The sequence below is a fragment of the Phaseolus vulgaris genome, chromosome 5 (assembly GCF_051622355.1).
Source record: "Phaseolus vulgaris cultivar YP4 chromosome 5, ASM5162235v1, whole genome shotgun sequence".
In the NCBI taxonomy this organism is placed as follows: Eukaryota; Viridiplantae; Streptophyta; class Magnoliopsida; order Fabales; family Fabaceae; genus Phaseolus; species Phaseolus vulgaris.
The window spans coordinates 11,543,973-11,616,061 of record NC_143502.1 but is presented as its reverse complement, the minus strand read 5'-3'; the positions used below and the strand labels follow the sequence as shown (position 1 = coordinate 11,616,061).

At 35.7% G+C, this 72,089-nt stretch overlaps 3 protein-coding genes, 1 long non-coding RNA gene and 2 pseudogenes across 8 annotated transcripts; 2 read left to right on the top strand and 4 right to left on the bottom strand.

The window, feature by feature from the left end:
• Positions 1-10,274: 10,274 nt before the first annotated feature.
• Positions 10,275-10,381, bottom strand: LOC137836266 (small nucleolar RNA R71; annotated as a pseudogene).
• Positions 10,382-23,655: 13,274 nt separating this feature from the next.
• On the top strand, positions 23,656-24,349 carry LOC150027482 (uncharacterized; annotated as a pseudogene).
• A 16,771-nt stretch (positions 24,350-41,120) lies between these two features.
• LOC137835167 (serine/arginine repetitive matrix protein) lies at positions 41,121-42,734 on the top strand. Its single transcript, XM_068643542.2, is given in 3 exon segments — positions 41,121-41,259; positions 41,261-41,833; positions 42,186-42,734. Coding segments are annotated over 3 exon segments (1,008 nt in total). The 5' UTR covers positions 41,121-41,235; the 3' UTR covers positions 42,597-42,734.
• Positions 41,244-44,241, bottom strand: LOC137835168 (uncharacterized). Of its 2 annotated transcripts, none has more exons than XR_011085031.2 (4): positions 44,062-44,241; positions 43,836-43,983; positions 43,633-43,766; positions 41,244-43,119 (listed from the first exon to the last, which is right to left on the bottom strand). It is a non-coding gene; the product is annotated as an uncharacterized LOC137835168 (long non-coding RNA). The 2 variants fall into 2 exon arrangements; XR_011085030.2 differs by having other exon boundaries at positions 44,108-44,241.
• Positions 44,242-48,887: 4,646 nt separating this feature from the next.
• On the bottom strand, positions 48,888-52,473 carry HCF243 (Serine/Threonine-kinase pakA-like protein). Its single transcript, XM_068643541.2, has one exon. It carries the CDS (start codon positions 51,285-51,287, stop codon positions 49,143-49,145), a length of 2,145 nt encoding a protein of 714 aa, XP_068499642.2. The 5' UTR covers positions 51,288-52,473; the 3' UTR covers positions 48,888-49,142.
• A 3,230-nt stretch (positions 52,474-55,703) lies between these two features.
• Positions 55,704-61,957, bottom strand: LOC137835165 (GroES-like zinc-binding alcohol dehydrogenase family protein). Of its 4 annotated transcripts, none has more exons than XR_016520986.1 (7): positions 61,477-61,957; positions 61,062-61,289; positions 60,607-60,680; positions 60,284-60,497; positions 59,431-59,550; positions 59,224-59,332; positions 55,704-56,096 (listed from the first exon to the last, which is right to left on the bottom strand). XR_016520986.1 is itself a non-coding variant. In XM_068643539.2 (7 exons), exons 1-7 carry the CDS (start codon positions 61,696-61,698, stop codon positions 55,915-55,917), a joined length of 1,095 nt encoding a protein of 364 aa, XP_068499640.1. In that variant the 5' UTR covers positions 61,699-61,957; the 3' UTR covers positions 55,704-55,914. The 4 variants fall into 4 exon arrangements, 2 of the variants coding, with proteins under 2 accessions (XP_068499640.1, XP_090158474.1); XR_016520987.1 differs by having other exon boundaries at positions 60,284-60,457; positions 61,477-61,933; XM_068643539.2 differs by having other exon boundaries at positions 60,284-60,443.
• Positions 61,958-72,089: the final 10,132 nt, after the last annotated feature.

Sequence of the window (72,089 nt, the reverse complement as noted above, 5' to 3'; positions counted from 1 at the left end):
AATTGTGATATGGATCAAGAACTCTTCCTCTTGTGCTAAACACAGACTCAGAGGCTACTGTAGAAACAGACATAGCTAATAGTTCTCGCGCTATGTTTGAAAGTATTGGAAATTTACATGAATTAATTTTCCACCAATCAAGAATATTCAAGTTTGCACTTGTATCAAGTTCTTCCTCTAAATATTTTTGAAGCTCGGATTTGTTTGAAGAGGTTAACCAAGTTGTTTGCAAAAATTTATTCCAACCATACAAATCATTCTTATAATTAGGTATCTCTTCATGCATTTGTTGTGTGTCATTTTTAGCTCCCCCTTTTTTACTTTTATATTCATCAAACAACAACTTCAAAGAAATATCTAATCTTGACTTTAAGACCATCCGTTATTTGTCTTTTCTAAATAAAAAAGTTGATCAATTGCCCAATTCATATATCTCATTTTGTATCTAGGATCTAAGACAACGACAATTAGCAACAACATATTCAACTTGGTAGGTTCAGCCCAATATTTCTCATATTTTTTTTCCATTTTTTCAACCATATTATATGTAGCACTACTTGGACTGTATGATTGATCTCATTCCAAATTCCTACCACCTCTAGCATATACATATTACTAGTAACATAAGAGGTACCGGAGATGTGCAAAGTAGCTTCGTAAAAAATATTTAGAAAAGGTAGAATAGACTCAACATACTCCCAATCTTCATAAGAAGGCAAACCAATCCCCTTTCCTAACTCATTAGCATATTTTGTATCATGAAACAAAAGCTCATCAAATGCCTTTTTATGTTTCAAAGCAGCATCTAACATCAAATAAGTTGAATTCCATCTAGTTTCGACATCCAAACAAATGTGACCCTTATACTCAATGTTTTGTTTCTCAACACATTCTTTGAATTTCATAAATCTAGAAGGAGATGATCTAATATATTTCACTGCAGCACGAATTCTTAAAACAGAGTTATCAATCTCTTTTAGCCCACTACTCACAATTAAGTTCAAAACATGTGCACAACAACGTATATGGATATAATCACCTTTCAAAATCAAGTTATTCCAAGATAGCAGTCTTTTCTTCAAGTGTTGAACTCCTGTGTCATTTGATGTAGCATTATCTACTGTCAAGGTCAAAACACGATTCAAACCTCGTTCATGCAAGCATGACTCAACAAATTTAGCCATGGCCTCTCCTGTATGACTTATTACTTGATGAAAATTCGAAATCTTTTTATGTAAGATCCAATCATTGTCAATGAAGTGGGCTGTCAAACACATATAACTTTTATTTTGAGGAGAAGTCCATGCATCAGTGGTTAGACAAACCCTCTGACAATGTTCAGAAAGAAACTTATTTAAATATATCTTTTTTGCATTCCATAATGATACAATATTCCACGCTAAGGTATAGCGTGACAAGATCTTAAATCTTGGTTGCAATGCATTTGAATACTTCCTAAAAGCAACATGCTCAACAAATCGGAAGGGAAGTTCAGCTTCTACAAACATTTTAACCAGTTCTTCTTGACAAGATTCTTGGTCAAATCTTCCATAAGAAGGAGAGTTCATATTTCCATCAACTGTGGAAGATGCACTTACTTTTTACCTCTTGTTTTCTTCTTTATCAGGGTTATTTGGACATCTTAACACATGATTTCGCATTGCACTTGTTCCTTTATCATATCTTATAAGAATATCACAATACTTGCACTAAGCTCTCTTTTCCAACTTAGGTTCTAACTGAATGAAATGATTCCAAGCTTCTAAACGATTTTTTCTTCCCTCATGGCAAGGAGGTCTCACATTTGTAGAGCCAGAGACCGTTGGTGGAGTAGAAACCATATGCTCAATCGGTTTTGAGACTGAATAATCATCTTCTTCATGCATTGATGACATTGAATAAACTAGATGTGTAGAATTCTAAACTAGAAATGGTAAGAAAATTAAAAATTGCATTGCATTGAATAAACTAGATGTGCAGAATTGAAGAATGTATAGTGATAGACAAATGAAAAGGTTTTTTTGTTCCACAAAACTCGTTTTTGATGACAAAACCACCAAACACCATCACGTGCTCACCTTCAATTAAACTACACTCAGACGAAATGGTGTTTTGGATTTAGTAGCTGAAACATTAGTATTATTTAAGAACCTTCTCTCCTTGGGTGACATTAAAAATTGTCCTACTGTAAGTTTCATCCTTTGAGGTGTGAACCCATGGCCACTGTTGGTGGAAGTGGATTTAAGGCCTCTTGCTTGATAAAGCAATTGCTTCACAAAGGTTATGTTGTCAACACCACTGTTAGAGACCCAGGTTCCTCTCTCTCTGTCAAATGTGTCATTCTAAAGTTGTTTCTTGATTTTGTTCACAAAAAAAAACTGTTTCATTATTTAGAGGGTAACACTAGAATTACTATCTATAATGTTTGGTTAGAGGAAGAAAAATAATGAAATTATCAACCCGTCCATTTTCTGCTACGCATTCAAACCCTTCTAAATCTAATAGTTGAACTAATCTTTTCGAAGACCCACTTTTGATGTGCTCGGTGCAATGATAGCAAATTCTTTTGCCCAAGAACCTGGAAACTCTAGTTGGATACCTGATTCTGAGATGTCTTTTCAAGTAATTGGAGATTATTAAAACATTCAACTGCTAAAAAATTCTTCTAGTTCTTGGTTCTAGTTCTTTTTGTCTCGAGAAGTCTATTAATCCTAATCTCTCTCTACTTAACACAATTTATTGCATGTTCCTTCAACTCCTAAAAATCTTCTAGTGTCACTAAATTTGTTTTAGATAATAACGTTTATTTTTAGTTTTGTCCTCTTTTTTTGTACGGTTAAATCTCAGGCCACCAATGAAATCCTTCTTAAAGCATGGTTAAAGCTAGTGGTTTATATTCTTTCCCTAACCTCAAGATTCAAGGTCAACTTTACATTGCAACTGGTTCAGCTTACAATTCAAAGTTTGTTGTTGTTGATTCCTCTGAATCTAGTAATCTGTGGCACGCTAGATTAGGCCACCCAAATGTTATGTGTTGAGACTTGTCTTGAGTCAGTGTAACATACATTCTTCTAATAAAATTGTTGATTTTTTTTCATCTTGTTGTGCTGGAAAATCTCATAGATTACCCTTTTTTTTATCTGAAACTATCTATGGTTCTCCTTTTTGAATTGGTTTTTAGTGTTCTTTGGGGTTCTTCACATGTTCCATCTAGTGATGTGTTTTTCTGGGCTACTTTAATTCCTATAAAGGTTATCTGTAAAATGGTGGACATTTTTATTCATTCTAAACATTTTTATTACATATAATTGCTTTTTTTTCCTTCTATCCCTTTGGTTTACTAGATATTGTTTAGAAAGGTGTCCATCAGTTAGAATAAGTTTATCTACAATTATAAACTTCTAGTTAGTAACAATGTCTCTTTCTCTTATCTTTTTATTTAACAGTCACAATACATTCTATCTACCTAAGAATTATCGCTATCGTAACACCACTGAGATGCAAAGATACAACCATAATGAATAACAATATATAAATTACAAATGATAAAAGCTTTCAAAATTTAGTGAGAAAATTATATTTCTTAACTCAAGTATCAGGATTCAGATTTTGATTTTTTAGTTGTATTAATTTAGTCTCTTAACTTTTCTTCCTTACACTGTGATACTTTCATTCAAATTTTCGTCTACCAATTTTTTGTCTCTTAACTTTTCTGTCCCTTGCCCTTAGTCCAACCCTTACCATATTCTAGAACAATGGTCTTCCACTCTTCCCTCCTTTTGACCTCATTGTCGCTCATTAGAGTCATTAGGATAAAAAATTCTCAATACTATCAAACATTACAGTCACAAAGTGGTATAAACCTGAAGTGAGGGAAGACATTAGAGTTTGATAATTTTGACTCTCTTTCTCATTCTATACTATTCATCATTTCACATAATGAAAGCCTTGTATAGAAGGCTCTCTTTCTTATATTATTCATCATCTTGCTCTTTATTGGGAGAGCTTCTTCTTCTCTATTTCCCACCAGAGACCCTTCTCAACAACTACTCAGCAACTACTTAGCTTCAAAGCCTCTCTCCCCAACCCATCTCTGCTCCCCAATTAGCTCCCCAACCAAAACCCCTATTCCTTCACCAGCATCACCTACAACCAAACCAGACCCACCTCACTTCCATATATCTCACCTCCATTCCTCTTAGTACCAACTTCTCCATTATGGCAGTTCATGCCTTTTTGTTGTTATTATTATAATCTAGGAGTAAACTATAATGTGTCAGTGTTATTATTATTATTATAGTGTTGAGTAAATTTACAGAGTCCATCTTTTCTGTAAGATCACCTCAAATAGCAACAACATCAAAATAGTACAATATTCAACTAATAAACACTGAGCAAGTTACAAGAACTCACAAAAAAAATCAAAAAACAATACTGAAAAGGAAATATTTGTAAATCCAGGTTAAAAACACAGAAACAGGATTAATGTGCAGTGAGACCAAATAAGTGTTGGAGGAGGACGAACCTGACTGAGGAGGATGCCAAAGATGTCGCAGATGAACGCACAACAATAACGAAGCTTCCCTGAGACAAGGTTAGAAGCGTCCAAGCTCCAATGTCAGGTGAAGAGAACACCAATGTTATCGGAGGAGGTGATTGGATGACACGACGACGGTGGTTGGACGAAAAGAAGACACATCGACGGTGATGGGATGAACTGAAGAGGCGCCGGCGGTGAACGGACGAATTGAAGAGGTGCCGACGGTGATCAGACGAATTGAAGAGGTGCTAGCGGTGGGTTGAAAACAAAAATTTAAGGTTGCAGAAAAAACGGGAATGAAGCAGAAGGAAGGGTAGCAGAGAGAGAGAAATGAAATTTGGATTGGAAATTTGGATTTTCCAATTTTTAAAATCTGTTTAATCAAAATGGATATCTGATTTAGAAAATTGATAAAATATGGATTAGAAAGGAAAACATATTTAAATAAATGGATTTTTAATGGATTGGATCAGTGCAAAATTGGAGCAGTTTGATTTAATTGGATTTTTTGCCCACCCCTACCCTCAGGCCTTCCCTCTCATGTGCCTTTTATGCCCCCCCCCCCCCCCCATCTTGCCCACCAAGGCACCCATTCCTATAAATAGGGTGCCTTGCCTCATGTATTTTCATCTAGATTTTGAATATAGTAAAGAAACTCTACTTGAGTGATTAGTGAGCTTTGTCTCCTAAATGTTTTGGGTCTTATCTTGAGTGTGTGAGCATTTCAAGTGGCGGCTCTTCCTCAGTTATCTTGGAGTTTCCCACCCTCCAAGTGGCGTGTTCATCTTTCCCAATCTCCATAAGCTTTCTTTATCTCATCTTTTCCATTTTGCCATTAACATTCTTCTTTATATTCTTGTTTGTGTCTTTCTCCATTCGCTCATCTTCTTCATTCCTTGCTTCATTTTATGCTCTTTAATTTCCGCCCTTGCATCATCCACATAATCTTAATTGTCTTTTTCTCTTTGCCCTTCTAAAGTGAACCTTCACACTTAACCACTTGGTTAAGTTCGTGTCCAGTGGGAATCTTCTTAGGGTTCTCACCATAATTGCTAAATCAAAAATATTAAACAAGGAGCAACCAATAAAATGTGCATCAGAGCAGTAGTTTCAATTTCAAGTGTCTAGCACATTCAAGGAGAAGATCAACATGTGAGATTTGAGAAAATATTCAAGTAAGAGAATTAAAGTCTCAACAATCATATTTGAAGTATAAAAAGAAAATATTTGAAATCCCTCACACGCTCAAGACACACAAAGATCAAGTAGAGGAAAAATTACCATATTAAGCGTCTAACACATTGAAGAAGAAGATCTACACAGAAAATTAATCAAGATATTGAAGTTAGAACATTAAAGCTACAACGTTCATATATGAGGAATATGAGTAGATAATTTAGAATGCCTCATATGAAAAAGATGCGTCAATTAAAATTGCTCTGCAAAATGCATAAAAAATAGAACAAGTATCCTTTGAAAATATTATCAAGAAAATCTTCTATAATATCTCTCGCAACAACGCTGGAATAAATTGTAATCAATGTGCAAATATGAAGCATGTTTGGAAGTATATATCTGGAAGAGAAGTGAGAATAAAAAAGGAGACTAGTAAGGAATGAAAATATCTGCTTAATAATTTGTAACAAAGAAAGGAAACATTTGATAATTGTAAACAAATATCATGAGGAAGATTTCAAATCCAATTTTGTGCAAGGAAAAGAAGATTATAAAAGAGACTTCAAAGGAAGAATGAAGAGAGCTTTTGGGATAACATTTCATAGCTACAAACACATTCTAGACCTAACTTTATTTTCTTTTTTTATTCTTCTTGTTTTTGCCTCAACATGGAATGCTAAAACCCTTTGGATTGATTCCCTTCTATTAAAAAAAGTTTTGTTCTTTAATAACACAAGTATAAGTCCACTAAATCATGTAAGGCATGCTACCTAGTCGTCAATATAAAAATAACAGGAGACACGTTTACAAAATAATGTTAACGTATGTGTACCCCTGGTAAAAAAGAAAACTAAAGGCCTAAATAAAAATAATTAATCGGCACTCTCAGCATCGGGGGTTCTAGGAGTGTAAAAGAAATCCTTGCCGACATCAAAGTTGCCCTCGTCCAAGGGGATGTCGTAAAAGAAAGTTAATTGTTGAAGGTCCTCATGGAAGCCAAGCTCATGTTGGTCCAAAATGCTATCCTAGGCGATCTCCAAGTCTTTAAGCAACTTCTCTACCTTCCTCGGATCGGTAATGTCAAAGAATCATGTCAGACAAGCTTTCTTTCAGCCCTCACACCTCCTCTTCCATCTTCACGACCAACTCCTTTCCCATTCGCTCAGCCTCAGAGCAACACTCCTTTCAGCTATTCAACTCGGCCTGTGGGTTCTTATTCTGAACCGAGAGACTGTTGTTCTCCTCTAAGGCCGATTGAAGAGTTTTCGTCGACTCATCAAGTTGAGAACACAAGCTCTCTAATAAGTGTCATTATTTAGTGAAATTTCATGCAAAAAGCTAGACATTTATTGATTTTAATGGTTTATTAAGTTAAGTCAACCCTAATTTGAGAAGTTGAGAATTCAACAATATATTTCGGAGTTATGAGATTAAAGGAACTATTTAACCCCAATTTTGTGTTAATTTCAAGAATTGAAGGAAAAATGGAGCAAAAGGACATAGGATAAATAGAGAAGCTTGAGAAGATAGGAAAAAGGCATGGGACAAACAATAATTCTCACTCAGGCAAGCTAATTTTGCCCAAGTGAAAATTTCCAGAATCCAGTACTCAATTTCGCTCAAGCTCGCTCAAGCACCAAAGACTCGCTTAAGCGAGATCACTCCATAAACAAACTTGCTCTCTGGACCAAGCTTGTCTGTGACTCACCCAATCTCGCCCAGGTCTCGCTTGAGCGAGGTTGCTCCAAAGTAGAGGGCTTTTTGTTTTTATGATCTCGCTTGAGCGAGATGTTACTTAACACAAGTCCAATTAGGTTAAAAAGAGGTGTAAGACAGAGAGAAAAAGATGGGAATGAACCTTATAGAGCAGTCGTTAAGTAGAAATAATCTGGATTTTCTTCTTTTGTTTTTCCATCATCTTTTGGTGCATGTAGTGGCTACCATGAGTGACTAAATCCTTTCCTTTGGGATTTAATGTAATCGTTTTAAACTCCTATGTATTGAGGTGATATTTATTTATAATACTTTGTTCTTATTTGATATTGTTATTTTCATTATAAGCTTAAAACTTGAATTTGTATTCTTGATTTAGATATTTGGAATTTACTGGGAAGTATTTCTAATGATCTGACCTAAATGAAAATACTTGATGTGTTTTAATACTCAGAGTATATTATAATATGTCAAATGTTGTATAATTGTACCGTCCTGTCCCCGGGCGTTGACCAAAGTCAAAGTCAAAGTCAAAGTCAACGTATGGTGGGACCCCTCAAGGGGGCCCAAGGGAAGAAAGTCAACAGGTTGTCCGCTTAAGGCGTCGCCAGGATGAGGCGTCGCCAGGTGTAGGCGTCGCCAGGTTAAGGCGTCGCCAAGATGAGGCGTCGCCAGGTTAGGGCATCGCCAAGATGAGGCGTCGCCAAGTTAAGGCATCGACGGTGTCACCCCCCGATACCCATGGGTAGGAAAGACCGTGGAGGGGGCGACACCACGTGAGGCCTGAGTACCTCAGAACAGTAATAAAGAGAAGAGAAAGGTGGCTTCAAGGCCACATTCCAGTACCAGTGAGGAGTAACCTGAGTTGTGAAGTACCCACGCCACCTTGGGGAGACCCCTGGGACAGATACGACCCATGAGAGGGCCACGCCCAGGGGCGAACCATGTGCATGGTACGAGAGAAAGGTAGATACACTCCCAGGGCAAGTGACTAGAGGTTGGGGCGCATGAGTTGGCACCCAGAAAGTCACCCCCTTGCGCCAGATGCACTTCGAGAAAGGAGGGTTTGCACGATGAATTAACCCTAAGTTGGGTTACGGCGCTGTAGGGCCCTCCACGTAGAGTAGCGATCAAGTCAGAAGAACACGTGGTAGTAAGCACTGAAACATCAATGTTTTCCTGAAAGTTTGCTAAGGTATGCTTTAATTTAGCTTACGTTTCGAGCGCTTTAAAGCACTTTAAACGCTTTAAATGCTTTGAACGTTTTAAACGCGTTGAACGTTTTTATACGCTTTAAATGCGCTTTAAGACGCTTTAAATGCTTTAAACGTTTAAAAGGGGCTTTAGACGTTTGAGACGGGAGGGATCTAGTTTTCAGTTCACACACACTCTAGTTGCTTGCTCGTGAACCCACTGTACGCACAGGCAATTAGGGTAGAATTCAGTTACTCAGTTATTTGACCACCTTCATAGCATCCATTCACGGTGTTCCGATACGGAGGTGTGTCACCTTTGATGTTTCTCGCTTGCTTACTTGATCGTCGGAGTGCAAACGGCCGCGAGGGCGCCCCTTTGTTCACTTCTTTTCAGGTATTCACAAAGACGGGAATCTGGGTTGAAGACGAAGGTGCCTTAGCTCGCGAGTTTGAGCCACGCACGAAGACGCACCCGGTCAACCGGCGGGAACAATAACATATTTTCTTAATGATAAGAAGTTTTCTAAATATTTGAGGAATAAATGTTTATGGGATAATCTTAATAATTTCATATTTGAGGAATCAATGTGAATGACTTTTTTTTTTGCATCAATATCAAATAAGTAAGAATGTTGTATGATTTTATTTACTAAAATACTAACGAGTGAGAAAGATTAACTTCAATTTTTATTCTACCAATCAAATTCTTATAATCATTCATTATGCTTTTTATTTAAATTACAAGCACATTTTATTCAAACAATGGTCATAAATCTTGTATCAATTCATTGCACATATTTCAACATTTAGTGAGTTTTACACATTAAAATTTTAAGAAAAATGTCCCTCTTGGGTTCGATATCCGTTGTTTATGACAAATTATTACTTCTGACTTGATACACTTGTCAAATTAGGTCATCAAGTTTTTGGCGTCGTTGCTGGGAAACAATTTTTGTTAGGATTTTAAAGTCTAACTCATTAAATATTGAAACTTTCATTTTTAGTTTTTTTATTTGTTTATTTTTTCTGTAATTAGTTATTTCTACTTTTTTTTTGTGTTGATTCTTGCTTGAGTTGTCCTGTGATATATGTTATTAAGAGGACAAGTTTCTAGAGATCAATTACAATTGGATTTAGAAATTTAGAAGACAACTCAACAACTTAGAGTAAAAAAAAAGAAAATAAAAGCAAGGAGGAGCTAGAGAAGAATTTTCAACAATGTCTACCCTTCTCATTGAATCAATTCAAGAAGAAAGCAACATGGCTGAGGAAAGACAACCACCACCCAAAAGAACACTTGGTGATTATGTTATGAAATAAGGACCATACACTTTTCCAGCATTGTAATCCCTCGTGCTACTAAGTCTTTGGAGATGAAGCCATCTTTTCTCAATTTAATCAGTACTCATCAATTTACTAGCATGGATCATGACGACCCGTATGTGCATCTGTCTACTTTTTATGAGTTGGTTGGAACAATGGGATTCCAAGAAAGTGATATTGAATTTGTTCATTTGCATTTATTTCCTATTTCATTAGTAGTTAAAGCTAACGATTGACTCAAGTTGCATTTAAATCAAAGCTTCACCAGTTGGAAAGATGTAGAGGAGAAGTTCTTACAGAGATTTTTTCCACTCTACCGTTACATCAAACAAAAGTCTGACATCTCTATGTTTAGACAAGGACTAGATTAACCATTTTGTGAAGCTTGGGAGAGATTTAAAGTAATGATGAGAAGATGTCCAAATCATTAATTTAAAGATATTGCTCAGTTGAACATCTTCCACAATGGCCTCAAACCTCATACAAAGATGATTCTGGATGCAAAGCTGGTGGTACAATGATGGTTGTCAATGTTGAAGAAGCAACAAGGATTATCGAAGCATTGGCTTCAACATATCATCAAGCTCAACGTGATAGACAAGTTTATCAGAAAAAAAAGGTGCTTGAGCTTAATACTGTTGATCAATAGTGATCAAGGGCTTTGAAGAATCCAAATCCAAGTGTTTGATGCAAGACTGGAGTTGCTGTTGTGTTTAGGATAGGATCTGGGTAGTTTAAAAGTGTAATCCACTCTTTGTTGAATCTAAAGCTAATGTGTTTTTAAAACCTTTTTTAAATTAAGTGTTTTTCAAACTAAGTGAAAAACAACCTGTTGTTTTGTCGAAACAACCGATTGTTTTACTCTTACGTGTTTTTGAAAAGGTTGAAAATTGTTTTGGTTGGTTGACTTGCTGTCAAACCAAAACAATCAATTGTTTCGTGGTTTTAATCGATTGTTTCTTTGAAAATCCTAACAGAATTATGTTTTGGTGGTTGAATGTGCTTTAAATGATTTCCAACTAAATACGCTCCTTTATTAAATGCTTTGACCAATCTTTGAAAAGTATAAATGGTTTGTTTATGTTTTAAAACAAACAAGTGAAACAGATTTGAGTTTTCAGTTCTGAGTTTTCAATTTTGAGAAAGATTGCTTTCAAGTTTTTGAACTTTCAAAGCTTTGGGTTTTCTCAAGAAAGAGTGGAACAAGATTGCATATGTATTGATTTCAGATTGTTCTGTAAACAAGTATAATTCGTTCTGAATCTTCTGTAATTTCTGGTGTTGTTGCCAAGGAGTGTTGTGTGCTCTTGAGGTGGTCAAGATCAACATTCTTGGTGTGTGTTGTGCCAAAGTGAGTGTTGTGCCAAAGTGAGTGTGTTTCTTGAAGGGTTCAAGGTCACTACTTTGGTGGTTTGTGTGTAATCTGTTTTGATTGCTTAGTGGTTGCCCTGTGGCTTCTAAGACTGGATGTAGCTCTTGGTTTAAGAGTGAACCAGTATAAACTATTTGTGTATCTCTTTCTTCCCTTAAACTCTTTTAAATTCAGCTGTTATTGCTTTACTGGTATAAACAATCGATTGTTTCGCAGAAACAACCGATTTTTTTTCTGGTGCATTGTTGTTTTGTGCTAAAATTCTTGGCTAACTGAAATTTTGATCTGGATTCACACAAAGGATTTTGTTCAAGCTGAAAAAGTTTTCAAAAAACCCTCTTAAAAATTCACCCCCCTCTTGGTTAAGGCCATATATTCTAACAATTGGCATTAAGAGCTTGGTACTTGAAAAATATTCAAGTTTGATCCTAAAATCTTTTTTCTATCGCTGAAAAAATACCTTTTGGGGAGGGTGCCTCAATTAACAGACCACCTCTGTTATGTGGTTTGAATTATCAATTTTGGAAAGTTAGAATGAAAATATTTGTTGAATCTCTTGATAAAGGAATTTGGGATGCAATTGAAAATGACCCTTTTATTCCTAAATTTGTAAAGGATGGATCTTCTATTGAAAAACCTTGGTCCCAATGGACTGATGCTGAAAATAAAAAAGGCCAAGTTTGATTGTATTGCCAAGAATATCTTAACATCTGCTTTGAATTCGGATGAATTTCTCAGGATCTCACAATGTTCATCGGCCAAGGAGATGTGGGACACTTTGGAAGTCACCCATGAAGGAACAAATGATGTGAAGAGAGCAAGGAAACATACTCTAATACAAGGGTATGAGATGTTTAGAATGGTTAAGAGAGAATCTATTGCTGAAGTGCAAAAGAGGTTCACTCACATCATCAACAATCTAATGAGCCTTGGGAAAACCTTTGATAAAGAGGAACTAAACATCAAGATTCTCAAGTGCCTTGATAGATCTTGGCAACCTAAGGTAACAACAATCTCTGAATAAAAAAACTTAACATCCTTGACTACGACCTCATTGTTTGGTAAGCTTAGAGAACATGAGTTGGAGATGAATAGACTCAATGTTCAAGAAAGTGAAGACAAGCATGTGAGGAGCATTGCCTTGAAAGCTGCCAAGCACAAGAGTAAACAAGATTCAAGTGATGAAAGTGAGGAAGAAAACCTAGCTTGCTGTCCAAAATTTTTAATAAATTCTTGAAGAGAAATCGCAACAAAGAAGCCAACAAAGAAAGGTATGGAAACAAGAAAACTAGTGATTTCAATTCTAACAATTATACTTGCTTTGGTTGTGATGAACAAGGGCATATAAAAGCTGATTGCCCAAATAAAGAAAGCAATGAAAAGAAATCAAGCTACAAGGAAAAGAAGGGAAAATCAAGAAGAGCATATATTGCTTGTGATGAAAATGAAGTCTCTTCATCAAGCTCATCAAGTGAAGATGAAAAAGCAAACCTATGCTTAATGGCAGAAGGTGATAATGATTCAAGTAGCTCAAGCAGTGTAAGTTCATGTGCTTCCTTAAGTGCTGAAAATTATAGTCAATTACTTCAAGCTTTTAAAGAAACTCATGAAGAAGCTAACCGATTGGCTCTCTCAAACAACCGATTGAAATGGTTGAATAACTAGCTTGAAAAAAGGGTAAAGACACTTGAAGAAGAATTGGAAAAATCAAAAAATGATTTTGAAAATCTTGAAAAGAATTGCAAAAACTCTTCTCATGTGTGTGACTCTCTTGCTTGTGAAAATTGTGAAAATCTTGAAAAGAAAGTTCACTATCTTGTTAGAAGTGTGGACAAGCTTTCAAAGGGAAAATCCAACTTTGAGAATGTCTTGGCATCTCAAAATTGTGTTTTCGGAAAAACAGGATTAGGTTTTAATCCACAACACAAGCAAGATAAGTTTTCAAAGTCTTTTCCAAAACTGCCAGAAAAACAACCGATTGTTAAGTCGAAACAACCGGTTATTACATACTTTTATTGCATGAAAAGAGGCCATTCAGTCAGATTCTGTAAAATAAGGAAATATTCAGTTCCTAAAGGTATTTTATAATGGATTCCCAAAGGTTGTGAGGTTTCAAATGACAAAAATAAATCAAATGGACCCACATTTATAAGGGGACCAAATCTTGTTGCTTGAATTCACTTTGATGCAGGGATACTAGAAAAACATGAAGTCCTGAGTTATATGATCAAGCTCTTGGAAGAAAAGAAGTGTGACTGGAACTAAATTAAGGATGTGTACCAGTCCAAGATGTCTTGAAAGCCAAAAGAAGCATTCTTGATCACAAACAATGACTCATTGAAGGAACTTCATAACAAAAGGATAACACCTTCCTTGACTTTGTTTTTCAATTACTAATTCATGATTAATTTCTCCTTTTTCAAATGAGCTATTGCATCTTTTTTGAACCTTTCTCAGTTTATGCTTGGAATTGACATTCTGTTAAACGACTGCAGAAAAAACAACCGATTGTTTCTGCTCTAACAGCACTGTGAAGAATTGATTTGATTTCTCTATGGATTCTATCTTTTGCAGATTCAAAATTTAATGAGTCTTTAAGTCAATAAACTTTTCTTGAAATCCTGATTTGGTTATGGAGGAAGTTACATCTTGTCATAAAGGAATATATTCCATATCTTGGAAATTCAAGAGCCTTTATGTCTAGTCAAAAGTCACATGTGTTGACCATGCGTTTTTCTGCTCTATGCTTGGACCAGTTTTCTACCTTGAAGACTGAAACCCACTACCACCAAAGGATCAAAAGAAGGTTTCTACTTTGCTATAAAATCTGTTGCAACTGTTTTCCTTCACAAAAACAACCCATTGGCTCATCTCTTGCAACATCTTTTTCTCTCCTTGTGTGTGTACCTTTTTCTCATTTTGCTTTCATGGATTCCACTCCTCCTACATCAAAGAGGATTAAAACTAGGGATGTGAGGTCAGGAGGACGTCTTGAGGGCTGGTTTTCAGAAGATAATGAATTGATTGAGAGGTATCACTTTGAAACAAGTACAAAAGTGATAAACATTCCAAAAGTTGTCTCCTTTGATTGGTTGAAAAGCCAAAAGTTGGACAATGTGAGAAGACTTCTTAAGGAACAACTGCTGAAGAGGTTCTTGGAGATGAAGGGAAACATATATCCGGATCTAATTCGGGTCTTCTACACAAACTTGAAGTTTGAAGGAAACAATCTTGTTTCACATGTTAAGGGTGTAGACATGGAGATTACCCATGATGTATGGGCTGCTGTAACTGGTTTGAAATATGCTGGGTTGAGAATTAATAAAGGAAACATTGGTGTAGTGGAAGACTTCAACAAGATTCAATATTACAAAAGTTGTTTGAAGAATCCACAAGCTCAAGTAAGAACTTGTTCAGTTGGAGGGCTGAAATTAGATGAGAGGGTGTTGGCTCTCATTGTCACTTGGATTCTAACTCCAAGGGGGGACAACCATTCTGTTTTAATAGAAGAAGATCTTGTCTATATCTATTGCATCGTGAAGAAAGTCAAGATCAATTGGATTCATATCATCAAAGAGCATATGCAAAAATCCATGAGGTTAAGTGACTACCATTACCCCTATGCTGTTTTAATTTCTAAATTTCTACTCTATTTTGAAGTGAATCTTGAGGATGAAACTTCTCAGTTGGTGAAATCAACACAAGAAGTGAACAATGGTTCACTAAGAAAAATGGTTTTCACTAAGATAAATGGAAAATGGGTAAGCAAGGATGGTGATCATGGTGGTTCCTCAAGTGCTGCACCTGCTGATTTTGATGAAAAAGACCAAGATGCTGATATGAATGTTCAGAATGAAGAACAACCTACAACTGACTTTGATGTTGGAATAAGTGCTAGACATCAAAGGGATGGAACTCCCTCAATGTGTTCTTTTGAGAGATACATGGTGGATAGGCTTGATGGCTTTGCAGAAAATCAAAGAAATCTCCATGATCTTTGTGTTACAAATTTCCAAAACTTTGACAACAGATTCTAGGGCATGGACACTTGCTTTCAGAACCTTAATGAACAGATTGAAGTTGTTCATAATCAAATTTGTGAGCTACAATATGGAAATGAAGACCGAAGGAAAAACAACAGGTTGATTGCTCGGAACAACCGATTGTTTATGCAATCTGTAGATAATTTACTGCTCTTTCTATTTATATTTTGTTTTATCTGGAACAATTTCTGTTTTATCTCTTCCTAAAGTCTATTTGTGAAGACAAATAGGGGGAGAATTTGGTTTTGTGTTGTCTTAAACTCTGCAAACTCTATCTGCTTGAATGTTTTTTTTATTCTGTTGTTGTTGCTGATGTTTAAAGTTTGTATATGGTTTTCCTTTTTGGCTGGTTTTCTCTGCTTTGTTGTTTATGCAGAAAACGAGCTAATGTGTTATTCTAACCTGCTGCTATAGATGCTTTGTATTACATAAGTTTTGTTTTGCAGGAACTGCTTCAGATTCAAACAAAGTCCAACAACACAAGCAACCAAGGATTTGTCTTCATCAAATAGGGGGAGATTGTTGATCAAGAGTGATTAATGGCTTTGAAGAATCCAAATCCAAGTGTTTGATGCAAGGCTGGAGTTGTTGTTGTATTTAGGATAGGATCTGGGTAGTTTAAAAGTGTAATCCACTCTTTGTTGAATCTAAAGCTGATGTGTTTTTAAAACCTTTTTGAAATTAAGTGTTTTTCAAACTAAGTAAAAAAACAACCTGTTGTTTTGTCGAAACAACCGATTGTTTTACTCTTAGGTGTTTTTGAAAAGGTTGAAAACTGTTTTGGTTGGTTGACTTGCTGTCAAACCAAAACAATCGATTGTTTCGTGGTTTCAATCGATTGTTTCTTTGAAAATCCTAACAGAATTCTGTTTTGATGGTTGAATGTGCTTTAAATGATTTCCAACTAAATACGCTCCTCTATTAAATGCTTTGACCAATCTTTGAAAAGTATAAATGGTTTGTTTATGTTTTAAAACAAACAAGTGAAACAGATTTGAGTTTTCAGTTGTGAGAAAGATTGCTTTCAAGTTTTTGAACATTCAAAGCTTTGGGTTTTCTCAAGAAAGAGTGGAACAGGATTACATATGTATTGATTTCAGATTGTTCTGTAAACAAGTGTAATTCGTTCTGAATCTTCTGTAATTTCTGGTGCTGTTACCATGGAGTGTTGTGTGCTCTTGAGGTGGTCAAGATCAACATTCTTGGTGTGTGTTGTGCCAATGTGAGTGTGTTTCTTGAAGGGTTCAAGGTCACTACTTTGGTGGTTTGGGTGTAATCTGTTTTGATTGCTTAGTGGATTGCCCAGTGGCTTCTGGGGACTGGATGTAGCTCTTGGTTTAAGAGTGAACCAGTATAAACTGTTTGTGTATCTCTTTCTTCCCTTAAACGCTTTTAAATTCAGTTGTTATTGCTTTACTGGTATAAACAACCTATTGTTTCGCAGAAACAACCGATTGTTTTTCTGGTGCATTGTTGTTTTGTGCTGAAATTCTTGGCTAACTGAAATTCTGATCTGGATTCACACAAAGGATTTTGTTCAAGCTAAAAAAGTTTTCAAAAACCCCTCTTAAACAATTCACCCCCCTTTCGTTTAAGGCCATATATTCTAACAAATACTTCATATGCAATTCTAGCTCATAATAAAATGTTGACACAACAGATCGAAGCGTTGACTGCACTGATGTCTAAATTGCCACAACAATTACAAGTTGTGCATTCTTTTCCAAATTAGAATCAATCCGTGAAGTGTGATTATTATGGAGGTGATAATTCAATTGGTCAGTGTTCGTATTAGAATAATTCATCTGAAGAAGAGGTACAATACATGGGTAATCAAGGAAGGCAATGTGGTTTCTCCAACAATAATAATTATCAGAATAATACGTCTCAAGAATGGAGAAGCAATCAAAATCAAGGTTTTGGGTGGAAACACACAACCAGAAAATTGTTGAATAATGACCGAAATCAGTGACTGAAAAAGGTCACTAATAGTGACCAAAAAAATATGGTCACTAGTAGTGACCGAAAATTGGTCACAATCTAGATCACCAAATCAGTCACAAAATCAATTACAGAAAATCGATCATAGTTTTAGTCACCAAATAAGAGACAAAACCTGTCACAAAATTGGTCACCAAATCAGTCACAAAATTGGTGACCTAATTGATAACAAAATCGGCCACAGAAAATCGATAACAGAATCAATCACGAAATCAGTCACATTCATTCTCACTCTCCTCTTAAAACACACTCATATCTCACTCCCCCCCACCCCAAAGAAAACGCACTTAGCTCTCACTCTCACATTTCATAAACTCTCCCTCTAGAAACCCTAACCTCCTATCCTCCTCTCATCCTTGCCTTATCGCCTCATCTCCTACCTTCCCCCTCTCATTACTTCCACTCACTTGTGCCCCCATAATTTTCCTCTATTTTCATTCACCATCCCTCCTCTCCCTCTTCCTTTGTTTTCTTGTTTAACATTTTTCATTGGCGAAGAAATTCAAAAGATAACCGAATTGATCGTTTGCCATTTGTTTAACATTTTGCATAAATCGTAGTTGTGTGGTGATGTTTGTTCATGACAACTTTGTGTGTTGTTGGGTGAAGTAATTGGATAATGAATTAGTAAATTGTAGTTCATAATCTGTGTTCGTTGTAATATGTGTTGAATTGAACTAAAACTTTGATTAAATGCCTCAAATTAATTGTAGAAATTGTTGAAGCAATGTAGAATTGTGGTGCATGTGTTTGCTATTGTTTTAGTATTTACAGTGCTTATTTGTTATTCAAAATTGGTAATTGAATGCATTGTTAATGTCGTCTTAATTGCTAAAAAAATCAGTGAAATATGCAAACAGTGAGGAAGGCAGCTAGTATTGTAAAATTAATTAAAAATAGGTAGAAAATGATTTTGATATGAACTTTTTTGTGATAACTGAATTTAGTGCATATTTGATAGATGAGTTCTTACATTGCATAAAAAAGTGATAGATTTTTAGTTGCAAAAAAATATCTTGAAAAAACTTCAAATGGTCATAACTTTTGATAGAGAAGTCAGATTTAGACACGTAAAAAAAGAGTTGCTCAAAATTAGGCAAAAACATTTGGGTCCACCAAAATTCCAAAAATTCACCATTTAATATGAATTTTTAATTTATTTGGTATTTTAGAGGTATGTTTGGCTTTTAATTTATATACTTACACTTCTTAGAAAATTCTAAAATTTTTGTTGTTGTTCTCTTTTATCAATTAGAGATTTATCAAACCATTACATCTTAAATATTTACTTATTTTCAAAATGTGTTCTATTAATGCAATATAATTGTTTTGTTTTGGTTAGCAGGATTTTGGTTATTTCTTGACTTCAACCACTTCCCATCTATCATCCCATCAATCACAAGTAACATCAAATTATGTTCCAAAATTATGTGTTTATTTGCATATTTTATGATGATTACGTTTATTATTATCTTATTATATATAATTGTATGATGTATTAGTTATTAAAATTTCATATTGGTTGATTATATGACAGAGTATAAATGTTCATATAAATCGTAGTTGAATGTATAATAAGCTCTTACCTAATTGAAAGGGCTACAGTGAAACATTTTTAAATGGTGTGCCTAAATTTGTGTCTTTCGCTCTTGAAAGATCAAACTTATTAAATAGGAAAAATAGATGTTCGTATAGTCAATGCAAAAATCTTAACTTCTTAGATTTTGAAGACGTTAAAGTTCATCTCTATCGAAGGGGATTTGTGCCTAGTTATTGGTATTGGACATGTCACTGAGAAATTGATCTAACTTTGTGTGACGTGTATAATAATTTTCTGAATTTATCTACACATACACATACGCATGACGATCATAATCAAGACTTTGACTACATGATTCCTGAAGCAGATGGTGTTAATTATGATGAACAAAATGAAGAGTTTCCAAATACTAATGCAATTTTTTTTATGATTTATTACATGCTTCACACAAACTACTATGGTCAAGATGTACTAATCACACTGAATTATTTGTTGTTGTTAGATTATTGACAATTAAATCAGAGGAAAACATGTTCTAATGATCTTTTTAATCAAACGTTGTCTATTTTGAAAGAAACACATTTTGCAAAAAACTTTATACCAGAAGATTACTATAGAACCTTGAAACTAGTTTCAAAACTTGGTTTATCTACATAAATAATTGATTGTTGTGTTGATGGGTTTATGTTGTTCTACTAATGAAGATAAAAAATTAAGAAAGTGTAAGTTTGGTCACATACCTCATTACAAGACAAAGAGGTTAGGTAGGGGTAAACATAAAGATGTTCTTGTAAAGAGAGTGCATTATTTACCCCTTATTGCTAGGCTTAAGAAATTATATGCCTCAATGAGTGTTTTTCAACATATGAGGTGGCACTTTGAAAACAAAAGGAAGGAATGACTTTTGTGTCATCCAGATGGAAAAGCATGGAAACACTTTGATGAAACATTTCTTGATTTTGCAGTTGAACCAAGAAATGTAAGATTAGGATTATGTGTTGATGGTTTCACACCATATGGTCAATTAGGAAAACCATATTCTTGTTGGCCAGTGATTGTAACTCCTTATAATTTACCACCAGAATTGTGCATGACTACTCAATACATGTTTTTAACTTTGATTATCCTTGGGCCAAAAAATCCAAAGAAAAAAATAGATGTATATTTGCAATCCTTGATAAATGAGTTAACACTATTATGGAATGAAGGTGTGTTAACATATGACATATCAAAAAAACAAAAATTTATCATGAAAATTGCATTAATATTGACTATCAATAATTTTCCTGCATATGGTATGTTGTTTGGTTGGAGTACATCAGGAAGGTTGGCATGTTCATATTGCATGAATAATTCAAAGTTTTGGTTGGACAATGGTCGTAACTTTTCTTGGTTTGATTGTCATCATCAATTTTTGCCTAAAGATCACGCATATAGAAGAAATAAGAATTCATTTTTAAATAATTGAACATTCTCAACCTCCATTGATGTTGTCTGTAGATGATGTGTGGGAACAAGTTGCTTATTTTCCCAAAGTAACTGAGGAAGTACAATTTTCCTGTCATGGTTTTGGTGTACCTCATATTTGGATAAAGCAAAGTATTTTTTGATAGTTGCCATATTGGCATTCCAACCTATTGAGGCATAATCTTGATGTGATGCATATTGAAAAAAATGTGTTTGACAATGTCTTCAATACAGTGATGGACATCAAAGATGATATTAAGGCAAGATTGAATTTCAAAAAATATTGTTGGAGAAAGGAGTTAAAATTACAACATCTACCTAATGGAAAAGTTGTGAAGCATAAAGTAAAATTTGTTTTATCTAAGGAACAAAGAATTGTTGTGTTTAAATGAATTATTAAGTTGAGAATGCCTGGTGGTTATGCCTCAAATTTGCGTAGATGTGTGAACATATAACAAGAAAGAATGATTGGAATGAAAAAGTCATGTATTTATGGAGTGAAACCATTGATCAAGTAAGTACCTAAGTTGATTTTGACATACATATTTTAAGCATGTATATAGTAACTAACATAATGTTATGTATAAATGTTAGAATATTTGAACAATTTCAAGAAGCATTAAATCCAAACATTGCTTTTGATTTTCCTACATGGTTACAAATATATGTAAGTATTGATTAAATCAATCATAACATTAATAGTATATGTTTTCACACTTACTAGTGACTATATTTAGTATCCTCTTTTCTTTTCTTGTCATTCATTTAGGTTCATGATAAGAAAAATATGGTTCAAAGCCAATTTTTTCATGACTTAGCATGGGATCCAAGGAGAAAAGTTCTTACTTGACGTATTTATTTTGTCAACGATTTCAAGTTTCATATAGAAGAATGGAGCATTGGAAAGCAAACAATCAGTTATGGGGTTTCTGTTAAGTGTGATCCTAGTGGAGATGAAGAAATGTTTATTATGGTAACACTAAAAATATTATGCAACTTCACTACATAGGAGAACCAACAAAACAATTAGTTTTATTCAACTATCAATGGTTTGATTGTGAAAGGAATCATGGTATAAAAGTTCATAAGGAATATGATATTGTGAAGGCTCATCATCATAAAAGGTATTTGAATTATGATCCTTTTATACTTGTAGCAAATGCAATTAAGGTATATTATATGCCTTCTCCTAAAAAAATTAAGGAAAAGGTAGATGGGTGGGTTGGCATTAAAACAAAAGCAAGAAGTATGGTTGATAATCAATATACACAGAGGTTGCATATTAAAATGGCCTTTCTAGTACTAAATTTGTGTCAAATGGTGAGCTACTTGGTCAATTAAGAAATGATGAAGTTGGATATGAAAAAGTAGTACACAATGAAGACAAAAGTCATGATGCTAACAATAAAGAATTAGAGAATTAGATTTGCAACTATCTCAGAAAAGGAATTGAATGCAAATTTCTACAATATCTCTCACAACAATATGGGAATCAACTAAAATCAATGCAAAAATTTGAAGAAAATTGGAAACAATATATTTGGAAGTGAAGAAAGAATAAAATCTGACATTATTTGAGGATGAAGATATATGTGTAATAATTTAAAATAGGAAAGGAAACATCTGATAATTGAAAAACAATATCATGAGGCAGATTTTTAATCTGATTTTTTGCAAGGAAAAGAAGATTATAAAATAGACTTCAGAGGAAGGAAGAAAGAGCTTTTTGGATTGTGTTTTTGGAGAGCTTTGTAGGATTTTCTTAGTTTCTTTTCTTCTTTGTAATTCTTTTGTTTTGCCTCCGCATGGAAGACTAAACCTTTTCGGTTGATTCCTTTGTAATTCCCCATTGAGTTATGAGGTTTTGGTAAAAAAAGTTTCGATTTTTAATTCTCTATAGCAGTTGTTTTAGTATTCTAATCTCCTAGAAATCTGGTTTTTGTTAGAGGTTGTACTTGAAAGCATGATTGAGAGTCTTCCTTATCTTTCTCTTTGGTTTCTTACTTAGTTCACATTGTTCTAATTAATTTCTTGAGCGCATGATTCAAGAGAGAGGAGATAAGCATTCCCATGAAGTATATGCATGGAACAAAATGGGTATTGATTAAACTAGTAGACGCATGCTTTACTGGTAAGTTTCAGTTGAATCAAATTGGCGCATGTTCAATCTGGTTTAGCTCTGTGGAGGATTGAGAAAAGATTAATCTTTAGAGAACCTGTGAAGAATTCAATGGTGAAAGAATTTAGGGATCAATCGCTTTTTATTTTCTGTTTTAATCTTTTTTATATTTTTTGTACAACTATCTCAACCCCCTTTTATCTATATTGTTATTGCTAACTTTTCTTTTGTAGATAGATTATGAATATTGATTTATTGATTTCACAATTGGATTCGTTAGAAGACGACTTGAAGTCATCTGACCACTTCTATACTATCATCTCTCTAGCGTTAGACAAGTCTACACTGGAATAATGTTTAACTTGACTACTAAACGACAGCTATCATATTTGGCGTTGTTATCGAGGGGAATCCAATTTGATTTTGGTTATCAATTTTTTTTTATCTGCATTTTTTTTCTTAATTTTATCTTCTTCATATTTAACTTTTGTTTTTTTCTTATTAGTTTTTATTTATTTATTATAGTCTAAAAAAGGAAAATTAAAAAAAAGGTATAATATTCAAGATATTCTTTTATCATATTTTATTTTATTTCTTTATATATGTTATCGTTATCTTATTTTGATTTCTCTTTATTTTATTTCCTTATATATTTCGTTACATTTTATTTTGATTTGGCTTTATTTTATTTTTATTTTTATTTTTTAAACTCTTTCTTTTGCCATTTATTTATTTATGTTTTTGGTTTAATTTGTATTGTTATTGTTTTTATTTTCTATATTTTATTTATTTATTTATTTTTGCATAATTTTTTCTAACTATTTGTTTTAAGCATTAAGTGTACCATTTGCATTAGTTTTTTTATATATAGGATTTTGCATTTAGAGTTGATTGTTTAGCTGCTACTTTTTTATTTTGATTTTTTTGGAAAGCAATTTAGGGAACACTCTCGCTAGGAAATACTTGGTTTTTAAGTTTGTCTGTTTATGACTCGCCTATCTTTCCTGGGAGTTGACTTGGTTTGCTTCTAAAAAAAAAAGATTTTTAGAGATTTCATTGATGCAAGACTAGGTCAAATTCATCACGTTCATACTTGTTGAAATACTTGTCTAGTGATATAGAGTCTTCTAGTTCATCATTAATTGTAAATCTTAATTCTGAAACTATGGACGAACGAACCCTCATACAACTTGCTGCTCCAGTTGTTTCCATTCAAACTATATGTATCTAATACTCTGACGTGGATGTGCAATGTGAGCTTAAATCTGGTTTGATACACTTGTTGCATAAATATCATGGCCATGTAGGTGAGAACCCACATAAGCATCTTAAGAAGTTCCATACAGTGCGCACCACAATGAGGCCAGGTGGGTCTCAGAGGAGCATGTCAAGCTTAAAGCGTTTCCTTTTTCACTCCAAGATGCAGCTAAAGATTGGCTATACTATTTGTTGATAGGGTCAGTGACTAGTTGGGAAGGGTTGAAGAGAGTGTTCCTTGAAAAATTATTCCGACATCTAGAGTCATATCAATAAGAAAGGAAATATGCGGGATTAGACAACAAGACAAAGAAAGTCTCTATGAATATTGGGAAAGATTCAAAAAAGTATGTATAAGTTGTCCATACCATCAGATTAACAAACAATGTCTAATACAATACTTTTACGAGGGTCTGATGGCTATTGATAGGCAGATGATAGATGCTGCCAGTGGAGCCCTGGTTGATAAGACGTCAGTCGCTGCAAGACAATTGATTGAGATCATGGCTTCTAACAATCAACAATTCCCCACACGTAGCAACTCTGCAGTACCGGTTCGTGGAGTTCATGAGATGAAAACCACTTATGCAACTGATCAATAAGTATAATCCAGGTTTAAGGAATCATCCAAATCTTAGAGGGGGTAACTCACAGCAACAACCATCTCCACCACCAACTGTTGTATCAGAAAAAAAAATGGATCTTCTCTGGAGGATATAATGCAGCAAATGGATAAATTTAACATGCAGTTCCAACAAGAACAAAATTTTGAAGGATATGTGCACACATAAAAGGCATCTTAAAGGGAATGAAAAGGTAAACATGGGAAGGAATGTTTCTGCTCTCATTGAAAAGCATGTGGCAGCAATACCTGAAAAATGCAAAGACCCAGGAACTTTCACCATTCCTTGCATAATAGGCAGTAACCGATTTGAAAATGAGATGCTTGACTAGGGAGCATCTATAAATGTTATGCCTTTATCTGTGTTTACTTCTTTGTCTCTTGGTCCTCTTAAACCCACAAGCGTAGTCATTCAAATCGCTAATAGGAGTATAGTCCAACCTACAGGACTTCTTGAAGACGTTCTTATTCAAGTAAATAAACTTTTTTTTTCTGCAAATTTCTACATTTTGGACATAGGAGGACAAGATTCAGATTCTGGTAAAAGAACCATCATCTTGGATAGACCTTTCCTGAAGACAGCCCACACCAAGATTGATGTTCACGCAGGCACACGGACTATGGAGTTTGGAGACAATCTAATTCAATTTAATATCCTAAATGTTGTGAAACACCCGGTTGAAGATCACTATATGTATCATCTTGACATTTTGGATGATATTGTGGATGATAATGTGTTGGATTTTCTAGGGGACTGTAATTTTTCTGATTTAATTGATTGGACAGACGCTGATATAGATGAGTTTATATTGTCTGATGTTCTAGACTATTCTAACCCTAATGAATTGCAGGTTGTTGAAGTCTCTCTAGGCAATAGCTGCCCTCGTGTGCAACCACCACCACCTCCTGACATAGCTCTCACTTCATCACCAACCCCAAGACCATCTACCAGAGCTAGACAGTTTAGTTGATCCTTTAACCTCCATCCCACCAAATGGTCTAAGTTGATTTTAGATATTTTCATTGGTGACACTTTTACTTAAGATTAGGATTTTAACAATTAATGGGGAGGACCTAAGGAAGATTCTCACTGGACACGAACTTAACTAAGTGGTTAAGTAAGTGTGAAGGTTCACTTCACAGAGGAAAAGATGAAAAACAAGATATGGTGAGGATGAGATGCAATTGCAAAAATTTAAAATGGGCACAAGGTTAACATCAAAGGTGGTGATGGCCTCCCAAATGATGCACCATACTCATGATTATGAGCAAAACCCAAGAGCAACAAAGAATAGAAACTAAGAGACAAACACATAAAATGGAATGGAGAAATGGAAGGAAGATTGAATGAGAAAACTTATGATGATGGGTGAGAAATGTCATGCCACTTAGAGTGTGATGTGCTCCAAGATGAGTGTGTTTGCCGCCACTTGAGAGCTTCCCAAATCACTCAAGATAAGATCTCAAATCTAAGAGGACATAAGCCTCACTAAGAGCTCACACAATTTGTGCAGACTTTCTTTACTTCATTCAAATTCAACTTGTAAAATACAATGAGGTAGGCCTCCTATTTATAGGTGAAGGATCCTTGGAGAACAAGCATGAAGGTAGGATGGGAAACACTAAAAAAAAGGGGGCAGCCTTAGGGTTTGACTAAGTCAAACCCACACCCTAGGCTTGTCCTTTTATAAACTAGGTCAAAATCCCTTCCTAAAGGGCTAGGAACAAGCTAAATTATGCTAAATGCACCTTAATCTAGCCTATCTTTGCTATTTGGACCCCTAAAGAGGGCCCAAATTATTTACAACATTTGTATCATATAAGAAGACCAAAAGGAAGAATAGTTGATGTGCTGGTTTATGCTCAGCTCCTTTGGTGAGGTCCATGTGATCCTTGGTAGGGTTATGAATTGTTCACTGAGATGAATGTTCATCATGTGCTTTGTCTTTTGCTTCCTTGGTCATCTTCATAGCTACTTGGGTTGTATCATGAACCATCTTCACTACCACTTGAGCATAACCTTAAATGCTCCAGCTCCATCAACACCAATTTGTTAGCTCACCTTTTAGGACACCTTGCAACACCACCACCCCTAGATGGTCCCATATCAGAAAAATTCATTAGATTTTCTACAATATATAAGTCTATCTCTTCCATATGTTCATCACACACGACCACCCATTCATGGAACCATCTCTACCCCCTGACCCTTTCGGATCATACCTTACTGCATAGAGGTTCTTAACAATAGATGTTCTTCATGTTTCACAGTCTACACCGAGGTTCTGTATGCCTTGGAGAGATTTTCCAACAGACATCGTCTTTGTGCTACACTATACAAAGGCCCTTGGCTTATATTGTAGAGGAGATGGTTGAAGAGATTCGTTGCAGTTCTTCCTTTCCCTCAAACTTGACGAGGGAGTACTTTTTCTCTTATTTTTATCATACACATTTATTTGTTGATTTTACATTGAGGACAATGTATGATTTAAGTGTAGGGAGAGAATTATAGTTTTGGATTTATTTTTGTCTTTTTTTTTGTTTGAGTTTCTTTTTTTGTTTAAATAAAATAACTTAGCTTTTTAGGATCGTTTAATGGCTAGCATGTTTCATAATTCTTGCAGATCATGGTTTCTTGATATGTGTGGTTTGGATTTTCTTTAAAATTGATAAATAAGTTGGTTATGAGAAAATTTGGGTTCAATCTTTTAATAGACTGTCCCTAGTGAGTTTTTAATCCTTAATTGATATACCATTTAATACTCTTTTTTAGTGTGTTTTCACTTATGTTTGCTTATACTCTAGAACTTAGCTTCATTCTTTGTGTTACAATTGTGATTTACGTGCATAAACTGATATGATGGAGACATTCTTTGTTTAAATTAACCCACTAGCCATATTAGCCTACCTTCATGATAATCCATTTGTTAGCCCCTTGAGCCTATATCCTTTTTCTTATTTTTAATCCTCATTACAAGCCCCAAACAGGAAAACCATATTTGTCCCTACCTTAGAAGATAAAGGAGCTTTGAAATTATTTGGAAATAGGTTCTTGAATAAGTGTCGGGGTGTATCTCATTTTCATAATTTACCTCTTCAAATACAAAAAAAAAAGGGATGGAGAAAAAAGAAAAAGAAAAAAAAAGGGAATACAACAAGAAAAAGAAAAGCAAATAAAGAAAACAAGAGTGGATCCTCTAATACATTGGATTGGCTATCTACTATATGAAAAAACAGTATATCTTGGAATAAAAAGAGAAGTTGAATTGTCATGATAGTTACACATGTTTTTAGACCTATCCTCCATTGCTTCTTTGTTTTTCTATGGTTTTTAAGCCTAATTTCCCACTTTTACCCACCTTTACTTTTACCCTATTACATTCCTTATAAAGTCCTCTTGATCTTTGATTGCATGTTTTTCGATTGTTGCGAATATTAGAGTCTTGTTAAGCATATGGTAGTGTTTATCTACATGAGTGTTGAGTGTAAATACAAACCCTAAACACTTGAGAGTTGGAGAGTGTCCAATGAAGTTCTATCAATTTTGATTCAACCTTTGGTTTCAATTACTTGCTTGTATATTAAGATATAAGAATTTCCAATCACATTTTTCTTAATTCCTTGATTTCTTGAAATTATATCAGGTTTGTCATTATGCGTTTTTAGAATTTGCTATTTGTTACTTGCACTATTTTTATTTTTTATTTTCTTTTTGAGTCCTTGGAGTATTTTGCCCAAGAGTGCAAAAGGATAAGTGTGAGGGTATTTGATGAGCATATATTTATTCACACTCAATGACCTGGATCATATATTATTGGACCATAATAATAAATAAATCCAATGTTTTAATTAATATTCTTCTAATTGGATTTATTTGGGCCTTTATTATTATTTTTGTTAATTTTGTATTTTTAACCTAAGTTGCTTCTTTTATATCAAAATAGGAAACAAAATCTAAAATAAAGAATTAGAGAATTAGATCTGCAAATATCTAAAAAAAGAAATTGATTGCAAATTTATGCAATATCTCTCACTTCAATATGGGAATCAATTAAAATCTGATCCTGCCGGCAACTCGAACGTGGAGGAATCGCTCCGTAGCACTCTCTGCCCCGTCTACGCGACTGCGTCTTCTGCAGAATCACCCTCAGAACCTTCTCTTGCTTCTCCGAACGTGACCTGCAAAACGCACAGACGGCGCCTCTAGCGGCCGTTTGCACTCCGACGATCAAGTTAGTCCACAGAACCACCAAAGACTAGAAAACTAGTAATCTGTGTGTGAGAACTCTTGCACTCTGTTTTTCGTATCTCCACACTCTCCCCCTGATTCTCTCTTTTATCTCTCTTCCCCTGCTTCTGGGCATAGCAGGATTCTGTTATGCTTTTCTGGCATGTGTCAGAACCCTGTTATGCTTTTCAGAGAAAGCGTACCTTCAGAATCAGCAGTGGGGAGCGTGAGTGTCTGTGCATGTCTGCGCGCCTCTGCGTTTGGCTGCGCCTGTCTGTACCTTTAGTGGTACGGAGTGCTCTTTTGTCTGGACCGCACCCCTCTCAGATGATGACACGTGGAGGCCTGCAACTCACATCTAACCATACACGTGTCACTTACTGGAAGGGCTCTAGCGCTTCTCTTTGTGTGCCTAAGTTACGCCCTTGCGGAGTAACTTAGGATGTTTCTCTTATCTGGGCAGATCGCATACTCTTGGGAGAACGTCGGGTGTGGCTGGTCTAGGCACACTCACCAAACGTTGCTCTCTGCGTATACAGCTTACCCTTCACGATGCCATGCACGTAATGGGTTGAGGGAATCACCAATCACTGACTGGTTTACTAGTTCCCTCAGGCCACTCTCGTGCATGATTCCCTGAGGTGTGCTCATGTGGGATCCATGCGTAACGCTCTCGTTGGGAACCTCAGTCCCAGTTTAACTGCGTGTAACACGAGACCCCGATGACAATACACCCGATGACTGATCAGTGTTTATTTGCTTCTCGCGCTCTGCCTCCAGGCGCGAGTCTGGGAACTGGTCTGTTGGTGGCCACTTGGCTACTGACCACCGGTCACCATTCTGGGTGATCTGTCCCCCCGACCTCTCTGCCGCCTGATCTGTCGGTGGTCACTTGGTTACTGACCACCGATCACCATTCTGGGTGATCTGTCCCCCTGACCTCTCTGCCACCTGGTCCACGTGACACCCTGCGAGTGGTCCACGTGGTTCTCTGTTGCTGACGTCATCGACTACCGATGACCGATCGGATCAAAATCAATGCACAAATCTAAAGAAAATTGGAAACAATATATTTGGAAGAGAAAGAAGAATAAAAAATCTGACACTATTTGGGAATGAAGTGTTACAATTATAGGGCTAAAACAAGAGGGGGGTGAATTGTTTTTGAAATATTTTCACAAGTATTGAAGGTAAAGTGAAAAGCTATGAAGAATTAATCAATGGAAAATCTGTCCAGCCAAATATAAAACTATTTTTAGGCTTGATGCAGAAAATCAACCTGTTGTTTTTACGAAACAATCGGTTGTTTTTATCAGCAATTTATAAAAACATAGTTAAAGCAATTTAAAGGGTGTAAGGATAGAGAGATTCACACAGAATGTTTATATTGTTCACTCTTAACCAAGAGCTACATCCATTCCTCAGAAACCACTGAGAATTCACTATGTAATCAACCCTAGATTACAAGCTACACACACCAAGAGTGATGATCTTGAACCCCTCAAGAACACACACCACTCCTTGGCAAAAAACCACACGAAGAATGTTGATCTTAATCCCGTCAAGAACACACAACATTTCTTGGCAACACCGGTACATAAATACAATTATCAAGGAAGAAAGGAATAGAATACACCTGGGTAAATCACAAGATCAAAGTTCAGAATACAAGACCCAATCCTATTCCACACTTGAGATGATCCAAAAGCTCTTTGAAAACTTGAAAATAGTTTTTTATTGATATCTCTCACTTAGTTAATGCACAAGAGCGTAAAAATACCTTTTTATCTTTCAATCGATGTGTTTGTGATGTTCTATTTGAATTTGTTAGTACCTGCAAAACATAATTTGTGCATGTACCAGAAGTAATCATATGCATATATCATTAACACCACATAACTAGTTTTCACTAGGTGATTCTCATAAGGAAAACAGCAAAATCATTGTGAAAACTAGTGAAAACAAGGTGCAAAATCAGAGTTATGCAGCAGCTAACTAAATCATATAAACCCAATTTTAAAGCAAATATGTAGCAAACATTTAGCAGCATACAAACCATATAATTCTCCCCCTATTTGTCTTCACAAGTAGAATAGAAGAAGGGGTACCAACAGAATTAAGAAGGAATTTGAGAATTAAGAATACCAATTCATTTCTTAATAAGTGTTGCAGCACCATTGTAGCAACAAACCTGTGATACCATAACAAAATTGTAGCCAAAATCTATGGTGTATCAGAGCTATGATAACAGAAGAATTAAAGTACCATAGACCCCAGAAATTTCAACAAGGAGACCATAGTTTCTCCCCCTATCTCTTCTTCATCCAGCAGATCCCAGCAATGGAGTACTTCAAAAAAAGTTTATATTCAAGTTGGTCTCACAATCTAAATCACATTCTCCACACAACATATGCCATCCTCATAACTTGATGTCAGCAGAGGCAAGTCAACTGGGATAAAAGCACATCCCCAACCAAGTACACCCAAATCTTTTGAACCATCAAAAAAATATAGTTTTGTCTAAGAAGCTGGTATGATATTTACTCAAGCAGAAACTGAATTTTGTAGAGCCACATATATTTGATTGCAGTAATTGTAACAAATCCACTTATCCTTGGGCAACTCTTCCGACATACACAATCCAATATCTCGCAAGCAGACAACATAATAAACCCAAGCAAGATGAAGTCTCCAAATGTAATCACACTAACACCTCACACAATTTGTGCAACAGCGAACGCAAGGACTCTGAGCGTGAGTGTGACGTAGACGCACGAAGACGTTTCAAGTCAACCGGCAGGAACAGTCATCACTTCATAAGAGATCATGTGAACAATGGAGATTGTGAGATGAAGTTCATTGAAACAAAACTACAACTTGCTGATATATTCGCAAAACCTTTGCCAAAAGACAGTTTTTTCTTCTTAAGAAATGAGTTAGGCCTTCTTGACTCTCAAAATCTCTCTTAAACTGCTTTCTATGCATAAAGTCTATTTGTGAAGACAAATATGGGGAGAATAATTGGTTGTGTTGCTCTACAAACTATTTCAAACTGTTAAATGTCTTTAATTTCTGTTTTTAAGGTTGATTTTTGCTTCTGCTGATAGAAACAACCGATTGAATCGAGGAAACAATCGGTTGTTTGTCTGATATACTATTGTTTTTATGCTGGTTTTTCTGCTCTAAGGTTCATGCAGAAAACTAGTTAATGTGCTATTCTAACCTGCTATTAAAGATGCTCTGGTCTGCATAAGTTTTGCTTTGCAGGTGCTGCTTCAGATTCAAACAAAGACCAACACAAGCAACCAGGGATTTGTCTTCATCAAATAGGGGGAGATTGTTGATCAAGAGTGATCAAGTGCTTTGAAGAATTCAAATTGTGCTTTGAAGAATCTAAATCCTATGTGTGTGATGCAAGGTTGTGTTGTTGTTGTGTTTTAGGAGGGATCTGGGTAATTTTAGTTGTAATCCACTCCTTTGTTGAATCTAAAGCTAATGTGTTTTAAATCCTTTTTGAAATAAAGTGTTTTTCCAACTAAGTGAAAAACAACCTGTTGTTTTGTCGAATCAACTGGTTGTTTTACTCTTAAGAGTTTTTGAAAAGGTTGAAAATTGTTTAAGTTTGGTTGACTTAACTGCCAAACCAAACAATCAATTGTTTTGTGGTTTCAACCGATTGTTTCTTTGAAAATCCTAACAGAATTTTGTTTTGATTGTTGAATGAGCTTTAAATGATTTCCAACTGAATACGCTCCTTCATTAAATGCTTTGACCAATCTTTGGAAAATATAAATAGTTTGTTTATGTTTTCAAACAATGGAAGAGAAATAGATTTGAGTTTTTCAATTGTGAAAGAGTTGCTTCAAGATTTGAACATTCACGTCAAAGCTTTGGGTTTTCTAAGAGAGTGGAATAGGAATGCATTTGTATTGATTTCAGATTGTTCTGTGAACAAGTGTAATCTTTTCCCAACCTTCTGTATTTCTGGTGTTGTGTTGCCAACAAGTGTTGTGTGCTCTTGAGGTGGTCAAGATCAATACTCTTGGTGTGTGAATTGCCAAAGTGAGTGTGTTTCTTAAAGGGTTCAAGGTCACTACTTTGGTGGATTGTGTGTTGTAATCTGGTTTGATTACTTAGTGGATTACCCAGTGGTTTTCTGGGGACTAGATGTAGCTCTTGGTTAAAGAGTGAACCATTATAAATTGTTGATGTATCTTTCTCTTATCCTTAAACTCATTTACATTTTGTTTTTAGTTTTACTGGTATAAACAACCGATTGTTTCGCAAAAACAACTGATTGTTTTTCTGCTGCTTTGTTGTTTTATTGATCTTGTTCTTGGCTAACCTGATTTCTGTTCTGGATTCATACAATGTATTTTGTTAAACTTCGAAAAGATTTCAAAAACCTCTCTTAAACAATTCACCCCCCTCCCCCTCTCGTTTAAGGCATATATTCTAACAGTCGGGGCCTCTTCATTTTCTTCTAAGTATTCCTTCATAAAACTATCCCTCACCAACTCATTTAACTGGTGTCTGAGTGCTAAGCAATTGCGCAGGTTGTGGCCGAAGGCTTTGTGGAATTCGCACCAAGTGTCCTTGCTTGGCCCCAATCTTTTGTCGTTCTTTGGAGGGGACTTCAGCTTGTCGGCCACATTGGGGATAACGATTAGCTCCTTGAGGTCTATTTTGAAGTTGTGCCTTGTGGGCGCGCCTTCCCTTGTTCGCGCCCTGGTTTGATGCTTTCTCGGCTCATATGGTGCATGCCTAGCCAGGGGTTTCTTCTTTGTCGTAGCCTCATGCACCCTCATGGGTTGAGGACGACTAGTTACCCGAGGCCTTGTCGGTTCAACGCTTCCACATTTTTCTGTCACCTCCTCCTCTGCGTCGATGTGGGTCACAGCTCGGCGACAGATCTCGCTAAACGTCTTTGGATGACACCTTATTAGGGAATTATTGAAAGGTCTTGATGACATTCCTCGCTTGAAGGCGTACACCATCATGGCTTTGTCTTTGGTGTGAAACTTTACCACCAGTTCCCTGAATCGGTTCAGGAAGTCTTTCAAAGGCTTTCCCTAGTATTGTTTCACATCGAAGAGGTTGAAGGAGATGGGGGGAGCCCGGTTGACAATGAACTACTCCCTAAACAAAGTTGAGAACTGATCGAACGAAGTAATATGTCCATCAGGGAGACTGATGAACCAGTCCAAAGTTGTGTCTGAGAATGTTTCCATTAACAGCTTGAAGTGCATAGCGTTTGTTCCTCCTGAGATCATCATTTGGGTGTGGAAAGTCGTGATATGGGGATCCGGGTCTTCGATACCTGTAAAGTTGATTTTTGGAGTCATGAAGTTGGTGGGTATTATCGCATTCATGATCGCCTGGGAAAAAGGCATGGTGCGAGCCCTAACTGGGAAGGTCGGGGTTTGCTCCCCTGCTGCGCGCTCCCCCATACGTTGCAGTTCTTTGCGCAATTCTTTGTTGGCCTTGCGCAACTCTTTGTTGTTTGTTCGTGATGCGTCCAAATCGATTCTGACTGGCTATCTGTTCGGCCTGAACCTCAACCAGAATCCTGTTCTGGTCAGCCTTCGACACGGCCACTGTTTGTTGAAGAGCATGAATGATCTCCATAAGTTGTTGCATGGTGACGTTGTCGCCTTCCTCAAGTGTAGATGTACCTTGTCTTGTATTCCTCATGTTGCTAGTGTTGAACAAGATGCTTTGATGTCTCCAAATCCAAGAGGAAAGCTTGAAGACCTTGTTGTTGGATGTGTGTGTGTTGTCTAGTTGTTTGAAACTTGTTAATTCACTCCTTAAGATGATCCAAGTTCATTTGAATCTTTAACCTTTTGAAAAGATGAGTTTTCTAAAATGCTGTTAAAATTTCAACAGGTTGTTTTACCTTAGCAGTTTTTGAAAAGGTTTTGAAAAACTTGGTTGACTTTGCTGTCAAACCAAAACAATCGATTGTTTCGACAAAACAACCGATTGTTTTCTTGAAAACCTTAACAGAATTCTGTTAAGCGGTTTTAATATGTTTTAAATGATCCTAACTAACTTGGCTCCTTTATTAAATGCTTTTGACCACTTGGTGGGTCTATATAAAGGTGGTTTTACGCTCCTAATCTTCGAGTAACAGAAAGAGTTTATCAAAACAGTTTTTCCAAGATTTGAAAGAGCTTTGGATCATTCTTAAGTGTGTGGAATAGGATTGGGTTGTAATTTTGAACTTTAAGCATTGGAATACCCAGGTGTATTCTATTCCCTTCTTCCTTTATTACTGTATTTCTGTATTTGTGTTGCCAAGGAGTGTTGTGTGTTCTTGAGGGGTTCAAGATCAACACTCTTGGTGTGGTTTGCCAAAGGTAGTGTGTTTCTTGAGGGGTTCAAGGTCACTACTTTGGTGTGTGGTGTGTGTAATCTAGTTTTGATTGCATAGTGGATTACCCAGTGGTTTCTGGGGAATGGATGTAGCTCTTGGTGTAAGAGTGAACCAATATAAATCTGTTTGTGTGATTCTCTCTTTCCCTGATCTCACATATATCTGTTTTAAGTTGTTTTTATTAACTGTTGATAAAAACAACCGATTGTTTCAACAAAACAACCGATTGTTTTTCTGGTAACATCTTAAAACAGTTTTGGGTATTTGTTTCCTTGATTCTTTTCTCTATAATTCAGCATTAAATTTCATTATACCTTCAAAGTTTGTGAAAACCCCCTTAAACAATTCACCACCCCTCTCGTTTAAGGCCATATATTCTAACAGCTAGACGACTCGTAATGCGACTATGGATGGGACTTAGTTTTGTTGGGCGCCACGGTGGGTGCCAAATGTTCTTGCCGGTTGACCTGGTCGCCAGTTTGTTAGAATATGTGGCCTTAAACGAGAGGGGGGTGAATTGTTTAAGGAGGATTTTTTAAAACTTTTAAACTTAGAATGGAAATTCTTTGAAAGAACCTTGATTAAGGATTCAGTTTTTCCAAAACAAACAGCAAAAGCACAAAGCTGGAAAAACAATCGGTTGTTTTAGCGAAACAATCGGTTGTTTATACCAGTCTCAAAAAGACAAAACTGAATTTAAAGAGATAGGGATAGAGAAATTGTACACAGTTGTTTATACTGGTTCACTCCAAACCCAGAGCTACATCCAGTCTTCTCAGAATCCTGAGGAAATCCACTAAGTAATTACACCTTGATCACTTACACAACAACCAAGAGAATGACCTTGAAAAGCTCAAGAAACACACTCTCCTTGGCCAACACTAAGATTGCTGATCTTGAACACCTCAAGAACACACAGCCAATCTCAGCAAAACACACAAACGAATTGTTCAGCAGTTTACAAAGATTACACTTGTTACAGATGAATATCTGAAATCAATACAAGTAGAATCCTATTTCAGCACCTTGATCAATCTCTCAACTCTTAAGCAATCTCAGAACTCTTTGAAAAACTCTTAGTTCAAAACTTTGTCTCAAGATTCTTAATCCTTAAAAAACAGTTTTTCATAATATATTCAAGGATATAGTTTGTTATCAAATCTTAACAAACTCTTAATTGCATTTAAAATAGATTGGTCAAAGCATTTAATGACTGAAGCGTATTCAGTTAAAGCATTTAAAGCTCAGTCAAAGAAAACAGTTTTTCTGTTATGGTTTCAAAACAAACAATCGATTGTTTCCTCGAATCAATCGGTTGTTTTGTTACTTAACAGATTTCACCATTCAAAAACAGTTTTCAAACTTTCTCAAAACACCTAAGTATAAACAATCGGTTGTTTCGACAAAACAATCGGTTGTTTCAACTTAGTTTGAAAAACATTTTACTTTGATAAAGATTGAGATGCTAATTGCTTGAGATTTAATCTAAGGGTGGATTACAATATTAAAATACCCCAGAACAAAGCTTAAACCAGCACAGCAACATCAAGCAAAGCAGAGGCTTCAACATCCTTCAAAGGATTTGGATTCTTCAAAACATTGAACACCACTTGGTTCAACACAGTTGACTTCAAAGGCAAGCGGTGGCTCCTCCTATTTCTGGTGGATTTTTTTGTTTCCCTTGAAGATTGGAAAACGACTCCGTTGAAACAGAGGGGCCCTACCTGTTGATGGCACTTCGACGATCAAGTCAATATTGGGCTAGGAAACAATAAGTAAGTAAGTAGTTTCAATCTTAGAAACAGTGTACCTTTACCAGTGATCTCAACTCTCTTTTATAGACTGTTTTTAGGTTACCTTATTGTAACAACCCCTCTCTCACCAAAGCCTTATCTCTAGTGAAATAAGGTTTGCTGGGAGGACATTCTGTTACGTTGTTACACAATCTTAGCACAACAACCGCATAGAATCTTCCTCTTTGGAGTGCATAATCTTAACAGCAGGGTCACCAAGGTACCAACTCGTGTACCAGTATTGCGGGGCCAGTCTATTTTGTAGGCGCCCTAGTCCTTTACGTATCATGCATGCAGTTTTCCCCCAAAGAACCCTAGCGCTCTTGGGCCTTGGCGTCTTCAAGGGTTATTTACTTGTGCTAGACCCGAATGTACTATACACACCACCTGCATGCATGATATGAGTTGCATTGAGCATAGACACTTTGGAACTCTTGAAAACAACATTATAGGAGAAGAATAGCAACAATTTAAGGATCAAAGAGTGCTTAAAACAAAGGAAACGAAATCAAAATTACAAAACAACAAGCTGAAAACAGAAATGGGTTCAAGGAAGCTTAAGGAGTCATCAATGGAGACAAAGCCTTCCAAAATGATGATCCAAACTTATTAAGAGTGTTATTTCCTTGTACACAACCATAGAACAAGATACAAAACGTAATTGAAAACAGAAACACCAAGAACCGAACAGAAATTGAAGAACAAGCTAAGAACTACAAAACCAAACGGTGAAAAGGAAGAAGAACACTAACACAAACCAAACTACCGATTGAAATTGCAAGAGATGAAAGAATGAACACTTATTGAAGGAAGCTTGCTGGATTTGAGAATTTGGAACTGCATCACGCCACTTGGAGTCTTGTTCCAAGATAAGTGAAAGGTTGCCGCCACTTGAAGCTCACCATTGGCACACAAGATAAGGCAAAGGAAGAAGAAGACAACAAAACTCACAATTTCTCTCTAAACTTGAGTATAGTTTCTCTACTTCTAATTTCCAATTCTGAATTTTACAAAGGCAAGCACCTTATTTATAGCCTAAGAGGTGCTGAAAAATAGGTGGGGAAATTCAAATGAAACTCATTTGAAATTCCCACCAAAACCAAGTCACATGGGAGGTGTGACATTTTTCTACTATGACACCTCCTAAAAACTACACCTACACCCCCCTACTAAGTCACATGGACAATGTGACTCTCTCTAATACATTCACACCTATTTATTTAATATCCACACATCCTACAAGAGTCATTCAAATGATGCTCTTTTATTTAATGCTTGGCCTTGCCCCTCATGGTTTGGACTTGGGCTTCTTGGGCTTGGACCTTCTTGTGCTTGGGCTTTGGGCTTGGGCCTCATCTTTTGCAAAGACTAATAAGAAGAACTTTAAATGCTTTGGCCCTTGTCCATTTCTTCTATTGATAACATCTTTTTGATTCTCATCAATGCACTTTCTCGCTTACCAAGCCTTTCGTATATACGGGCTTTAACACACACATCTCTAGAGGCCACTTACGTGGCCCACTATTGCAACCAGACGATCGAGCTGACCTGCTCTACAGGTGTCGATGTCCGATGTCAATGCCGATGTCCGAAGTCTGGTCCAGTACAGGGGACAAGAGCTCTTGGGGGCGAGAACCACCGTGACGGGATTTGCGGCCTCTACAAACGTCAAGGTCTCCTTATTCTTCTAAGATCATTACATTTTAGCCTCCGCATTCCTTTCAAATGACCTCAAAAGATTAGACTTTGCATATCATTCTAAGATCATTTCACTCGAGCCTAGGAACAAGTGTACTACCAGAATGCTTTGAGGTCAACATTATGTCGACAACGCCTCTCGGTATAACTTGCAGAAACCACAAAAGACCCTAAAACGTTATTAATCAGTAACATGCCAAATTATCTGCAAAGCATGACTAAAGCGTAATTGAGCCCCTTTTGGGCCCTATGCTCAGGCCCATAACACCAAAGGTCCAACCATAAGGTATAAATAGGAGAGGCACCCTAAAGACACAAGTAAATTTTAATCAACCCTAACACTCGAACCATGATCTTGAAATCTCAAACCAAAATTATAGGAAAAGCGTAGAATAAGGATCCCACTACTACTTCTTTTTATAAGCAGCAGAAGTGGCAAATACGAGTCGCTATGAATCTAAGCCTTTGGATCACACAAGTCTCAATGACCCAGATCGCGTGACCTTGCACATCTTGACACACGTCACATCCAACCACGAGCGCTTTATAAACCCTACGTAGAGTTCCCCTACTCGGGCATAGGGGGCATATAGCTCGAGGGATGAGATGACGGATAGTCAGCATCTCGACCACTCAACGACGCACCTTGAGCACCATATCTAAGTAAGAGAAAGAAATGAATTTTTCTTTCAAAAATAACATAAAGTATAGACCCTACGTAGAGTTCCTCTACTCAGGCTTGGGGGCACATATCCCTGGGTGACGAGATGACGGATAGTTGGCATTTCAGTCGCTCAATGGCGCACCTTGAGCACCATATCTAAGCAAGACAAAGAAATGGATTTTTCATTCAAATGACCTCAAAAGTTTAGACTATGCATTCCATTATAAGATAATTTCACTCGAGCTTGAGGGACAAGTGTATTATTGGACTGCCAAGAAGCCAACAGTATGCCGACAATGTTCTCGGGCTCTCCGCATAATTTGCAAAAACCACAAGAGACCCCCTAAGACATCATTAATTGATAACACACCAGATTATCTGCAAAGCCTAATTAAAAGCATAATGACCTATTCTAGTCCTTACGCGCGGACCCATAACACCAAAGGTCCAACCAAAAGGTATAAATAGGAGAGACACCAAGAGACACAGGTAATTTTTAATCAACCCTAACACTTGCGAATCGTACTCGAACTAACTTGAGCGTTGGAGTATCTTTGCAAGTATCCTCCACCACTGACAAGAACGAAATAACATAATGATTGATAGAAGTCAAGAAGCCTAGAGATCGAAGGAGAGAAAGAAATACTCTTCAAAGAATTCGGCCTAATAAAAACGAACACCAACAAATATTTTGTAGTAAATTTGGCATTAAGAGTTTTTAGTTTCCGAAAAATGCTTTTACTTAAGAAAAAAAAATGATATTTTAACAATTATTATAAAGCATACACCCCGTTTAACTACCTTATTATAATAATATTTTAATCACCGAGAAAAAAATAATGAAATATATATTTATAATAGGAGTGATATGATTAAATGAAGATGTTAATTTTTAATATTTACTGTTATCATGTTTGGTTTTGTGATGGAATCTCATCTAACCTTAAAAAATTAAAAATTACAAACATATGCTATTACTTCTGAATGTAACCCAAAAACAATTGATTTTCCCCTAACGTACATTGTCACTGGAAGAACTATATTATTTTAGTTTATTTTTTATTCATTGAAACAATCAATCTTTCTTAATTTTTAAGAATTTACAAAAAAATAGAAATAAAAAACACCAAAATCATTTTTTTATAATTTTATTTGCGAATCAAACTCAATAATACAAACTAGCTAGAGGGGCCAACTGGTCAAGATTCTAGAGTGGCTAATCGATAGGTTTTTGGCATCTTCCTTAACTAAGCATCAACCTAGATTTGATTAAATAATTGGTTTCATTCCTCTACCAAACTCAACTAAATTAATAGTTTAATTTAATTTCATTAGTTTGCTGTATTTTTTTATACGCTCGTAATATTTAGACAGCTAAGAACACTGATGGTGTGAATTGTTGTAGACACAGCAAAAGTCATGAACACTAAACATATAGCCACACAGACACCTAGGCAAAGGAATGAAGATCTTCAGAAACTGCATGCTAAGAACTATTATGATTAATCAATTTTAAGATTTTAATATGTTTAAAGATATTTAAATCTAAAAGAAAATAACGTAATAATGAAACCTTTTCACACAATTGCCAAATAATGTTGCAGTAGTCAAACAAAACCAAACACAATGATTAATTTAACTTGTTTTGTGATGTGAAGTGGCTGCATAAACAAAAAACCAGAGCACATGGGGATGTGCTGGCATGATAAAGGCAATCCCAAAGAAATCGTCCCTATCTATTATTTTTTTGTTGTGAAGCTTGAATGCCCATGGCCCCACTTGCCCTGTCTGCACTCATCCATCTCAGAACTATTATTTCACTTCATCAAATGCCTTTGGGAAATCCAATTTTGTATTAAATAACACTTGGTTTTTGAACAGTAAGCACTTTGTAGCTAAACAATGAATAAGGACATCTAAAGCACATGGTTTCATATCTCACATGGCTTATCTAGAAAGAAAGCTCAGCTTGAGGATTTTTATTGGTAAAATGTGTGCACAACATTCAGTTAATTTAATAAGAATTCAATGGCTACAGATGCAAAAAAGCCTCCATATAAATTCAGAACACATTAAAGGGTGACAGTTGGAATAGTGGAAACTAATGGAGCCAATTGGCAACTCTTGCTTGTGAGTCTTCTTTTTGCAAAGAAGAAAAAATGGAAGCTGCGGATCTTCTGGAGGAGTGCTGGTTCTTTGACAACTTGTTAAAGATAACACCAACGATGACAAGGTGTCACTCTGATCCTTACCCTTCCACTGGCCTAATAAGCCCCCCGGATTTTTTAGTGAAAGACTCTTGTGTGTCCTCTTACCAGTCACCAAGGAAACCACCAAACAGTGGTGCTTTTGTTCATCCCAAGAAGATCCAGAGAGCACCATCCATGCCACCATTGAGATTGAGAGAAGAACAAGAAGGCCAAAAAGGAAGCAGTACTACTACTACAAGCAAATTGGTGCACCAACCAACAGATCCTGTGGTGTCTCATTCAGCTTGTAAACCTCGTAATGCACAGATGAAAGGACAACATGACAGTGATTGTAGAAGAAGGAAAAGCAAACTGCTAAGAACACCATCTTTGCCTCCATCCTTAGGGAGAGAAGAAAAGTTCCAAGTAAATGATACTGGGACTGGCAGATCCCACAAGCAACCATCAACACCTACCCATATTGACATCCTGCCCCCCAGGCAAACCTCTAAGGTACTTCAATCATCTGATTTTGTAAGATATTAAGTAATAGACTCCTTTTCATTTAGAGTCTGAATGTATAAGATTCTGTCCCTTATAAAGTTTATGATTGCTTTTAGTGTGGCCAGCACCAATTACAGCATGGCCATAAAGGCCAAAAGTTTTTGGCATAAGTAAAATCATATCATAAGAAAAGGACAGGCAGTGTGTCTAGCTTGCTGCTACAATGCTACTTTAAGAAAAGTCCATAGTTTTTTAGGAAGTAAATTTCAAAACATATATATACTTCCAAATTCAGGTTGATTTGAATGTGTTGAAGTGAACTCTTCAGTCCTCACATTTTTGTTTTGGCTATGCATGACAGACTTGTAGCATTCCAAGATGCAGACCAGCAAAAAAGACTGAGGTTGAAAACTTCAACACAGAGGGTATTATGGAGATGAGACGCAGGTACCTGAATCAGAAAACAATGAGGAGAAGCTTAAGTGATCTTGAATATGAAGAGGTTCAGGGGTTCAAGGATTTGGGATTCTCATTTGAGAAAGAAACCTTAAGTCCAAGTTTAGCTAACATACTACCTGGTTTGCAAGAGAAAAAAAGAGATGAAACAGAAGAAGATAAGGCCGCAAGGAGACCATACTTATCGGAGGCATGGTTGGTGCAAAGTTGTGCTCCTATTCCAAATTGGGCTTCTAATAAGTCTGCAGGTGACATGAAACAGCAGATCAAGTTTTGGGCTAGAGCAGTGGCTTCAAACGTACACCAGGAATGCTGAGAAAAGCCATTGATTGCATTCAAATCCTGAACCTGGATCATAATCATACTTTACTGATCAATTCTTTGTAACAATTGCCTAAGAACAGAAAAAATAACATTGATAATAATAGTAACTCTTTGGCTTTTTGTTCTGCTATACAAATCATGTATGCTCCTTCTATTCTATGAGCATATATAATGATTATCCAAAACAATCTACCGATTTATAATACATAAATCCTGAACAGCGAATTATGACTTTCACAACAAGGTATAACTTATAAGTATTTAACAATTTACAATGTTGTGCAGACGTTGCACAAGATTTTGAAGAGCACTTATAATTTCTCAGAAGAAAGTTGCTATGAACAATGAAGTATGCAAGAAATAGCAGTCGGTTATAGATTTTTCCCTATTAACAGCATGTCAGGATGAATTCGTGGGCTGGGACAAGTTTCATGTTACAGCCCATGATGAGCCTTAGAGAGCCAAGTGTTTGATCTACTAGACCAACTAGAAGTCTTCACAATAACAGAAAGAACCTGAAACAAAAAGGCAGTCCAGATCAAAATAGGCTCAGTCAAACTTTGATGATTACAAATTGCTCGTAACATCTCTATTAGAAAAAGATTTCTGCACTTAATACTTTTGGTACTTGGTTTTCCTGCTCTGAACAATATTCATAAGAACAGGGCAGTTAATTTTAATTAACGATTCAAATACATTAAAATGAACGGAAAATTGTTCTATCCAGAGGCAAGCCTAAATATAATCAATGTTTCTACTACAACTATAATCAACTCTGTTATATATTCATATCACATATCGGCATACAGAAGAGAAAAGAGAAAATTAGTTGAGCAAAGCTTCCCAATATAAGCCCACCAAAAACATACCTTTTGAGAATAAGATTTAATGGAATACAATATGACAGGTTTCAAAGTTCCTTTGAAGTTTAGATAAATGGTTGCAAGTTTTAAGTTTTTCCTCTGAACCTAAGGATCTTAATAAGTTGATAGTCATTGTCTCTAACACTAACATTTTGCATAATATACCTTACAAAATCCAACTCAGTTTCTAATCCTTGATATTCTCTAAGGCATAGCGTTTTGAGATGTACAAGGCATTCAGGAACAAGAAGTGGATGCCTCCATCTTGACTCATGTCCCTTTGCATATTTTTGTGATTTCTGCAATGACAGATACCAAATGTTCTCAGATAGAATATAAAATAAAAGTCAATTTTCAACTCAACAAACCTTGTTAATCAATAGAACTTCCAGCTTGTGGGAACATTGAAGCAAGTTAACTAACAAATCCCATGAATAGCTTCCAAATTAAATTTCCAGATGGATTAACTTGTCAAACTCCGAAATATCAATGGCAGAAGCATGCTTCATTCAGACACTGCATATAAAAGTCATGAGAAAAGAATATCCAAAAAAAATTAAAAAAAAACTCGCACTCTTCCCTAGAAATCATTACATTCAGTTAGAGAATAAAACCAAAGGAATTTCAAGAGAACAATCACCACCAATGTTGGCAGGAGCATGAGTATGTGTCATGAGGATTCTCCAACACAACCACTCCAATTATTCCAGACATTTAATCCTGTTGGGCAGAAAATAAACTTGGAATCTTTATTAAATTTCTTTAACTCACTTTACTCGTAACTTCAGAATCCTTAGCTATATATGCATACAGTCAAAATCATGTGAACTTCCGCTTGCCATGTTGAGTTCAAACCAAGGTTATAAATTGTGGACAGCGACACTTATTACAGTTATAATATTACTCTTAATAACGGGTCTAACCAGGGTCGGTGTACTTGCTAGAAACCAGGGTGAATGTACTTGTTTGAAACATAATTTCAGTGCATTGTAAAGTGATGTAGCCCTTGTACCAATACTAAATATGTACTGCTGTGCATCCATAATTGTAAAATGACAAAATGAGAAAAATAAAAGTAAATCAGGAATTGTGTACCTACCTGGAATGAGAACATGAGATTTCCTCTGATGGGTAGGCGATACTACAAACAAAATTAAGACTTTTGGAAATAATAGAATTTACAAGTCCCACATCGGAAATGACTCACTTTTTTCAATGGTTTATATATAATTATTTGGAAATGTAAATTCAGGGTGTGGGGTTGGATTAACTCATGGTTCTTCAAACCCTAAACCCATCCGCATAGTTAGGGTGTTTATCCAATGTTTTCCCTGTATTCAAAAAACGAAACATTGATGCTCTACATGAGTTTACATCCATGATAACCATTGAAGAGGTTTGAGGTAGTGGCTGCTATCTATTTATTGTTGAAATGATTTGCGGTTCACTTCTCCTCACCTCTCCACCACACCCTAATTTTTTTGGCAATTGCAATTTCTCTCTGTATACAATAAGCACTTTACCTTGTGTCATATTCATTCATAGAAATGCTATCACCATAAGGTACCTTCATTCACTTTTTTTCTATCAAGGACCCTCTGTACTTTTCTTAAAGAACCTGACCTAGCAATCATATGGCAATTTTTTGCAGGACTTCATCGAATGGCTTCACATATCTTGCAACATTTGAGAATACCGTCAAATCAACTGAAAGTAAAAATACTGAACAGTAAAATTCATCAAAGTTGTCCTTTGAGAATACCATACATAACACTGAATTGAGCAGCTGGAAGGAAGAAGTAGTTACTAGGTGTAAGTATAGTGAAGTTAAAATGGAGGTCAACAAATTCTATCCACTTGTCAAAGTAATATATAAGTGCTCTATTATATTATGATCAACTAGAGCCATTGTTGGAATTTTGCTCTATAAGTGCGTGTTCTTGCAAATGTAATAGTTCATGTGCATTGTAGCAGTGTTGTCATTCGCCTCTGCCACATATTCATGTTACACAAATGCTTTAAATTGGAACCTTTGCATTGTGTCTGGATGTAAAGCATGTCTTCACCCCAACTTAATATCTCAATTAAACTAAGAACTCCAATCCAAGACTCTTACTTAGAGATGCCTGAGTTTGTGACATTCATAATTCGCAGAATCATAAAAATGGTTAAGATTTTGAATGGTAAGGAGCTAAAATCGAATGTAAACATATAATAAACACTATGTGATTTTTATGAGTTTAATATTATTTGTACCAAATAGGAAGTTGTAGACGATTGTCTTTGTAATAATTTATATCAATAGATTGAGAAGATCCACAAATTCATTAAAGTTTTAATTAAGACGTGATGTTTAGTTTCTTATATGGATTGTTCTTGGTCCCATTGATATTGAATAATGTATCCTTTTGAAAAGATCTAACAATAACTAGAGTTAGGGTTAGATTTTTTTATATTAACATAGTTTAACAATTTTTATTTCTCTCATAAAAAAGGTATTGTTCCCAAAAATATATATATATACAAACTTATAAGAGATAAAAATAATAAATTAGTATTAATTTAGTCATTTTATTTTTTTACTTTTTAAAATATGAAAAATATATAAAGAGTAATTATAACTTATAAAGGTATAAGTATTTCGGTTATTTTTGCCATGACATTTTGTATTTAAAAGAATTTTTTTTCTATGTAAATATTATAAAACATTTTTTATTCTCACTAAAAAGTATTTCTCAATAGGTCATAATTAGAAATAGTGGAGGACCCTGCATATTCTCTCTTTCTCCAAGAGTGTCGAATCAAGAATATGCTAAAAAAAATATTGCATTAATTATTCAATCTTATGTTAAGAGATCAAAATAATGTTTAACTAAAATAAATTTTAACTATTCACACAAGGTAAAATTTAGTAGACAAGATTAATATGCTCTTGCGTATAAATTTTTCTAAGTTTCCATTTTTTCTCTGTTAGTCCATTTTCAACTCAGGATTCCCAATCACTCTACCTTTTTCCCATGTAATAAAGCAAATGAGATTACCAAACTTCTTAAGCAAGAAGAAACTCTCTCAATGTGGTTTGGTTTTACGCCTCATATTCCACCTTCACAGGATTTTAAACACTACAAATTCATATTAATACATAAAAAAAATTGGAAGAGTTCTTAAGATAATTTTCTTGTTTTGGTGTTAGATTGTGAAATGTGTCTATATACCAAAATAAAACAAGTTGAAGAGTACATTTTGAAACTAGCTTGTGTGTAATGTTATATAGATAGTAGTAGTTATTAAACATATAATCAACAACTCAAACCCTATCTTTTTATGAAATAAAAAAAAAGTTTCTTACATAGATCTTAAATATTTTAAAATTTTTACTAAAGAGAAAATCTTAGTTAACCTTAAATGAAAGAGTTTGTATTTTTTGAAAGAAAGCTATTTTACTTGAAAGAAAGCTATTTTAGGTAAATTGAGATTTCTTCTTTTTTACCTCCATATGTTCTTATCTCATCTCCATAAATTTTTGGTATTTCAAAAATGTTGCTTTGTAATATTTTGAATTATGTAAATTAGAAATTTTTTTCCAAAATCATAATTAGCTTCCAGATTATGTAATATGTTCTTGCCGGTTGACCAAATTGTTTTTCGTGCGTAGCTACGAGCTACGTATCAAGGACTCCTTCGTAAATTATGGATTACATAATTCTAAAAATATATTATGGATTACATAATTCATAAATTTGAATTATTTTCGAATCTGAGATTAACTTCTAAATTTAGAATATAGAAATGACACAAGATAAAAAAGATATTTTGATATTTTGTAAGGGTCGCAAAAGAACATATGGAACTAGAGTAAGAAAGAGTGGTAAATTGAATATCATCTGTCAAAATTTAAACACAGGAGAAGGTGCCTCAAACACTGTGAATCCAATAAGTAAATTAAATGAATGAAAATGATTTGTTTGGCTTTGGCTTTGTCTTTATCTATTGAAAAGAAATAGAAAAAGGGAAAAGCCATTGAAAATTCAAGATAAGTTAAAAGTCACAGATTAAAGAAAAATATTAAGTAAAAACAATATATAAATAGAGAAAAACATCAATTTATTACTCTAAGATTTTTTATTCAAAGTAATCCTTGTTCAGAATTCATTCTACTGAATTTTTCCAACATTTGCTCTCAAAGAATCTCAGAAAAGCTTGCATAAGATAATCATAATATAGTTTTGGTTGCTTGGGGATTGATTGTGCTTCTCAGTCCATTATTAACTGAGAAAACGTTTTGAAATTCTGCAGATGCAAATGGACAGAGAGACAGTTCTACTAGAGAAAGACAAAATGCCAACTTTACAGCTTAACCTTAGTGTAGTTGCTTTCAAAAGCTCAAACTTTCCCACCAAGCTATTTAACTAATATTTATCTCAAACTCATTCAAGATTACAATGTAACACACTTTTACAAACCAAATGCTTGCTTTGCTAAAAGATCACAAAGGCTCTTTATAAAGTTGATTATTAATGTTTGTCTTTAGCATGCATTATTAAAAAAATTGATTTGATTCCAAAATCAATTCTCTGAAATAGTTATTGGTTGTAAGTAGATACTATTGTAAATCATATCCATAAAACAAAAGAATTCCAATTAATTAATACTATTTTAAGAGTATTCATTCGAGAGTTACTAACAAATACTTGTAATAAAATTGATGTAAGATAAAAATCATTAGTAACATGATTTATGAAGGTCATTTATTCCCAAAAGTTACTTAAGAACTTCCAACATGATTAATTGCCTATTTGGATCATTAATGGTCTTTTTAATTACTATCTCTTTTTTTGTCCTTTAACAAATTTGCTCGATTTTAATTAACCATAGAGACGATTTCGTTATACAAGATACAAACCAAAATCAAACTAATAAGTCACATTTATTTAAAAATTAAATAATAAAAAAGCTAATTAATATAAATAAAAATCAGCCAAAATATGATGATTAAAAAGAAGGGAGAGAGGAATATATTGAGGTGCAGCAGTCAAAGTTGTGGTTTGACTGTGTTTTCCCTGTAATGCAATTCCCCATTACACATGCAACTACCATGAAGACTTGATAATGACAACAACACATTATACAAATAGAAGCTTAATCACAGAGCAGTAGTTCTTTAAAACAGTGAACGACCATTGACCAAAGTCCACACAAATTCCAACCTAATTATAGCATTAGACAAGCAGACACAACAACCTTAACAAAATGCCACTCTCACTCTATTTTCAAGCCCTTCAGAGCACGCATATACTTGAAGCCTCCAACCACTTCCATTATCTCCTCCATAATATGTTCCAACTAACAATAACAAATATACCAACCATCACACAAGTAAATACAACATGCACCACAGCATATCAAATTACTAGTTAATATAATGCAAAAGTAAATTAAAACTCTTATTATAAAACGAGTAATTATGGACCCAAAAACAAATTGCATCACTAAAACTATTTATACAGAGGATTACATTCTAAAAACACCAAAATAGGACTATACTCAAAATCCTAGTTTACCAAAGCTGCCCAAAGTTTAGCATTAATCTACACATAATAATAACAACAATTGATTATTTTGTCAATTAAAAAAAGGAAATTTGAGATTTGGAGAAGAGAGAATTAAAATGAAAATCAAAACCCAACACCAGCCGGCGCGCCGACCCCAAGCTGAGCTGCGGGTGGGTGCGGCTCAAGCTTCCTGTTGTTCCAAAAGCAAGCCTCCGGAGCCAGCTTAGCCGATGACCTCATCGGCTCCGACTTGCAGCGCGTGAGCACAAACGGCTCGTACCCATTACCTGATTTGGACCCCATCAGCTTCTGCTCAATCATTGTCGCCATCGACACTCCGGCGGCGCCGCCCACCGCCGGGAAAGAGCACGACGACCGTGGCGGCTGCATAAGCGATGGAGAAGGCTTCGGCTTCGGCTTGGACTTCGTATACGTCTCTCCGGTGAGCCTTTTGCCGCCGCCTGCGGGCACAGGTCTCTCCGGTAGCCACCGTATGAAGTCGGTGCTGCACACCCACGTCTCCTTGGACACCTCCATTGACAGCTTCGGCTCGCACATCATCAGTAACAAGCACTCCGGCAATGTTTCCCTTCCTCTATCTTCGCACTTTGACCCATTTTCTCGCTCCTTTGACTCTGGATCCGAATTCGGGTCTCGGGTCGGATCTTGCGTTTCACTCTCTGGAGTCGGTTTCTCTTCTTCCTCCTCCGTTGACACTTCTGAAGTTTCGGTCGTCACTGCTTCTGTTTCTGGCTCTGCGTCGTCGTTTTCCGGTTCTGAAGCTGTGAACGTTTCTGAGGTGGAAGAAAGTTCTGAGCTTTCGTTGTTTTCTCTCACTTCTTCTTTACCCTCTTGCAGATTAACCTCTTTTTCTTCGGTTTTAAGGTTGTCGAGATCTGAATGAGCTTCAGGATGTGTTAAAGTTTCACCTTTGTCAATGGCATTTTCATTTGCTTCTAGGTCATCCTTTTCTTCCTCTTCTTTTACTTCATGAAATTCATTGCTTTCTAGGTTTTCTCCGTTTTCAATTTCATAGCTTTCCTTCCCGGCTTGTTCTTCTTCTTTACAGACCACCACCATAGTTTCTGTGCCTCTTTCGCAAATGGTATCTTCTTTGGTTTCTCCTTCAACTTCTTCTTCTTGTAGTTGCTGGTCATCTTCTTTCACTTTGATGGGTTGCTCTTTGTCATCATCATCTTCTACTTCTTGTTCATCTTCATCCCCACTATCGTCGTCATGTTCCTCCCCTTCTTTTTCTTCTTCTTGACATTTGTTTTTGTGAACAGGTGATTCCCAAAAACGGTTAGCAAGAGCTGCCATTTTGACTGGATCAGATCTGCATCTCATCAACAACAGAGCATTTTTTGGAGGAATACATATGCTAACTCTTGCTTTCTCTTCTTCCTCTCCCACCACGTCCTGACTCTTCTTCTCTTCTTCCTCTCCAACCACCAAATCAACATCAACGTCCTCAAACACATGCCTCCTCTGGCTGTGGCTCCTCTCACCTCTCTCTCTTTCATCCTCCATTTCTTTCTCCATCACCAACTCAATCCCCCTTCCCTTCCCATCCCCATCCTGCAAAGCCACCAGCCACCTTCCAAGTCCATTCCCACATGAACCCTCTCTCACAAGTCCTCCTCCTTCCATTCCACCACCCTTATCCTTCTTCTCACTTGACATGCAAGAAGACCTGCAAGGAAAGAAGCAGCTGAACTCTCTCAAGGCCTCACATATTGTCAAGGGAAGATGCACCCATCTCTGATTCCTATGCTTCAAGCAGTTCTGATGATGCTGAAACCCTTGGCTGTTTTGTCTAGTGAGATCTGCATTAGGATTTGCATTTCCATTGGCATTTGCACCACCTTGTTCAGCCTTCCTAAAGCTAGCCTCCCCTCTCCTCTTAGACCTTGCCCTTATCTTCTTCCCTTGCTTCTTGGTCTTAACCCTCACCTGGCCAATGCAAGTGACTTTGGGAGAAGAAGGTTCAGGGTTCTCAAAGCCACACCCTCTTCTCTTGCCAGCAGTTGGGAACATGGGAGAGGCTTGGCCTCCCTTCATGCTGCCATTGCTCTTGAGCCTCCTGCTGAGGGAAGAAGAGAGGGAAATCTGAGGAGGGTCTCTGCTGCGGCTTGGGCTGAGAATGGACTTAGAAGAGAGCTTCATGGATGAAGAGGACAAACGGGAAGTGAAGCAAACAAACAACTCGCTTGTGCTGCTGCTATTGCTACTTGTGCTGCGATGGGGTCTCTCTCTATCTGTCTCCATTTTTTTCTTTTTTTCTTTTTATTTGGTTTCAGAATAACACTTGCCAAGTCATGGCATGGCCATTGTGTGACACAAGAGCTGATTTTTTGGGATGGTAGCTCTATAAAGCACAGTCAATAAATGAAAGATTGCTTAGCGTTGCTTGGTTGTGAGTTGGAGTGGCCTATTATCCTCAGTAACAGATTGCAAGGTGGCTACTATGTGAGTGAGAGTGTGTCTGATAGAGAGAGAGAGAGAGAGAGAGAGAGAGAGGAAAGTGTTTAATGGAAGATGACGAAATGCTGTTTGTCTTTATCAAAATGTAACCCACTGTGGCTAGAGTGTAGGGTAGGGTCTTGTTGCCAACTGGTGCTTTTTCTTTATTTTTTTATTTTTTACACGCATGTTCTCAATTAAGTTCTATATTTAAGTAAAATAAAACTTCCTTTCATCTTTCACATTTTCCTACATAATCTGTGACCTTATCGTGCAACTATGCATTGCGGAGGGCTAATCCATTCCCCCAGATTCATTGATTCAGAAGTGGTTTCTTCTAAGATGACTATAATATCTTTCTTTTGATGGGAAGATTCGAGGGAGCACTTGGTATTTGAGAATGGGATAGTGTGGTATGACTCATGTCATGTATGGTGAAATGAAGTGGGGGATGAATCTTGAATGATACTTGTTATTAGTGAAGTACTCAAGTCTCAAGGTTCGTCTCCGTGTTCAGCAGAAAAGGGAAAAATCATCTGCGTGCACGAGACTTTTGGCAGATCAACATCTTTGGTAAAGACAGAAAGCAGTGGGAAAATAATAGAAAAAGAAAGGTGCTGTGTGAGTGTGTGAGTGGAAAAGAAATTTGACAGGAAAAGGAATAGATAAAGAGTTTATATTCTTGCAAGACTAGAATAAAGGAGATTTTGGCCTCATATCGTGAATAATATATGTGTTTATTAGACGTTTCGGTAAAACCAATGCTACTATTTTAGATCATGATTGTTGAAATCTTCTAAAATCGTTTCTGGATATAATGTGTGTTTTTATCCCCTAAATATAGATAGCTTTTGCCTTAATAAAAACCTATGTGAAAACACTAGCACACTACCAAACAATGGTACGAAAATCTTAACCAACAACTAGCAACCACAACAACCAATAAAACTTGTGTAACAAAACCCACCCAACGGCTATTTATGAGAGGGAAAAAAGAAAAAAAGAAAAGCCCACCTAACCATATTTTATTTGTCAATATCAGAAGCATTATCAGCCGCATTGAATGTTAAGGAAATCTGTCAAATAATTTGATTAGCTTTGTTACTTGTATTCTTAATAGGTAATTAATGCCTACAAACTAGAAATATGATCGATGATATGTATTTAATAAATACAATAAGCACTACCATAATGTGATAGATAGAAAGAAAGAAAGAAAAAAAGTGTGAATTGGACCAACACTCAATTGGAGTGTCCATAAAAATATAATAATATTTTTAATGGTTTTCTTGAACACGAAACTATTGCATACCGAGCACTTAACATGCAAACTAATTCATAACTCATATACTTGATCAAGTTTCTTAATTCACCCGTCAAGATTTCCCATTTTTATAAGATTGTATTGTGCAATAATGGAGTATATTGTCGCTGTAGATAATGATAAGTAATGTTGTTCGCAGGTGGCCTCATGGGAAATGGTTGGAATCAAGAAGAACATCAAGTTGAATGAATTGTATATGAGTGTGTGATCCAAATTGAGATGTAAAAATGTTATAAAGATGTATTGTAATAGGTAGTAGGAGGCAGTAAAATAGTGTGGGGAGGAACGTGGCCAGATAGACGATAGAAGGAGAGGAAGGAAAATGAGCGACAAGGCCTTGGTCTCGGGAATATAAAAGTTGATGACACTTTCACAGAATTCATGTGTCCATCCGTGTGGTGTGAGAACTGAGAGGTGCAGTGGTAATACTATTGTTTTGTAAGTGTAAATGTAAATACTAAACCACCAAACCTGTACTCTGCTCGTACAATGTTGGTCTGTAACAAATGCCTGCCTTTTCTGCTTTCCCACCTCCCTTTTTCTCTCACTCAGTTTTCACAATACAAACACACTATCATTGTTATTATTTCTTGTTTTTCAAACTTCTCATCATTTTTCACGGCACACTAAATATACTTCATGAACTTTAACGATGAATATATTAGTTTGGTGTTAATGATGTGTTTAGAATGGGAGAGTGGAAAATTAGTAGGTTATTTAGGGGAGGGAAAATATGGTAAAATAACTAGATTATTTGGAAATTAAGAAATGATGGGGTGCGAGTGGCAGATACGAAATAAGAAGGTGGAAGAAGGGTGTGTGTGAAAGACGTCACGTGGGAAGGTGCATTGCACGTGACCACACGCTACAAGCTTTGCAATTTCTTTGGCTCCAATCATCCCTTCACTTGTTGCTCCCCTATCTCACTCATCACTGCTTTTCTTTTGCGACACGCGCCTTTTACTACCGTTTTCAATTCATGTTACATTTGACCCAATTGTTCTGTTTTCAGCAAATATTTCAATTTTTTGTCTAAATCTTTTAATACTGTCTTACAAAATTTCAAATGTTGTGCAATGGAAGACTGAGAATTCCATTACCAACGAATGCATGTGTAAATTTCAAGAAAAGAATTACAGCTGTTGACGAAGACATGGTTGATGGTGGTGGTTTCATAGTTGTTGACGTTGATACATCTTTGGTGGTGATTGAAGCTAGTAGAAGGATGTGAAAGTTAAGAATAAAATAATTTGAATAATTATGTATTTTTAATGTCATATTTCAATAGATTGAACATTACTTATCATTTTAAAAAAGTCAACAATTTTACCATGTTTGAATTGAACAAAGAATGTCAAGGAGAGACCAGGGCAAGAAAAAAAGATATAGTCTAGTAGAGTGCAGGCACGCGCATGAAAAGGAGAGTAGATGCAAGATTCTGAAACAAACATAGGGACCCCATTTGCGAAGGACTGTACCGTTTACTATGCTTCCCATGGATATCATAGAAATCTGCGCACATGTGACGCGTGGCAGAGAAATCCATTCATTCATTCATTGCCTTTGTCAAAATGTTATCAACTGACTTAACAATCATTTTTAGATTAAATATTTTTAAAACCAATTAGCATTTTTTTAATGATTAAAATGTAATGCAGCTATTTGAATAGGTTAGTCATTTGCCTGCCAAATAATGCAAACAAACTAGCACATCTAGACCACAATTAACTTGAAAATGAATAAATTAAACATTATAGTAATTGATAATATTTTGTTTTTTAATACTGTTACTGCATTCATTAGTTGGACCGTTAATTAAATTTTAGTTTAAAATCAGAGATTGTTGAACACCCTTTAACCATCATCTCAACACTGACGACACATGCAACAAGGTAAAGCATTTAATAGGGCTAGGTTAGAGGTGTGGTCCAGCTACATGGAAACCCACTCAGAGAAGCACGCACAACTCCTCGGTCACATGATCCTAACTCCAAAGCTGAATGATAACCAACTTAATACGTGGGTCAAGGTTACTTAAAAAGAAGGGGTTTGACCATTCACTAACACAACTTGACAAAACTGATACTAAGAACGCATTATGGAAAAACGTCTATGAAAAGCAGATTGTGCAATAATATTCATGGACTTACATAGCAGAACACTTTAACTTTGTCTGGTATTTTGGGCTTTTCTGCATGAGGCCCGGTTGAGGTAAAGCCAATGCCGTAAAGTGACCAGTGAGGCTTTTTAAGGTACCTTTACATTTTTCTAGAACAATGATAATTACGAAGTTGATTAGGGTAATATAATACAAGATTAACAAAAGAGGTGCAGACCTAATTTATGGTTTTACAAAAAGTACAAAATAATTGTTTTCCACCCAGCTAACTGGTTTGGTGACCACTGTTAGGGGGCTTGTCAAAGTGTGTATGCAGTCCATGTTAGATTGTGTCCCACCAGACCGTAAATAATTGAATAGTTGTATCCAAGTGAGGTTACAAGTTTCAATTCATTACCATTTGAATCACGAATGCCACACGTGATCAAGAAAGGAAAATAGCCTGTTCCTAGCAGTTCAAATAATTAAAAAAGTAAGCAGACAAATGCTGCCCGATAATGTTCCTAAGATCTGGCCATTTCAACAGCAAATGATGCCTACCTCTCCACTCCCTAGTAGCACAATACGTTAATACAATGAACAAGCTTTCTGCTAATAATTTAGCGATGTTCTCTTTCGATGTCACAATTCAAGCGAACATGGATTGGCTACTGATAGTGAGTGCAACTGACACATGGGGGTTATGAAGGTATAACGTCATATCAACACCTTCCACAACAACACAAGTGGACATGACTAAAAACTAGAACAGTTGTAAAGGTAAAGAAAGGTCGCCATGTGTCACAAACTTATCAATTATTTACAGACTTTTATGACCGGATATATTCAGAATCAAAATTTACAAAGAGTTCCCAGTTTCTATCATAAGTGAAAACCCAGAAAAAAACTATCAAATTTTCAATTAAATGTGGAACATTCCAATTAAAAGAGAACCCAAGATTGAAGGGAAAAAAACTAGTTTAAGCAGCTATGTGATGAGCTTCTGGACGTCAATCAAATTCCAAAACTATTTTACCTGGGATGAGCCTCTTGTCTTTTGCCTCATGGGCATCTTTTACTTGTGTTATGGGAAACGTTTTATACACAGGTATCTTCATCTTCCCAGCTTGACATAGCTTTCGAATCTCATTTAAACCGTCTGAGTCAGCCCTCATGTATGTCCATGAGTATTCTGTATCACAATAAAAGGAGATTTAGCTTCACATTTTTTTAAAAAAACCTTCACCAGGAATTTGTCAGTACAGGTTAAAACAAGGAAATAAACAATACCCTTGATTTCTAACTTACACCAACGACAATTTACATTAAAATAAAAAGGGAATACCACGCAAAAAAAAAAATAGACTGTCAAATCAAAGTGTTTTTAACTTTTTCTACAAGGAAGGTGGAGATGCGAAACAGGATTTGATTTCAGGATATTTTTAATTCTGCTACATTTACATAACAAACAGCAAGAAAGTTTGATATCAACTCACAAGGCAAAATTGCTGTCCATCTCATAGATCCCTATTTGTTTCCAAAAAAATGCAAAGATATCATTTATGAATATCTGATATGTAGAAACACCTGAAGCTGAAAGGTTTCCAGAGAGGCTTAATCTGGCTATCCTCTTATACGTCATCATAATTAAGGTGCCTTTTTAAGTTGTATGACAGTTTAACAACTGAAAACACGTGTAAAGTTTTAGCATGCTAGTAAATGTCTTCTACTTTTGTTGTTTAATTCTGGTGAATAGAAAATCGTATCATAGAGATACCAATGTCTACTTATATGCCAAAAATACTATGTTGATTTTTTCATTCAAGTCTCAATGGCTAATCAAAATCAAGTCACCAGACAACAAGGCATTTAGTTGGGTTATGCCTATCTTGATTTCTTTGCTGAAAGTTTAATTCTAAGACAAAGAGTAATTATACAATAATAAAGATTGTAGCAGCTTGTATACCATTGGCTTTTGCCTTAAATGGAATACCAGATGCATAGAGTATAAGGAAATTACAACAGAACCCATTTTCATAATTTCTATTTCTTTCATTAAGTTGGTTCAGCTCCAGCTTTTATCAATGCTTAAGAGTTTTGTTTAGGTGACGTAGGTAGGAGAAAGAAAAAATTTCCCCTGATACATTTTAGATTAAAAACAACCATCATGTCAATCAGCATAATAAATAATTATTTTAACTCCACCCCAGCTACTCCTTTAGCCTATAGTGAACTATGGACAAGAGGGGAGTGGCATAAAATGTACATTAAGCTTGCCAAAAAGACTATAAGTTTGTTTCGACAAACTTCTTCATAAACACTATTAGGAGAAAAAAATTAAAAAAATGTTTTCTCCATAAACTAAAATTAGCTTATGTACAGATTAAAAATAAGAATTTAACGTTATATGTGAGAACTTTTAAAGATTAACTTACACGAGCTAATTTTTGTTTATGAAAAAACTTACTTTATTTTTTTTCTTCTAGATGTGTTTAAATAGAATAGAAGTCTATCAACAAAGGCCCAATGTGTGATATATATTCATTATTTCTGTCAATTATGTTAGTAATAACTTACATAAGGCTTTGTTGTTGTTGTTGTATGTTACTCTAAGTTAGTTAGGTAGTCAACAAAACAAAGGGTTTCTGTTAGAAAGAAGGGAAATGGGCTTGTAACTATCTAGGCCCATTAAGGTGGGTTTCAGTTACGAACTGTAGATCAGTAGTTTCCTACAAACAAGAATAACAATAAACAGTTCAGAGAACTTATGTCAATGAGAAAGCAGTGTAAGGAGGGATCCAGACCTCTTCAAATATCTAGAATCTTGTTTTTCTTCTTAGGGGCTTTTACCTTAATTTCATTCAATAAATAATAATTGTCCTTTCTCACTGTTATGATACAAGTTCTATCAATTGGTACAAGAGCAATTGAGCCAGAGTTTTGGGTGCATTCACGACAGATTGTTGGTGCATTCTTGATTGGAAATCTGTGAAGGGAACATCATGATGTCAAACCAACAGCTTGAAGAAAGAATAGAAGACATGCGGCACCAAATTGAAGAGATGCAAAACCTGAAAGAAGCTGCAATTGGAATCATTGGGGGCAAGGAATAGAATCTTTGAAAGAGATGATGAAATAACTCTGGCAAAAAGTACAGGTGACCCTCGTATAAACGGTCATGTTATCTAAGGGAAGTAGAAGTTTCAACCAATAGGTGGATGGAAAAATCACAGAATATGTTTCCAATGTTTTATGGGAACAGGTATCGGCAATAAAGAGCCAAGTATGAGCAATATTTCATGTTGGATGAAGAATATAGAAGTGAAGATGAAAATCAAGAGCAAAGAAAAGAATCATGGTGGAAAGAATAGTTGGTGGATGGACCTAGAAAAAAAAATTAAGAACAGCAACAAAAGGACAATCAAAGGGAGAAAAAGAGGCTGGAGCAGCAAGGAAATTGCAGATTAACACTTGACATCATATTCAGTCATGGAAGCTGAAGAACTGGAATCCTGGAGAAAGAAATGGTGTTCTTTTGGAATTAACAAATCCAACCCAATACAATAAAATGGAAAAAGGAAAAGAAAACAGGAAGTCACAGTAACTTGAGTATTCTCCACATCCTAGTCAACCAGACCCAAAAGAATAAGATAGATGACCTCCATAACCTTCAGGTGTAAGGCTGCAACTACAACATTATGTATCATGGTAAAAAATGCCTCAGAAAACAGAGTATTAGAGATGAATGGCTACAATCACATTTGTATTTAACCTAGGAGGATTAAAAGTTAACTTTGGGCTACAATGATCTGGTTGACTTGGTCACCACCATGATTCTGTCATCAATAAGAACACCAGTGGGACTTTATTCCAGCATTCAGAAGCAGTTCACCTTGAGGAAACGGTGAAATTTTAGGGGAGAGTATGATAGACGCCCATTAGTTAGTTTTGTAGTGGTTAGCTAGGTTAGTTAGTCAAAGAGATAGACAAGCTTATGTTAGAAAGAAGGGCAACGGATTTGCATTGCAACAATTAAGTCGGTAGTTAAGCATTGGTTTCAGTTATAAACTGTAGACCAGTAGCTACCTAGGGGATTCTGTGATCGGAAAGCAGTACAAGGAGTGGATTTAGACCACTGGAAATATTTGGAATTATGTATCAATTCATAGGCTTCTTTGTAGTTTCATTCAATAAAAAAAACCCATTTTTTTTCTTGCTGTTATGATGGCAGTCTTATCAGTGTCAAACAGAAGATAGAAATTACAAGGGAAACGAATGGCCAGCAAAGCAAAATAACATGATAGTCTGGACATTTCTACCTATTCCATGAGTGCACCGGTATAGAAGCTGTTTATTCAATAAAAGAGCTGTAGCTGCTGGAAGCCCAATAGCAAGTCCATACCTATCAGCCAATGATGCTGCCTCCCCCTTCAATGAAATAGCAAACATAGGTCATTCTGCCAATGAACTGAGTACATCTGCAAGTATGATAAGGATGAAAAAGGTGATAAACTTTCATATCCTACCTGAAGTGTCATGTAATGTCCACCTCGTTTCAGAAAATTAATGCCTATCCGTTCTGTCTCTGACACACCAATAGTATCCAAAACAGCATCAAACTTCCCCTTTATAGCCAATTCAACATCCTGTCAATCCAGAATGAAATTATAAGAAAATCACTGATTTTCGTATATATTTGTCTTGGATTGCATTTGGGCTTGGGGTTTATGTTAATTAGATATTATTGGCTCATATTCTAATCCTCAAATTTCACTTATGGGTAGTATTAGAGATTAGACTCAATCCTTATGGGATTAGGATTTATTTGTATTTCTTAGATATTCTAATCCTCAAATTTCACGTATGGGTAGTATTAGAGATTAGACTCAATCCTTATGGGATTAGGATTTATTTGTATTTCTTAGAGAAAAAGTTAAATTAAGATCAGACCTTAGCTTCCATTACTCTTGATATAAATTTTATTAAACAATTAAAATTAAATAGATAACCCTTTTAGATTAGTAATTCCCAATCGCCCCCTAAGTTCTCACTTATCCACATTTATAATTATTTTCATTAACTTCACACTTAATATAAAAAAAATTGAAAAGACAAAAAAAAATCATCTTAATGACCACGTGCCAACAGTCATTTTCCACATTCATCAAAGGCCAACTATTTTCTGTTTTAAAATCTGTATTTTATTTCCTTTTCTAGCATCTTATTTTCCGTTTTTGACAAACCAGTATGCCAAGTATTATTCTTTTCCCTTTCATGATTTCTTTTTTCAAACAAAAAACATCAACAGAAATCGTTGTCACAAATGAAATATCTGAACTAATGACTGGAAAAATTATACAAAAGAAGTTTCAACACTACCTCAGCAACATAATCAACAGCTTGCTCTGCACCAGCAGCTAACAATCTCTCTACGCTTTGACTTCCACAAGTAGTTACAACAGAGCATCCAGCAGCTGCTGCAAGCTGAATTGCAGTCAACCCTACAGCTCCTCCACCTCCCACTACTAATATCCTTTGTCTGTTTGAGATAAGCTAAAGGATATAAGTGAGTGGAACGAGAGCTTTTAGCAAGCTGACATATAGTGTGTGATAAAGAAATACAAAACAAATGAATAGAGAATAATAAGCAAAAAATAATTTTCACCGATGGAAATCATAATCTTATCAATATAAAAACATACCCCTCACTTATTCTAGCTGTACATTTTAGTCCGCGCCAAGCTGTCAATGCAGCAAAAGGAATGGCACTGGCTTCCTACAAGATTAAAATGGGAAAAGAAGAAGCAAAAAGCATGGCTTCAATGATCAAAGTAAACAAGGGAAAATCATAATCAATTGCTAAATGTAGAAACCACTAATTTTGTTAAGTGTGAATTATAAGAGTGACGGTAAAACCAATGTATTGGACATACAGAGACAAATATTATTGTCATAGCTATTACTCTAGAGAGTTAAACGGGTGTACAAGATGAAAATAATGAAATCTAATTACTGTTATGAATTGATCATAGTAAATTAAATACCTCACCTTTACATAACCAGAACCAGTGCACATATTGACTGCAAACAGCTCCTATAGTCCAACATAGACTCAAATAAACCTAACTATTTAGTAAGCATGACCACCACAACATACCACATGAGAAAGTGAATCTGGCTTCGGAGTAACCTCATCCTCCGAGAGAATCGCATAGTCCGTGTAAGTGCCCCTCACAGCAGTGGGATGCAGAGCCCCAAAAACCTGTTCTCCCACACTCAACGACGTTACCGAAGCACCAACCGCCGCAACCTCACCACTGACGTCGCGCCCCAAAATGAGAGGCAACAGCCTCCCGAAAATGGAACGCCCATAACCGGCACGCATCTGAGACAAACAATAAGAATTTTTCAAAACAGCTGAAGAAATTCTCAACATAGTTAAAAAAATCCCAAAACAGGTCAACAAATCTTCACAACAGTTCAAGAAATTCTCGGAACTAGCTAAAAATTCTTCAAAAACAAACAGTTCAAGAACATTTCAAGAAAAACAATGGAACAGCAACAGAACTCACACGGGTGTCCAAGGGGTTGACGGAAACGGCGCGCGTGCGGACGAGGACTTCGTGCGGCTTCAGCGGAGGGACTTGCACGTGGGACCGAAGCTCAAGCAGGTGAGGCCCACCGAAGGAAGGAAGAAGCACCGCTCTGCAGTCAGAAACGTAGGATTTGAGACGGTGGTAACTGAAAGCAGAGGGCGTTATTCTCGTGAACTCGCGATTGCTCGGAATCCGCATCTTCTCAGTATTTGAGGCTGAATTTCAGAACATTGAGATTAGGTTCGATCTCAATGGTTTAGGGTTTAGGGTGTTTGAAGTGAAACTGAGAGGAGTGTGTGTGCATGTGCAGCATGTGAAAGGGAGAGAGAGAGGGGGAGAGAGAGGGGGAGAGGGAGGGGAACGTGTCTGTGTTTTGGTCCGCAGAGATAGAAGCGGTGGTAGTTGCGTTTCGTTTAAACTTTGGGTTATAGTCGCGCCGTGGGTCGTTGCGATGCTTATTTGTAAGAAAAAAACAATTCTTTAATAAGGATTTTGGCCAGTAAATACTTGTCATTAAATAAATGTAACTACCAAATCCTAGTCTTACCGTTAAAAAAAATTCAATTTACTACCAACCTACCAAACTACCAAACGGTTTAGGGTTCTACAGCAAACTTTTCGCCACCTTACACTTAGCCGGGTCAATAACACATGACAACAAACTTTTACCTCTTTGATAAGGGTTTAGGGTTTATTGGTCTTAATAGGTTGAGACAATATTTAATTTAGTATAATAATTTTAAAAAAAATTAATTTGGTCCCAATGTTTTTAAAATGTATTTAAAATGGTCATTTATGTTAAGTTACACCAAACAGCGTTAACTGATGTTTATGTGACAGAGAGAATGAGTTATGTGGACGGTCAAGTAAAAGACATGTCAGATTAGATGTTAGGGTTTGGGCGTGAGATTGGTCGACAAAGATAAATAAATTGTGTTGGTTAGGGTTTTTGTTTTATCGTAAACGTTTTTTTGATGGTGGCTTCTTCACATATACGAGGGTTGACAGATACGAGGGTCACTTGTGGTGGAGTCCGGTGTTGTGGATTCGTTGGTGGGGGAGGAGTAAATAGCGTTTGTGATTCTTTCATGGGTTCGTTCGTATTTTTGTTTGTGTTGGGAATGTGTGCCTATAGGTCTGTATTTGTATCATCATGCAGTTGCAGTCGAATGGAAGTGCAACAACAACGATCTAATTCTAGACATGGTGGTAGGAGTAGGACGACTTTTGTTGGTCCCATTTGTGATTATGGGGAATTTGTTGTTTTGAGAACAACAACAACTGTAAAAAATATGGTGGGAGATAATTTTGGGGGTATCCAAAGTACAAGGTGAGATGTATTGAATGGTGGTTTATGAAAAAAATGCATTGGTATTAATTTTTTGGTTATTGTTTTGTCTAATACAGAGTAGGAGTGACATAAGCATGGGATGTAATTTCTTCAGATGGTGCATTTAAGACACTGGGGATGACAAAGATGGAACTATTGCTAGACAAAAAAACAAAATTTGTAGCTTGGAAAAACGTCTGAAGATGTCAAGAAAGTGGATTAAGATGTTATTATTAGGGTTGTGTGTTGTTGTTGTAATAAACATTGTTATGTTGACTATTTTCTTAAAATTCCCATGACTGACATATCAATGTATATTTTGGGATTATGATTGAATGAGTTCATGTAATATGTATTAGTGTGTTGAGTTCAGTTACCCTGTATGTAATATGTATCCCCAAATCTGTATCAATGCAAAATGAATTTGAATGAACGAAATATTTAATGTTTTGTATCAATGCAACTTGGATAGTAGACATCATAGTGATATCTAAACCATCATCCACTTTAGTAACTAATTGTTTCCTTTGTGAATTAATTGATTTAGCAAGTGGTTGGCATAGAAATTTCAAGCTAATACAAAAATCAAGGTACTACAAAAAAAACTGGTTTGATACTGGTGCACTTCTGCTCTTAGAACTGTATAAGACAATTGTAAACTGGTTTGATGGTGCAGAATGAAAGAACTTTGGTATTACTGGTGCATACAGTTCATAAGATTTATTTTATTGGTTCTTCTCGAAGGATGATTGAAAATGCAATATCATGAAATTTGGAGGATGCATCCACAGATAAGGAAAACTACAGCAATTCAAACTAAAAATGATTTTTAAATGCATAATATATATCAATTAATATTATTTTGTTTCGTTCCATATATACATAAAAGCTGGAGCATTTTTTTGTGCTGCAGCTATAATATTTTACATACAGTGAAACTTCTAAAAGCAAGGAAAATTTGGCAAAAGATGACACTAAAAATCAAACAGCAAAAAGAAGAACAAGTTGCAAATGCCCTACAAAAATATCTTGCAAATTACATCTAACAAGTTTTGCTATCCAAGTTCATACATTAACAAAAGTCCAAAATAATTGTTCTTCAAAATATACATCTATAGAAACGAGTGGGTTCAAAAAGCATTCATGGCTTCCAAAAGCGGTCTCTCATGGATTGTAACTTAAGCCTCGTGTTGGGTCTTGATAATGCAGCATTTGATCTTGTTGTCCTTCGAGCTGCCTGAGATGGTTGTGAAACTATTAGTTGAGTAGGGGGAGATGGTGGAAGTGTGCAGTTGGAGCTGCTTGACATGGAGCTTCCTGAGATGGCCCTGATGCACTTGGAGCTTCCTGACTTGGGTGAAATGACCCTGATGCACTTTTTGTTGTGGCCAAGCTTATGACGTCGCACCCCAAAATCTAAGGCAATGGCCTCCTGAAAATGGAACGCCCGTAACCGACACGCATATGAGACAAACAATAAGAAATTTTCAAAACAGGTGAGGAAATTCTCAACATAGATAAGAAAATCCCAAAACAGATCAACAAATCTTCACAAAAATTCAAGAAATTCTTGGAACAAGATAAAAGTTCTTAAAAAATAAACAGTTAAAGAAAAAGCAATGGAACAACAACAAAACTCAAACAAGTATCCATGTGGTAGACAAAAACGGTGCGTGTGCGGACGAAGACTTTGTGCGACTTCAACGGAGGGACTTGCACGTGGGACCGAAGCTCAAGTAGGTGAGGCCCACCGAAGGAGTGAAGAAGCACCGCTTTATGATAAGTGCCTAATTTCAGTAATTTTTATATTAAAATATAGGGACTTATGAGAATTTATTGTTAATTTACATATAAAATAATCTATAATTTATGAATTTATACCTTTTTACATTTTTTTATGATCTTTATTTGAATAAGAGCAATTTATTTCCAAATTTGGTGTTAATTGCAAGTTTCTAGGGAGGATTGGAGATTTGGAGTAAAGGAAAATGATTTAAGTTAAAAAGAGAAAGTTGGATAGTCCCAGAATAGAGAAAAGCGTTGAAAAAGCTAATTTTGCAACAGGAGTATCTCACTCAAGCGGGAAATTCTTGTTTGAGCGAGAATGCTCCGGGACTATTTTCGGAAATCACGCCTTTCTCGCTCAAGCGAGAATGCGTTAAACAGATTGGGCTTTTTTTTATGTTTTATCACTTAGCCCATCAACGCGACGTAGGAAGTCACCTAACCCTAGTAAATTAGGTTAAATAGGGGGCTAAAAGCACAACTCCAGTGTACCAATTGAGAGGAAAACACCATTGAGTGAATTGTAACCCAATTGGGAGAATGAAAGGTGCTAGAAGTATGCATGGCTAATTCTACCATTTGGGATTATGAGTAATCTGCTCGAACTCTTATGTATTGAGGTGATATTTAATAAGATATAATATTATGTTCTTGATTGATTATTAGTATTGTTGTTTTACTTCTAAATTTTTGTGACAAATTGAGAATCTTAAATCTGAATAGAAAGTATTTTTAGGGTTCTGACCTAAACAACAATACTTAACATATTTGAGTGTTAGGAATAGACTTAAAATGTTAATTGTTATTAACGTTTGAGCTACGTTCTAAGTTGTTCTTATAATTATGTGAGGGATCAATATTTAGGGAACTTTCTTAAGGATTTTATATGCGAGGAATCGATATGAATGACTTTTATACAGGCATCAATTTCAATCAAAGAACTTAATATTAACATGCTAATCAAAATACATGAAAGTGAGAGAGATGAAACCTAATCCCTATTTTTCCAACTTGAAGCAACTAATTATTTGCTTGTTTTCTTATTAATCATTGCCAACACAATCACTTCAACACTCTTTTTATTGTTCTGTTTGATATTTAGTGATTATTGTACTTGATAATTCACTGTTTCTTGAGGGATCGATATTTATCCTTATGGAAAATTATTACTTTTGACAACCGCGATGCACTTGACAATTATTACTTCTAAAATCTATACTAAACTGACAATACACGAAACACTACAAGAAAAATCATTAAATAGAAACCAATTTTAGAGACAAAAAATAATTAGTTGTTATATTAACTAAATTAGATATTGTTTTAGAGACAAACAAAATTATTGGTATCTAAAGTTGTTTGTATTATTGATAAATAAATTTTAATTTGGTATTTAATTAGCTACCAAGATTTTAATTAGCTACCAATTTTAGAAACTATTTATTTTTGTTGGGTTGGTGCAAAGTTCTGCTGAAAAGGCTAAATTTTTTTTGACAAGGATGGTGATATGACCCAACTCTACAAGAAGTTGACCATGAGCCCAAATGACTTTTCAAGGTTAGGTCAAACATCTCAGGTGGAGACACAGGGCCCCACCATTCATTAGAAAATCCTCATGAGAAGAACAGTCGGGCATGGGTCAGAGTATCAATTATTTTTCCTTCTAATCTTTTTAAGACAAGTTTAATTTGTAATCAATTGAGCTCACATTGGCCCAATTAGAAGAAGAATACGCTAGCTTAGGCTTCTAGTAATTTCTAGAAGATCACCCATGTGCTCACCTTTGACCTAAATTCTAGAAGACTCCTCCATGTGCTCACATTTGAGCTAGTTTCTATAAGCTTATAGTCATTTACACCCCTACACTTCCTCTCTTCCTCTCCAAGGTACTCATATTTATAAATAGGGTGTCTCTCCTCTTGTAAATGACATTGATATTGAAGTAAATAAACTCTGTCAGAGTATTTTCCTGAGTGTTCTCTAAATTTCTTATGAGTCTTATCTTGAGTAGAGACTATTTCAAGTGGTGACTCCTTCTCACTCATCTTGGAACTCTCCCCATTCCAAGTGGCGTGATTCAATCACCATTGTCATCATCTCCATAAGCTTCCTTACTCTTACTCTTTCCCTTTTTCTTCTTTTCCATTCCACCATTATTCTTCTTTGCATTGTCTATTTCTTTTATTGTTTTTTGCCCTTTATCTTCTCCTTATCTTGCTTTTATTTCCATTTTCTTCATCATTCATCATCTTAATTGTGTTTTCTCTTAGCTCTTTTGAAGACAACCTTTACATTTACTTAACCACTTGGTTAAGTTCATTGAGTTTCACCATATTCTTGTTAATAAAAAACCTAATCCAAGCAAAACCTCTAAAAATATGTGCAATTCTAAAATCAACTCACATCGGATGGTGAATGATAAGTTTCATTATTTAGTGAAATTTCATGCAAAAAGTTATATATTTATTGATTTTAATTGTTAATTAAGCTATGAATCAACCCTAATTTAAAAAATTAGAATTTAATATTTTTGAGTTATGAGATTAATAGAATTATTTAATCCCAATTTTATGTTATTTTCAGGAATTTAAGGAGAAATGAAGTAAATGGATATATTATGAATAAAGATGTCATTAGCCCAATCCCAATTAGGTTAAATAAGGACGTAAGACAGAGAGAAAGGGAGGGAAGGAAACCCTAGGAAGCATCCGTCAAGGAGAAACGATTTAGATCTCTTTCTTTTGCTTTGGTGCATGTAATGACCACCATGAGTGAATGATTCCTTTCTTTTGGCATTGAATGCAATCTTTTCAAACTTTGACGAATCTTGATAACATTGATATATGATATTTTTTTCTTCTTTGATATTGGTATATTCATTTTATGGTTAAAGCTTGAATTTTTATTCATGAGCTTGATTCTTGGATCTTGTGATTGAAGCTTAAATTTTTATTCATGAACTTGATTCTTGTATTTTGTGCTTAAAGCTTAATTTTTTATTCATGAACTTGATTATTGGATTTAATTAAAAAGTACTTCTAAAAATATGACCTAAATGACAATACTTGATATATTTTGATACTAGACATAGATTAGAATATATTAATTGTTATATAACATATTTTCTTAATGATAAGAATATTTTCTAAATATTTGAGACGTCAATGTTTAGGTGATAATCTTAATACTTTTATAATTGAGACATCAATATGAATGACTATTATATGTTGTATCTATATCAATTAGTTCAAAATATTGTATGTTTCTATTCATCCATGATTCAGAAGAGTGAGAAAGATTAAATTCAATCCCAATTTTATCAATTGAATTCTTTTAATCATTTAATTTGTTTTCCTTTAACTTTCATGCAATTTTTTTATTACAATGCCAAATCATTTACAATTGCCTTCCTTAGAAATTATTAATGAGATGGGTGAAAACAATGCTTTGGCATATAAGATTGATGTAGGTTCTATGTCGGCTATTGTTGTTACTTCTACTTCAACTGTCAATGTACAGGCTCCATCAAGTCCTACTTTGAAGGTTGCTGTGGAGGATTATTCTCTTATGCATGTTGTTGGTGTTTTTCCATCCTTTTCAACTAGTTGGTTCTTTCTGTTGATGTCAAAGTAGTTATGACTTTGCATAACCCTTTTGGACCTTTAGTGGGTTTGGAGAAAGATGTTGTAGATGCAGGTACAAAGTTGCTAGTGAAAATTTTACCCTTCATGAAAGAAAGTAACATTGTATCTAAGTTATGGGCATACCAAACTGACATGGAATCTCAATCTCTTCATGATTGTTATGTCTGACAGAAGGCACAAAGTTGCAAAGATGTGGTGTCTTGCCACTGATAGTTTGGTTTGCAGTTTCATGGTACACTCTCAATACATTGTTATTTCTTGTAATATATGGTTTTCAATTTTTATTTCAAAGTTTTGTGGACATGATGTCTCTTGGATTTGTGTTGGTGTACCTCTCGTGTACTTTTGTGCTTTGGATTATATAATAGTCATTATCAGTTACATTCTGCTATGGTTCCATAATTCAGTTTCTGTTTTTCTAGTGATCACTATCACGTCTTTTAACGCTGATGTTCTTAATTTTTTCTTAAGAGGCATGTAAATAATTTTATGATTTTCGAACCAGATTATGCAGTAAATCTGCATATTTTCAGCACAATATACTTTAAACCGCTTTCCTACATATACACCCCAAAACCATTCCCATAAAGACCTCTAGCAATAGTAAAAAAACCCTTCAAAACTACTAAACCCTAAACTCCTTAAAGTTGATAATGTTGATTTTGAAATGTTTGGGACTAGAGCAAAGATTGACTTTAGTTATTAGGTTTAAATCCTTGATCATGTGTGCCGTTGTGAACTTACCATGTCATTCCTTTCAGGTTCTATTTAATGTTTAAAACAAGCCTATCTTTCAAAATAAAAATTATTAACAAATGTTCATATGGTTAAATTTTTATTTTTTTAAAATTTTCTTAGGAAACCAAAATAAAAATTTCGGTGTCACTTTGTTGTAATTTTGGTTATTCTTAGAAAGATTTACCTACTTCATTTTTATTTTTGCTCCCACACGAGAAAAGGTTTTCTGGCTAAGTATTTTTTTTTTATTCGCAATTCATTGAAATTATATTTGGCAATAATTATCGTTGTAAGTTTTAAATAATCATATTTATCTTATGATTGAACGAAATGAATGAAACGCAAGGTGGAATAATGAATTGAGGGTACTCATAAGATTAAATGTTATTTCCTGCAAAAATTTCGTTTCAAACTAAAAATTGAACTCTTAACGTATTACTGCATACTCACGACATAAATTACTCAAAAAAACAAATATTCTATTATTTTAGGTTAATTCACTCTTTAGATCCTTAATTTTACTAACATTTAATTAAAAATAAAAATATATATAAATTAAAAATTGACGAAAAGTATGTAGTCTTACGAATAGCAAGGTAGAAAAAGCAAAAAAAGGAGTGTGAATAGCAATCTTTGTTTCCTTTTGGGCCTCAAGAGGACCATACTCCATTGAACTGTTGACCAGAAAAAAGAGAGAAGGAATGACTGTTTCTTCTTGCATCTTCATAGGTTCTTCTCGCACCTCCATAAATTTTCATATTTTCAAAAATATCCCTATGTAATTGTTCTTGCCGGTTGACTTGGTCGCCGGTAGACTTCTGTAGGCGATCTCGGACTCCGTCTGCCACGTGGTGGAACTCGTGCTTTCCTTAATGTCTGGATGTTGTTCCTGTTAAGACAGAAAGCACCCTGACGCCCGATCGCACTCCGATGGTCAAGTTAGTACAAAGCTATAATAAACAAGAAGTATCTAATTTAATGCTTAGTAAAGTGTTAGCCAAGCGTTAGAAACAACATACCGTAACAAGGGATCTTGAGTCCCTTTTATAGAGTGCCACTATGTTACCTCTTACGGTAACAACTTCTATTACAAGAATCTTATCTCGAGTAAGGACATATTCAATGGAGAAGATCCCGCTTCAGTGTGTATAATCTTAACAGCACAACTGTGCAGAATCTTATCTCATAGGAGTGTATCAAATCTTAACAGAATAACCACCTGGATACCACTTGGGTATCATTCCCCAAGATCAAATTTGTTTTCAAGTACATTTACATGCTTTGTGTATCATAGTACCATGCATATGCCATTACGTATTCTGTATGTCATTGTTTTATCAAACCCTAGCGCACTTGGGCTTAAGTTGACAGAGTACGTTTTACTTATACTAGACCCAAATGCACTATATGCACCACTAGGCCCATTTAACACACTTTCAAACCTACCACACCTTATATGCGAAAGATTATATCAATGCATGAACGAAAGATAATATGGACATACCTGGGCCTAAACATGTAGCCCCTTGTTCTCAACCCAACGGCTGAGCTGGCCTGCTTGTGATGTCCGATCTCCGAGAACTGAGCTCTACGTGCTCTGGTCCATTACACAAGCTCCACAGTCTCAAGTTGAACTTGTTTCAGTGAAGAGACTAAGTTGCTCGCCCACGGCGACCTGCGTGTCTTGTGAATTGCGCGTCGTGCACACTGCCTTGAGGTGACGTCTCACCATACTCCATCGTGAGCGTACATGTGGCCACATTAACGGCTAGAACGCATTGTCGCTTACGCTTCCTTGTAATCAACTTCATTTTGTAACCTTCAAAACAATGTCTAACACTTTTAACATATATGCTCAATCTATTTATGTATCATGCTTTCCCTTTACATGGCTCAACTAGCATATTGATAATGCATGCTCTTTAATAGACATGACTACCATGGCCTAACCAACTAATGCATGTAAAGACTTCACGGCAAAGCAAAATGGACATCATGATTAAATCTGATTAACATGAAAAAAGTGATTTGCTATGTGTCTCAAGATAACCAATTATCTTTAACAGGATAATCATTCTAATTCAACGTAACAGATTACCGTGCACAATCATCCCCAAGACAACTTGTACCTGATGGTTGTAGTGGATGTTCCCACACATCCCTCTAGGATGGCTGACTAGGGTGTTGAATATCCCCTTAGGACCTGTTCCAAGTGTTTCTTGTGTCGAACTGGGTTACTACGTACCCATTACTCGCATTCCCAAGGTGTGGAGTCTTTACCAAGAAAAACCGACGCCCATAGTGGAAACAATTCCAGTTACAAATCTTTTTCACACGCCTGAGCCTAGTATTTCGCCAAGACATGGTCATTTTTTTGGTCTAGGTTCAAGCCCAAAACGACGACGAGTTGCAATCAGGGGCACCCACGCCCGAAATTTTGCTGAGTGGAAGGTCCGTGCGCCTGAGTTGCTAGGTACCTGTTGTTGAAGATGGATGAAGCTTCTTCTCCACCTAGTATTAGTGTGTGTTTGATGTAGAAAATAACTTGTTTGCTTTGAAGTTTGTAATAGGTTTAGATGATCTTGTATTTAGGCGTGTGTATGTATAAGGTTGCCTTTTGCTACATGATCTATCCTAGATGCCTAACCAAGCCTAGAATAAGCACATGAAGTGATTAAAAGTTTTTCCAAAAGCTTTCTAGAGGTTTCTTCAAAAATCAGGATACTGCACAAAAGTAAATCTGTTTCTCTGTAAAAGAACAGGTTTATTCTTTGGTCTGCTGAAAGGATTTTCGAAAGTTAGTTAGGGCACCAAAGGTACAACTCAGACAGTTATTTAAGTTAGCTGAGTTGGCAGTTTTCACAAAATAAATCTGTTAAGTTCAAAACTAAATCTGTTGTTTTCATAACAACTTTTCAACTGTTTTTTGAAAAGAAGTTAGAAACTGTTTTCTATATAAAGAAAAGCCTCTCTCACATGAAAGGATGCTGAGCAATTACGTTTTTGACAGAAATCAAACACTTTCTATGTGAGAAGAAGGGTTGAAAAGGTTTTTTGAAAGGTTTTCCAAAGGGATTTTCAAGTGTGCTTGT

What these genes read in the sequence shown, in the direction of transcription:
- HCF243 (XM_068643541.2), bottom strand. Translation starts at nt 51,287, where the DNA reads ATGGAGACAGATAGAGAGAGACCCCATCGCAGCACAAGTAGCAATAGC.
- LOC137835165 (XM_068643539.2), bottom strand. Translation starts at nt 61,698, where the DNA reads ATGCGGATTCCGAGCAATCGCGAGTTCACGAGAATAACGCCCTCTGCT. An exon ending in CAGATTCACTTTCTCATGTG is followed by an intron (nt 60,681 to 61,061) that starts GTATGTTGTGGT and finishes TTAATCTTGTAG; the next exon opens with GAAGCCAGTGCCATTCCTTT. An exon ending in ACAGCTAGAATAAGTGAGGG is followed by an intron (nt 60,444 to 60,606) that starts GTATGTTTTTAT and finishes TATCTCAAACAG; the next exon opens with ACAAAGGATATTAGTAGTGG.